The sequence below is a fragment of the Heteronotia binoei genome, chromosome 1 (genome assembly GCF_032191835.1).
Source record: "Heteronotia binoei isolate CCM8104 ecotype False Entrance Well chromosome 1, APGP_CSIRO_Hbin_v1, whole genome shotgun sequence".
NCBI lineage: Eukaryota > Metazoa > Chordata > Lepidosauria > Squamata > Gekkonidae > Heteronotia > Heteronotia binoei.
In genome coordinates, this window is record NC_083223.1 from 118,303,212 (window position 1) to 118,375,300 (window position 72,089).

At 43.0% G+C, this 72,089-nt stretch overlaps 2 protein-coding genes across 2 annotated transcripts; both read right to left on the bottom strand.

Moving 5' to 3' along the window:
• Window positions 1–7,092: 7,092 nt before the first annotated feature.
• Window positions 7,093–8,110, bottom strand: LOC132586711 (trace amine-associated receptor 2-like). Its single transcript, XM_060258780.1, has one exon. The coding sequence runs from the start codon at window positions 8,047–8,049 to the stop codon at window positions 7,093–7,095; it is 957 nt and encodes a 318-aa protein (XP_060114763.1). The 5' UTR covers window positions 8,050–8,110.
• A 19,623-nt stretch (window positions 8,111–27,733) lies between these two features.
• On the bottom strand, window positions 27,734–46,054 carry LOC132586718 (trace amine-associated receptor 1-like). Its single transcript, XM_060258793.1, has 2 exons — window positions 45,754–46,054; window positions 27,734–28,894 (listed from the first exon to the last, which is right to left on the bottom strand). The coding sequence occupies exon 2, from the start codon at window positions 28,799–28,801 to the stop codon at window positions 27,761–27,763; it is 1,041 nt and encodes a 346-aa protein (XP_060114776.1). The 5' UTR covers window positions 28,802–28,894; window positions 45,754–46,054; the 3' UTR covers window positions 27,734–27,760.
• Between the last annotated feature and the right edge of the window lie 26,035 nt (window positions 46,055–72,089).

Here is a 72,089-nt window from a genome sequence, read left to right on the forward strand (position 1 = left end):
CTTGGTGTCAGGGTGTGTGGCCAAATATGCAAATGAGATCCTGCTGAGCTTTTTCTACAAAAAGCCCTATGTGAAACAATGGTGATGTCAGAGGGTGTGGCCTAATATGCAAATGAGTTCCTGCTGGGCTTTTTTTTTTACAAAGAAAGCCCTGCTAAAGAGGGTTTAAAAGATGAGAAGGGTAGCAAGGGTGATGGCCTTACCTACTTGTAACCTGGAACCTGAGAGAGGCTACTGAGGGTGGTAGGCACTCTGTGTGAATGGAAAGGTGCATCACATAGAGGAAATTTTAAAAAAATCTCCCCTCACTGGCAGAAGACAGTAACAGAAGGGAGCAGACAACTGTCCCTGGGGAGATATACATATTGTGCATCATGTGCTGATATGCTAATATTTTATGTATAGTGACTCAGGTTAAATGAGAAGTTTAGTTAATGCAAACTCATATGAGTAAATTCTTCTGTTTGATCAGCATTGTATTGAAATCAGGCTTTACTACCCTTCAAGAGGAAACTGAATCCCTGAAGAGGAAGCCCTCAGAGTATAGCAAAAGATTCTCTCCCACATCCAATCAAAGAATCTGAACTTAACACTTTTAATGGCTCTGCCTTTGCAAAAAAGGTTTAGCAACAGAGTTCCCCTAGATTTATCTTATTAAGGAGTGATTTACAACCTTTAATTCTGGTAATACAAAAGAATAAGGGTGTGAGTGCAGTTCTTTGAGTGTGCCCAGCAAACCAGACAGAACACCTACAGACACCTTAAATTTTTATCGGGGTAAGAAGTTATTTTTTTTAATGAGTTAGAACAAGGGTGCCAAATTCATTTGTTATGAGGGCCAGATTTGACATAAATGAGACTGTGTTGGGCTGGGCCATGTCAGGTTGAGCTGGGCCATGTCAGCCCAGGCCATGTGTATACCTATTTAAGATTAGGTAGCAGAGAAATAAACTTTATAAAGGACACAGGCAAACACAATTAAATATTTTTTTAAAAAAGACTTAAAACATGCTTAAAACATTAGCAATTGTTGGTCTTAAAGGTGCTTTCTTTGTATTTCTCCCATGGGATCCTAGGAATGGGGCAATGGAAGCTGTGGCTCTTTCCTTTCTTCCCAGGCAACGGGGGTGGGGGTGGGGGTGGGAGAGAAGCCTCAGCTGATAGAAGGAAGAGAGACTTGGCTCTGCTGTGCAATTGAGAGACCCTGGAAAAACAAGCTCTGTCTTTTCCCCTTCCTCTCCAAGAGAGGACCCTCAGCCAATTGAGAAAATAGAGAAAATAGAGCTCCTGTGTGATTGAGCAAGCCTTATAAAGCAAGCTGTTATGCAGAAGGAAGCAAGAGATAGAGAGAAGGAAGCAGACAACAGCCAGTTGTTCAGGGGCCTGATAGGAGCCTTCCAGGGGTCTGATTTGGCTGCCAGGCCTCATGTTTGACACCCCTGAGTTAGAAGGAACAAAATACAAGAATAAATTAATCCTACAATTACTCTGAAATTAAGTGCTAAAATTATCAAAGCATCTAGCATTGCTATTAACAAGTAATATTTTAAAAGCAAATTGGCTACGTAGAAAGATAAAGTGTTCCACCTACTTATTGCAGAAGATACAACATTTTGTTTTCTTTGAGCTAATGACCTGTTAACGAACCTCCAACAGGATCTCATGTTCTTACTGATGGATGCCTCAATTCATATTAGCCCAGAATTGTTGGATACCATGATACTTCTTGTGCCTAAGAAGAATCCTATGTCTGTACTTTGAATTAAGGTATATTGTTCACGTAGCAACATTATTGCATTTCTTAAACTGATAGTAGTCCTTGAATTGCTTCCTGCTATTTTTGCACTATACATCAAACCAGATCTTTTTGTTTTTTCATTTGGTTTTATTACTAGCAATGTTCCTTCTAAGTCTTGTGGAGTCTTGTGAGCAAAAATTGTACTTCATGAGCTATGGCCATTCAGGTTGGGAGTTACTGCATAAATTAGTTTTCTTTGGGACCATTTTTTTCTGAGCTAAGACAAAATGTGTGAGCCAGAGTCTAAAAACTCAGTTTAGAGGGAACACTGATTGCCACCCCAGTGTGCCCTTTAAGCTGAGTTAGTGTGAGCTAGCTCATCATTTTTTAGCCTCAGCTCACACGTTTTTGTCTTACCTCAGGAAAAATGACCCCAGAGCAAACTAATTTATGCAGTAGCTCACAACTTTAATGCCAATAGCCCTCTCTCTCGGCTTGGCTTCGCGAACGAAGATTTAAGAAGGGTGCAATAGTCCACGTTTGCTGCAGGCTCGCTGGTGGCTGACAAGACCAATGTGGGACAGGCAGGTCCGGCCACAGCGGCTGCAGGGAAAAGTCTGATTTGGGGTTGGTGCTGTAGCAGTGCGATTCTTCCTCAATCTCCTTTTGTCCTCAAGACCAGCTATGCGTGTGTTCTCAAAGGAAGAGACAGCCTGGTGGATGGTGTGCCTCCATGCTTTGCGATCTGAGGCTAGGTCAGACCACTGGTGATGGTTGATGTGACAGGTGCTAAGGGATTTCTTCAAGGAGTCCTTGTACCTCTTCTTTGGTGCCCCTCTATTTCGATGGCCGGTGGAGAGTTCGCCATACAGGGCAATCTTGGGAAGGCGGTGGTTTTCCATCCTAGAAATATGCCCTGCCCAGCGCAGCTGCGTCTTCAACAGCAGTGCCTCGATGCTGGTAACCTCTGCCCGCTTGAGGACTTCAGTGTTGGTCACAAAGTCACTCCAGTGGATGTTGAGGATGGTGCGAAGGCAGCGCTGATGAAAGCGCTCAAGGAGTCGCAGGTGATGACGGTATAAAACCCACGATTCGGAGCCATAGATGAGGGTTGTCATCACAACCGCTTTGTAAACATTGATCTTTGTGCCTTTTTTCAGATGCTTGTTGCTCCACACTCTTTTGTGCAGTCGGCCAAATGCACGGTTTGCCTTTGCCAGCCTGTTGTCAATCTCCTTGTCGATCTTGGCATCTGAGGAGATGATGCACCCTAGGTAGCTGAACTGCTGGACTGTCTTCAGAACTGATTCACCCACAGTGATGCAGGGAGGGTGATAAACTTCCTGGGGTGCAGGCTGGTGGAGAACTTCTGTCTTCTTCAGACTAACTTCTAGGCCGAATAGCTTGGCAGCCTCTGCAAAGCAGGACGTCATATGCTGCAGAGCTGATACCGAGTGGGAGACGAGTGCAGCATCATCAGCAAACAGTAGCTCAGAGTGCCAATAGCCCACAAAGTTGAATTTTTGCTCACAAGACTCCACAGCTTAGAGGGAATATTGATTACCACCCTTCTTCATCAATAAAGGTTTTATTTGGTCTAGCATCTCCTGGAATTTTCTTAAAATGTCTTGAATGGAGGGAGAAGAACCCACCAACTTGTTCTTATTTATGAGCATTTCTTCAGAATACAGTAACTGAGCCACTTTCTCCCTGAGTTGACAAACTTTATTCATCTTTTGACAAACTTTATTCAAGTCATTTACTTACTAAGCTGAAAACTTGGATGGACTCAGAACATCTGTTGGGAATAGAACAACCTGGATTCCAAAGGGAAGAAGAAGAAGATATTGGATTTATATCCCGCCCTCCACTCCAAAGAGTCTCAGAGCGGCTCACAATCTCCTTTACCTTCCTCCCCCACAACAGACACCCTGTGAGGTGGGTGGGGCTGGAGAGGTCTCTCACAGCAGCTGCCCTTTCAAGGACAACCTCTGCCAGAGCTATGGCTGACCCAAGGCCATGCTAGCAGGTGCAAGTGGAGGAGTGGGGAATCAAACCCGGTTCTCCCAGATAAGAGTCCGCACACTTAACCACTACACCAAACCGGATCAAAAACTAATCATTGTGTGGCCCTCGCACATATGGTTGAGAAAGCATACTAGAACCAAACAGGGTAGGTTATGTGTTGCTTTCTTTGATCTAAAATCTGCATTCAATATGTTCCTTTGGGATATTCTCTAGGACAAGCCATGCAGGAGAAATATATCAGTGGGGTTACTTTTTTTTATTAGTTATCTTTACTTGAATACTCAGATTAGAGCCCTTTATGATATAAATGACTGTTTATCTGCTTCCATAGAGGTCAGGAGGGGTGTAAGACAAAGTTGTATCTTTGCTCCTATCTTGTTTAATCTTTACATTAATGATTTAGCCCCTAGACTGAATATGCTGTCTTTGCACTCCACGTGGCTAGAGACTCATTTGATTCCAGTCATGCTATGTGCGGACAACAAAGCTCTAGTATCTGTAACTAGAGTAGGGCTTTGTCAATCAACTGTGATTTTCATTTAATATTGTGCTGATGAACATCTGGTAATGAATTCCAAAAAATTCCAAGGTTTTCATTTTTGCTAGATCTTATAGGCTGAAATTATTACACTAGAACATCTCAGGTTACATTACGGAAGAAGTCCAATTTTATAAATATCTGGGAGTTACATTCCAGCATTCACTCTCTTGGGCTTTGGATGCTAAAGAGATATCTTTGAAAGCCAAGAGTACAGCAGCAATTTTGAGGCTCCCCCCCCCCAAAGGTGTTTAATTTGTTCCTGCAGCTTTGAATCCTCACTGTTTTTGTATGCTGTTCCAGCATGAATTGGTAGCCTGGGTAGATGCCTAGATATAATCCAGATGAATTTTCTTAGACTGATTTTAGCAGGTGGAGTTCCTCATCCCCCTTCCCCTGCCTCTCATGCAGCAGATGGGCAGACTTGATTCTGCACAAGAATTGGGTGGCCAGGGGCTGACAGATCTTGAGCAAGAATCACATCTTGTGGGGAGCAGCATCCATGGTGGCCTTGACAGTGCTCCCCAGCCCCAGAGCATCTTTCACCAGCAGCTGAAGTGTGTTCACCAGGAAGATGGTGCCCTTGAGGTGAACATGCTTCACCTCTGCTAGTGTTTTGGTATCACCCTATTTGACCATGTAGCCACGGAAGATGTTGTTGCCACCCATCCACACCCTCAGGTTACTCTGTATCATGCTACTTAAAGAGTACCACAGTGGTGATGTTTTCTGCTATGTGGTTTGCATCCATCCCCTTCATATGAATGCAAACCACTTTGTAACCTAATGGCAGGACCATCCCCTCCTGGGGCCTGGGTCTTGCCCCAGCCATTGTGCTGGTTGCTCCAGAGGTCTGCTGTGAAGTGCATGATTCTGTCTTCCACTCTGGAGAGTTGAGCCTTGATCATCACCATTGCTGCCAGTGAAGGGCTACATCCTCCCCAAGGGGTTGGCCATCCACAGCACACATCTCACTGATGAGGTGGGTGACTGCTTCTTGGTCCTGGGCCCTCCATGTAGTCCCACCTATGGCAGCCTGAGTGCAGAGAGCCTTTCTTAGTGGGGTCTCCTACGGTCCCCTGCTGAGAGGAAGTGGGCCTCTTCTTCCTGGCTGCCATTCTTTCCTTTGATAGTACAAACCAACGAAAGGTGAGATTAAGATATGGTTAAGAACGTGAAGCCTAGAGATACTGGTGAAGCTAGCATATGCTATTTGTGATTACTGGAGGCTAAGACATTCCATTTGAAGTTTCATATTTCTGAGACACTAAGAAAAGAAGGCTAGAGCTCTTGAAGATGACACAAAACCACAAATATTTCAATAGCAAGTCAGGCTCAGGGATCCTTTTCTCCACAGTGAGAGGCTCATCTCTTGTTCAAAAGAAGTCCCCTTGGTACCTGTGGAAGAACAGCTAAAGAAATTATACAGGAACTTTGACCTCATATCAACAGGTTTTGGGGAATGTGTCTATAGAACATTACATTGGACTGAAGTTGTTTTTCACCATTTGTGGACTGTGTTAATATTGTGACATTTCTGTGTAGATTATATTATTATATTATATCTTATTCTCTGTTGTATTTTCACACTCTATTTAGTTGGTCTGTACTGCCTAGAGACCATGGTGCCTAGTATTTTCTTGCCTTACTCTTTCCTTTGATGGCAACACAGTTGGGTCACAGTGCATCCTTTGCATGTGCCTGCAGAAGATGGAAAGACAAATGTGGAGGGGTTGCATACCTGGTACTCTGTGGCATACCTGGGTGTGGCACACCTGGCATTCTGCCACACAGGGGTCACTGGGGAGAGTGTGGAAATCTTTCAGTCAACACAGTAGAAGAACCTCCTCTCAACTTTTAGGTAATCCAAAAAAAAACCCTAGATTTGCCTAGTGATCAGGTTGCTGCTGGCAGAGAGATTAATATCTACATAAGTCCTTCCAGCTGTTTAGGGCTCTCCTTATCTTCTCCAAGGCCTCTGCTGTGCAAAACAACCCCCCCCCCACACACACACCTCCAGTATGTATTTCAAAATCTATTCTTGATGTTCCTCTCAGTTCTGGAATTTGGGAATCGGTGCCAAAAACTTTTGAAATAGAATCCCAATAGCTGCATTTCACTAGAGCCTGAGTTCTCCAAGAAAGTTTAGGTCTGATCTGAGAAATAAAGACTTTTACCTGTTAGCCATATAGTGACACCTGCTATCTGCTTATGTGCAATGAAGGGCTGTCTGATAAGTTTATATCAGTAGAAGAACAATACCATAACTGTCCAATGATTTTGAACATTTTCTTATAATTCCTTATTATCCAGAAAAGAGTACTGATTCTATAATAAGAGACAATGGAAGGGAAGTAGAGTTGCCAATCCCCAGTTTGGTATATATAGAAAACAACCAAAGACTCTGCAGATGAAAGCCCCTTGCTGGGTTCGCCATAAGTCAGTGGTGACTTGACAGCACTTCACACACACATATGGTTGTGAGCTAATGATTAGCACCATCTATGCATGAACCTGGTCTTCTGACCCCTTGAACAGTTCAGTAATTTTAACTTGTGACACCTATCAGCTTATAACTCCTTGGTCACCTACCTGATAGGTAGTTCCATCTTTTGTTCAAGGCTGATAATACCATGCCTCCATCTGCCAGAACTAGCCTAGTAATCATTTCCTGACCTTCAGTCATAGGGAAACAGATTTCAATTTATATTAGTAAATCCACACCTAACAAAAATACCATTTATGCTAGAGAAACCACTAAATGCTTTGGTTTGATAAATGAGTTTATTTATTGATTTTCAGAAAACAGATTAGCAGTACAGAAATGTTGACTGAATATTTTTCCTAAGAGGATATACCTGAGTGCTTTTTGAAACCATGGGTAGAAAAAGCCATATATTAATGGGTTACAGGTAGAGTTAAAGTAGCCAAACCATGTTAAAACATCAAATAATACTGCAGGTGTTGAAAAACCTATAAAAGGATCAATTAAAATTACAAAGAAACATGGAAACCAGCATAAAATGAAAAAACCCATCACTATACTCAAGGTTTTGGCAGCTTTCCTATCTTTACTTGTGGAGAACTGGTTTTGTTTACCATCCTGGGATCTTTTGGGTTTGTTTTTCACGGCTTTCAAATGCTTTTTGGACACCTCAAAAATTTTTGCATAAATCCCAATCATTGCACAGCCAGGAATAAAGAAGCCAAATGAGAACAGAACTGTTCCCCACAGTTTATTAAACATAACTGGACAGGAACTAGAACATGCAACTAAAGTTGCATAACCTTCTATGCCAGAAGCATAGATTTCTGAGAAAACAACTCCAAAAGCAAAAATGGCTGGTGCCAGCCAGCAAAAGACTATCAGTTGCCTAATCACAGGGATAGTGATTTTGCATGAGTAATGCAAAGGATAACAGATGGCGTAGAAACGATCAACAGCAATGGAGCATAAGTGGTAGATAGAAACCAAACATAGCATCAGATCAAAGCTGTAGTGGACTTTGCAGAAGGTGATCCCAAAGTACCAGCAGTTTTCCACAGATCGGATCATGCTGTAGGGCATTATAAAGAAACCCAGGAGGAAATCAGTGACTGCCATGGAGAGGATGAGGAAGTTAGTTGGAGAATGCAGCTGTTTGAAATAGGAAATGGAAATTACGATAGCTAAATTCCCAAAGACTGTAATGACAATGACTCCACTTATGGATATGTACATGACTCTTCGAACACCAACTGGCATGAGGCTTTCAGGACATGATCCATTTCCAAATGGAGAGCAATCAATTACATCCTCAGAGGAGTTAAGAAAAGCCATCATCCTGAATCTGAGAAAAATAATCATTAGATGCAGCTTGTTTGTATGTATGTGTGTTTGTGTGTGTACTTTTAACATATCTCCATCAACTGTAAGTCTGGAATTCTAATAAAGTACATTTTATGTTGAGTCTGAAAACTTTTCTCTGAAGAATGCTACATGCCTACAGAAAAAAAAATTCTTGTTTATTGATCATAAATATATACATGGGGACAATTACATACATGCAGCATTATTTTAAAAAAAGTCCCTAGTTCACAATTACACAGCTGTATGGAAAGAAAAGTGAAGGTTAATTTTGGATCAATGCGAGACAAACTAAGATGAAAACAAAGACGTAAAGGAATGCTGATGCAGGAATAACCATGGAAGCCTGATCCTATGTTTATGTATTCAGAAGCTTGAAAAGGGGGGAAACTGTGAAATAAACCAAGATGTATACGAACAAAAGAAACAAGAAGGTGGAGTACAGAGCATGAACTGAATGTTAAAGAAAAGTGCAGTGTAATTTGTTAGAAGATACAACCATATTATTGACCACTGAGTCACTGCAGCTAACTCTGTGCTGTCTAATGTGCCTTTAGAATAAGAGCAAGCCACCCCCATCCTTCTCCATTTTTTTACTTCTCAATAAGCTAGTGTGTTGTAGTCATCAGAATGTCGGGCTTTGACCAAGGAAACATAAGTCTAGAGATCCCTACTTGCCATGGAGTTCTGTGGGTGACCTGGGACCAGGCACTCCCTTCTCAGGCTAAGCTAACTCACAGACTGAGTTTGAGGATGTGGTGAGAACCATCCCAAACTCCTTGGAAGAGCTAATAAATAAAATCTATTAAATAAACTTGCAAACTACATCCTTCCTGTTTGCAATATTGATCCAACTCCAAAGGTCATAATGGGGCATGTCTGTCATTGCCCCTTATCTGGACTTCTCCTTTACTAGTTTGGCAACTGATGGAACTGGTTCTAAAACCCTTTGGGAAGTAACTGATTTAATCCTCCTGATTAAGCCATTTTAAAATCAAGCTAGAGAGCTACTCCTGCAATTCATTTTGTTCATCTGACAAATACGTTTTGAGGATCAGTCTATTAGGGCTTCAATACAATGTACACTTGCCTCAAAGGAGGCAGTGAGCAGAGGCTGGTCCATTGAAAAATAATTTTTAAAAGAGTTGTGTTCTACCATTAGGCAAAAGCTCTAATCACTTTAATCACATATGATAGCTTTTCAATGATACTGCATAAATAGAATCTACTCACAACTCAGTGTAGCTGCTCAGGAATCAAGTTCTGTTCTTTAGATTCTTCTCTTTTTTAATGTCACCTATATCAAAAGAAACTCCAATTATGACATTACTTTAGTCTTGCTTTTCTAAATTTGAGATTTTAGAAAGAAAGAAATTCTCAAGCAAATGAATGTTTGGAAGTGTGTATAATCAGCATAGCTCCCCAACAGTCCAGCACATATTTATAGATCTACAGATAATGTGTTGTCTGAGTAAAAGCTTCTCAGGGTTGTCAACCTCTAAGTGATCCCTGGAGATCCCATGGAATTACAACTGCTCTTCAGATGATAGAAATTAGTTCCCCTGGAGAAAATGACTGCTTTGGAGCATAAACTGTATGGCATTATAGCCCACTGAAGTCCCACTACTCCCCAACCCCAACCCTCTCAGAATTTCCCAACCTAGAGCTGGAACCCAATTGCTCTCACCATTTCCAGATAATATTCAGTCTCCAACATTTTTGTTTCAGTGGAAGCTGGATTTAGCACCCAAGTCATTTGCAATAAGCAAGGCTCACAGATTTCTCCCCCCACCCCCAGCCCCAGCTTCAGCCATAATGAGCATCATTTCATGTGACCACGTAAATCTGTGGCAGCCCCTTTTATCCTCATGTTGACTTCAAGTTTCCTCAATCTTATTTTATGAATGTACTCTTATGAACACATCAAGGAGTCTTCTCTCGAGATGTCATCACCTATGGGCATTTGAAAAGCCAGGTCTGAGATGAATTTAGAGTTCTGATATATGTACTTGACTGGCTCAGCACAGCCTCAGTTGAATGGCTGGATACCCACATAGGCTAGGCTTTTCCCAGGCTACCATTGGCTGAGATGGTTGTGTGAGAGACATCATTCTGTTTCTATATAATTCAGTATATCAAGAAAAAAAATCAAGTACAATCCATTTTCTGAGCTAGACTTACTGAAATAGATGGGGACATGAATAAAGAAGTAATATGAACAGAGACGCAAAATGGCTCTCTAGACTGTATCTTTCAAAAAAATTGCAGCAAAATATTGTTAATTAGGATCCACTGAAATCTATCCCAAGAATTTTGCCAAGAAAGCAAAACCACATTTTCTATTTTCCTCCCTCCCCCCTCCCCCACAAGCAGCCTCTTCTACCTGCTGTTGCTGTTATATTAGGTGTTACTTTAGGTGATAAACAGAGGAAGGACCTGTCTTCTTGTACATTGTAAAGCATCATGACCTTTGATGGTGAAAATAATAATAAAAAAGTCATTTAAACTGTCATGTTGAATTAGATGCCAGATCCAATCATTCTTCCTGATGTCTTTTTCTAAAATAGGATATAAGAATGCTGTATTTTTATGACGATGCAGTCAGGTCTCAAGAGAATTTCAAGCACAAGAAAAGGTTCAGATTATATTTTGTTTGTTTTGTTTTTGCAATTACAATCAAAGAAAGGCTGAAAGAATTTTGCTCTTAGTCCTTTTCACTGATTACAGCTTTGGTACTCCAGCTGTGCTTAAGGGGAGAATATGTTACTTGTCATCCTCCTGATAAGTACAGTCATCATGTTGTGTGTATACAGTCATATGCATAATTATTAGCTTCAGTATACATGATTGGCTTCCCAGTTTTTGTTTATGGTACATGTTCACAAACCGTAACTATGAAAATATATGCATTGAACTATTCGCACAAAATGGTGACTCTGGGTATTAGGAGAATTGTGGGTAGTGCAGTTTCCCCTTAGGCACAGTTTGAGCTCCAGCATTGTAACTGAAAAGGTCTTCTTTCTATTTCATATTTCCTTGACCTGGATAATCCAAGCTAGCCTGATCTCATTGATTCTCAGAAGTGAACCAATGACAGGCAATGCCAAACCATCTCTGTTCATCTCATGCCCTGAAAACTCTCCAAGGTCAGCATAAGTCAGCTGTGACATGACAGCACACACATACATACTTCATATCAGATCCCTACCCGAGACTCCTCCAGCTGTACAACTCTCCACCACTGGACACTTTGCTCCCTCACTCTCCCAAACTCTTTTGCTGCTCCTTATGCTGGAAGGAAGGAAAGGTCCCCTGTGCAAGCACGGCAGACTTTTTACAGGGTGGTTTGACATTGCCTTCCCCAGTCATCTACACTTTCCCCCCAGCAAGCTGGGTACTCATTTCACAGACCTCGGAAGGATGGAAGTCTGAGTCAACCTCAAGCCAGCTACCTGAACCCAGCTTCCACCAGGTTTGAACTTGGATCGTGAGCAGAGCCTAGGACTGCAGTACTGCAGCTTTACCACTCTGTGCCATGGGGAACTGCCTCTCAAAACCCATTTTTTCCCCACATGACACCTTAGTTCCTAATAATGTGTGCTTTGAATGAGCAAACAAATTTTCCACATTTGCAAAACTCTACTCCTACCTCTTTATTGTCCTCCCATTATTTTAAACTTTAGGTGATAAACAGAGCAAGGACCTGTCTTCTTGTACATTGTAATGCATCATGGCCTTTGATGGTGAAAATAATAATAAAAAAATAATTTCTGCTAAATATCCTGATCTATTCAACTTATTGAAATAGAGCTGCCACCCCTATCACTATGAAGGGAGAACTGCTGGCAACCCTAGCTGCCTGCTGCTGCTTCAAGTGATGATGATATTGGATTTATATTCCACCCTTCACTCTAACAGAGTCTTAAAGAGACTCACAATCCCCTTTACCTCCCTCCCCTACAACAGACACCCTGTGAGGTGGGTGGGGCTGAGAGGGCTCTCACAGCAGCTTCCCTTTCAAGGACAACTCCTGCAATAGCTATGGCTGACCCAAGGCCATTCCAGCAGGTGCAAATGGAGGAGTGGGGAATCAAATCCGGTTCTCCCAGATAAGAGTCCACGCACTTAACCACTACACCAAACTGGCTGGTGGTGGGAGAAAAATAAACAAAAACTAGAAACAATAGCTGTATTGTTGCATCACTTCTGGGGAAAATTTAGAGATAACACAAGGTAGAACTCTGTGGTTTTCCCTGGAAGTGATGGAGCAACACAGCTGATATCACCTCTCCTCTTGTCCCCATTCCCAAACTCTCTGCCAGTTGCCAGGCTCAACCTGGTAACTCTGTCCTGAAATGCCCTTTATTAGGAAGGAAGCAATCGGATTACAGATTATGGCACCACATTTTAGATCAGGGGAAATTAAATCTTTTGAAAATTTAGAAATACAGTTTTCACAATAACTTACATTTTGCAAATTATCCTTTTTCATTAACATAGCACCATCATAAGAATATAAGAACATAAGAAGAACTCTGTGGATCAAATCAGTGGTCCATCTAGTCCAGCATCCTGACTTACACAGTGGCCAACCAGTTCCTTTGGAGGTCCAACAACAGGGCTTAGGGTCTGACACCATCCTCTGACATTTTTTTCCTGGCACTGGTATCCAGAGGTTTACTGCCTCTGAATACAAGGTTTCCTTTCATCACCATAGCTAGTAGCCGCTGGCAGATCTATCCTCCATGAATCTGTTTAACCACCATTTAAAACCATCAGGGATAGATTAACAATTAGGCCAAGTAGACACTGGCCTATGGGCCCCCACGCCTTCAGGGGCCCCAGTTCGGCTCCCCGCCCCAGTTTCCCCCCTCTTTGCAGCCCTCCCAGCCTGCACGCACAACCAGCAACTGAGCTGCTCTTTGCCCTATATGCCTGGTGCAGCTGCTGCTGGCATTGCCACCAAATTTGCTTCTTTCTGTCTTTCTCCTGCAGTTTACTAAAAGGGACTTTTAAGAAGGTGCCTGCAGGCTGCAGTGGGGGCCATGGGTGGTGGGGTGGGCACTCAGGCTCTGAGATAATTTGCAAGCCCCCCCCCCCAAGATTTCAACTGTCTAGGGGCCTCCACAGGGTTTAATCCAGCATTGAAAACCATCTATGCCCATGGCCATCACTCCATATTCTAGGAGATAATTCTGCATTCTAATCTAGAATAATACTAGCATTAAAAAAAAATAAAACAAAAAGACTATTTTTGGTATATTTGTTCAATTAATACTTACTTCAGAGTATATGGTAGATATACAGTGAAAACAGTATTGGCATTGGCAGCTAAGTGGATTTGTTTGGCAGCTGACATCTCCATTGACCTGCCTGTACAGAACAACAGGAAATTCATGTATGGATCACTTAACACATTGAGTTTTCATGGCCACTGAGAGTCCCAGTTTGGATCATGGAATTAAGGAGAAAGATAATAGAAATCAAAAGTGGAAAGGAGAACTGACCTCTATTGAATAATACCGCTTTGCACCTTATAAACTGATTATATACCTTGGAAGCTTTGTATTATGAATTGTGATGTTTACAACTTAACTTGGAATAAATATTGTATGAATTATTAAAACTGTTGATGTTTGTTAATTATTTCTTCTTGGCTATTTTCTTGCTTTGTACCTTCTTCCATGATTCTCTTGTTGTCCCACCTGGAGGCTGGCATCCCTAATCCCCAGTAGGAAAAATAAAACAGACTGTTCATTTTAGGATTCAACTTTAGTGTGGTGTATCTGAACTCCCCCTAACCTGACTTTGACTCAGACAATCAGCTGCAAGGGAACTTGTTGCCAAAGCACACAGAGCTCTGATTAACTCAGGACCATAGTGCTGGGGGAGAAGGGAATTCAGTTTCCCCATTGAATTTTCCCAACCCAATCTGCCCTTGAGGGAGTGCTGGTTGTGCTGTTGTGAGGGCTGCATTTTTAGCTCATCTATATAGGTATAGTAACCCAAAAGGGTAAGCAGTACCCATACAGAAAAATCTAAGCCAGGAAAATGGCATGGGGAGGAAGGTTGGAGCCCCTTCTCCCTTCTGACACTACAATCCCAACTCAAACTGGGGCTCCATAGTTGTAGAAGTACCCTCACAGTTGATATGTGTGACTGAGTCAGCCTGATTAGGTCAGGGGAACTCAGGCACAACATGTTAAACATTATAATGTGCAGTTTGGCAGTTAGTGCCATGGTACTGTTACAAATCCTCTCCCTCCCCATCCAGATTTCAGGACATAGACTGTATTCTTGCACCCAGCTAAGGCCTATGCAGTTCTAACAGAGATTTTGCCTGAGATTCTGGAGAGCCACGGCCAGTCTGAGTAGACAGTACTGACCTTGATAGACCAATAGTCTAATTCAATATAAGGCAGCTTCATGAGTTCATTTGTTCTCTGGATTTGGGAATCTGAATAACGTTCAAGAAATTCATAAAGGTGTTCTAAAATATGAGCAAGTAGTGCTAACTGTGGATTAATAAATGGTAAGTGTGGATGAATAAAGATAAATAAAACAAAACTATGGGTAAATATAATAAACAGGTGTGGATGAATAAAGATAAATAAGCTGCAGCCCTTTCTGGGCAGAAAAAATCTTGCCAGTGTGGTGCATGCCCTGGAAACATATAGATTATATCACTGCAATGAACTCTACATAGGGCTGCCTTTAAAGACTGTCCAGAAGCTACAGGTGGTACAGAAGGCTGCAGTCAGAGTACTGACTGGAGTGGGTTGTAGGCCTGGGACCAACATACCTTAAGGACACCTCCTCCCAAATAAACCTACCTGTACACTCCAGTCATCTTTGGAGGCCCTGTTTTGGTTGTCCCTACCATTTGAGGCTAGATGGTTGGCAATCCAAGAGAAGGTCTTTGCAGTCATGGCACCAAAACTTTGGAATTTCCTCCCTAGAGATATTAGTGTGTCTCCCTCTATTGGTGTCTTCAACCAGCAGGTGAAGACTTTTTGTTTTTTTTATTTGGCAAACCCTAAGTAAAAGCTACTGGCTGTCCTAGTATTTTTTGTTTACGCGTTTTAATTGAATTATTTTATCATTTCAACTAAATTTTAATTGTCCCTGGGGTGACCGTTAAGCTATACGGCCCAAGGTTGGCTCCAGGGAGCCTTGGGATCCCGTCACTTGGAATTGTCCACATCCATGGCTGCACGGCTTGGGGGATGGTGGAGCACAGGTGAATGGATCTTCCGCGTGGCCGGCCGGGTCCGAGCCGTTGGGTTGGCTCCCACCCGGGGCCTGGGGCTCGCCCAGTTCCAGGTTAAGGAGGTGGTCTGTTTGACCCCTGGCTTAACCTGTCCCCACTGTTTCCCTTGCCATTTTAAGGTAATAAAGTTGCTCTTTAATCCATATTTTGTTGTCTGTCTCATTATTCCGACTGGGGTGGCAATAGTGTGTCTCCCTCTATTGGTGTCTTCAACCAGCAGGTGAAGACTTTTTGTTTTTTTCATTTGGCAAACCCTAAGTAAAAGCTACTGGCTGTCCTTCTAGTATTTTTTGTTTACGTGTTTTAATTGAATTATTTTATCATTTCAACTAAATTTTAATTGTTTAATTTTTTGGTGTTCACTGCCTTATAGAACCTGACTGGGTGGAAAGGCAACATTAAAATGTTATAAATAAAGTAATTAAACATTTTAATCTAACAGCAAAGATTTCTAGTAAGACAATATAATGCAGTTGAGATGAGAACATAGGAAAACAAGGAGGGGGATGGAACACATGCTAAGATGTACACAAAGTCTCATTTTATTCCACAGTAGGGATGGCATTTATATTATCAATAAATAATTGTAAACTTCTCTGTGTGTGATACCAAGGAATTACTTGACTGATTAAAATAAAGTCTCATAGTTAATGCAAAAAACAATTTGTGCTAGTGATAGTGAAGACACCAGCAGAGTGAATTGTTCTGATAAAAGGGAGCAGAAAATAAAGTGACCTGCAGGAATGAGAAGAAGACTACAAAAGACAGAACACAACTGTGATCACCACAACTACAACCTGAGATTTTTAGTTCATTAGAAACCCATTAAGCAAATGGTTCCATACTGTCATTTTGTTTAAGTTTTCAAGAAAGTTAAACTTATGAGATCATCACTGAAGATCAGTTACAAAACAAAGGAGAATGCAGCTTCCACCTGGGAACTATTTAATGAGACTGGCAATTAGATGTGTTAATAACAAATTTATGGCAAACAACGCTTTGAGACATACTTGTCTGCATTCTCCTAGGTTAGCTTTAATGCATAATATGATCAGGCAAAAAGCACAAAGCATTTATCTTATTCTTCTCTCATTTGCTATATTGCTGACTTTAAACAGAACCAAGAGATCTCATTAACACTCCTCTGTTGTATTTCTCAGTCTTAATGAACAAGAGCAGCACAACAGAGCTAATTAGGAACTAATGAAGCCAAACACTACTGGACTTTTGCAAAAGTCTCCCTTGTGAGGTTATATGTTTTGAAAACAGAAGGCATGGATGTTCTTTGGGAAATTCAAACTTTAATCAGGCACTAGAGGAAGAACTATTTCTGAGTTAGCTGGGCTGCATGAGTGTGTGTTAGCATCACACAATAGCACTAAGGGACACCACATCTCATTGTGAGTTATCAGGGAGAAATCTAAAAAAACTACACTCTAATAGATGGTTACAGAATAAAGAAGAATGAGCAGGAAAACATACAATAGAAGAAACGATGACAGAAAAGAGGGTGATTTATCAAAACTAGTCAGGGAAAAGAAAATTTAGGTAATTATAAACTTAGAACGTGCTGTCAAGTCACAACTGACCCCAACTATGGGATGTTCAAGGCAAGAGATGAGCAAAGATGGTTTTCTGTTGCCTTTCTCCTCGTAGCAATCCCAGTCTTCCATGCTGGCCTTCCAACCAAGTACTTTGCATTGCAAATCATGCTTAGTTTCCAAACCCTGATGAGCTCAGGCCAAATTGTGTTATTTGGGATGCTGTAGGCAATTCTACATTTATATTAATATACATATGTGATGGACTGTCAAGGCTTAATGCCTCACAGGGCGTTTTCGCACTGACCTAAATCAGCAGCGACCCCCTCTTCACCGCGCAGGATCGGCACGGATTTCGCACTAATTGCCGCGGAGCACCCGGAAGAGCCGGAAAGTCCCGCGGCTTTTGCGGCGCAAATGGAAACTGGTTTTTGGCGGTTTCCGTTTGCGCCGCAAAAGCCACGGGACTTTCCGGCTCTTCCGGGTGCTCTGCGGCAATTAGTGCGAAATCCGCGCCGATCCTGCGCGGTGAAGAGGGGCGTCGCTGCTGATTAAGGTCAGTGCGAAAACGCCCACAAAGTCCAAGAACCTTTGAGTGACAGGCTATTCAAACAGAATTCCATGGAGAGCATCAGTTAAGAAATGATAATAACTGACAGCTGAAGAAGAGAGAGCTGAGCACTGACTGCGGATTGGAAAAGAGGCTGAAGGACTGAATGGATCATAGTGGATCTCCATTCAAGATAAAAAGAAACAGAGCTTCTAATCAAGAGAAGTAATCCTTATTCAGTGGAAAGGGAAATAGCTCTAAAACAATGAGTGATCCCTGGTCTTTATATAGAGAACTCGGTTTTATGTAGGGGTGCACGTTCAGTTCACCTGAACTGAATACAACCCTGCAAAACAGCTGATTCAGCTGTATTTGGTGCTGTATACAGCTTAATCAGATCAGAGAATCTGATTCAACTGTATACAGCATCAAATTTATCAGTCCTGAATAGCCACTGAAATCTGGTGGCTATTCAGCTCCATTAAACCCTATGGGCCGTTGAAGTCAATAGCAAAATAGGGTATAATGAATGGTGGCTGGGGGAGTCAGGGAGAGGCACCAGATTTGCAGGGCAGCTGTGGGAGTCTCTCTCCCACAGAACCCCCAAGTTTTAAAAAGATTTGATCAGAGGTTCCCATTCTATGGGACCCCAAAGTGGTTGCCCCATTCCTCATTGTTTCCTAAGATGGGAAAAACTTGCAAACACATGCAGCAGTCAGATTCTTCTAGAGAATCTCGACAGTGAATAGCCAACTGTGAGGAGGATACTTGTTTGTAAGGAGCATAACAGTGCTATGTGCCCAAGCAAAACATGTGCCACTGTGGCATTGCCAGTACCACACACACACACACAGAGGACCTTAGCTTCACATGTATGGGTACCAAGATGGCGGCAGTCGAGGGAGCTTGGAGCTAATTCTCCTCGAATAACAGCTTTCTGCCACCTTTATTATCTACTAAAACTTCCTGCTGTTGCCTATACGGTGTATATGCTGTTGGGGAAGGCGAGTATTTGGTCGACAACTTGCTACCTTGCCCTCTCCCCGAGAAAACAAGCGGTTACCTGCGGAACCGGCCAGAGCGGAGTAGAAGCGGCGTGGTCGGCTTGGGCGTGGTCTGCCTGGGTGACGCTGCGGGCCGATTTGTTCTGGGGTGTGGACCAGCCGTGGAGGAGCGTTGAGCACTGGGACGACCGTGGTTGCTTGTTGGGAGGTGGCGGAGCTGAGTAAAGCTGAGAGCTGAGAGCAGAGAGCGGATCAGGGCTGAAAGCGGAATCGGGCAGTGTGAGGTGGAAGCGCCGGAGCCGGGTAGCCGGAGGCGACGACGGTGGTGCCGGCTGAGCCACTGGGAGCGGCGGCGGCTGGGCTGTGAGAGGAGACGACGGAGCAAGGCACTAAGGCGGCCGAGGCTGCCAGTGAGACGACTGCACCTCTCTCCCCCTCCCCCCCACCCTGTGTTGTTGAGACTGGGGAGTTGGGGGGGGTGACCGGCGACCGTGGACAAAGACCGGCCAGAAGATCGGCGGGGCTGAGGCATTGCCAGGCGGTGAACGCCTGGGACTCTCTAGTGTGCCTGAGGGCACTGGCCGTGCGGCTGGGGGTACACAGGGAGGTTGGCACCCCCCTGGGTCCCTTAGGCTGTGCGGCGGGCTGCTCCAGGTTGCCAGATAGCAAGGCAATATACTATGCCTCTGGATATGATCATGCCCCTGGTACAAATACACCTGCACTTTATGGCTAATGCCCTTTACGAACTGCTCTCTATGAACATCCCAAAAATAGGAATAAGAACATCCGCACCTTATAGGCACTGACACTTTAAAATAGCAGCACTTTCTACTTGGTTGTTTACATCCCCCCCTTTTTAATTCCCCAATTCTAGTCTATTTTAGCTGCCACTATTATTAGATTGGATTGTATAATTAGTAAATTGTTGGTTATTTAATAAGATTTTGATTTATTTATTAATTAGCTAAATGGAAGAACGATAATTATGGCAAATTAATTAGGGCAGATAAATTGAGTTGGGAGGGTTTTATAATTAAAGAGCTGTACGGATTTAATTAATTAAATTATATTTTAGCTAATGAATAATAGGTAGAGTGGGGTAGGGTCCTAAATTAAATAACTATTGGTCATTATTGGCAGGCTAGTTTAATCGATAAATCGGCTAGAGAAGGGAGGGCGGAGGAGGGAAATCAATAGACTCAGCTGTGCACCGGGTTGAATTTCTGCTAACACTGGCAGGAGATGACTGGTCTGGGGATTCCAGTACTCCTGGGGAGGGGAAGGTATGATGGTGGGAGCAGGCAGAATTATAAAGGAAGGAGGCCGAGACATGACAAGTCTCGGCCCCCTTCCAGCCTGTGTCCCATCCCGATGGTGACAGGTTGTGGAGCCAGGTTAAAATACTCACCTCCATCACTGGTGTTATGCAATGCCAGGTCCATAAACAATAAAATCTCTACCCTTCGGGACTTCCTGTCCGAACAGGATGTGGACCTGGCATGCGTGACCGAGACCTGGGTGCGTGACGGGGAGACTGTAGCTATCTCCCAGATGGCGCCCCCAGGATACTCGGTCTTTCACCAGTCATGGATTAGCGGGTGGGGGGGAGGGGTGGCTCTATCCATACGAGAGGCTTACTCCTTCCGGGCTCTCCCAGCCCCGGAGATTGAGGGCATTGAATGTGCCGGTCTGGCATGGGACGTTGGGGAGGGGTTGGCGATCTGGCTGGTGTACCGACCGCCTAACGCACCGGCTAGCGCCTTACTGTCCCTACTGGAGGCCGCAGCAGGCTGGGCATTGGAGCACCCAAGGCTCTTGATCCTCAGTGACTTCAATGTCCATGCCGATAACGCGACCTCCAGTCAGGCGACGGACCTGGTGTCATCTATGGCGACACTAGGACTCTCCCAAATTGTTACAACGCCCACTCACCAGGCGGGGCACATGTTAGACTTGATCTTCACGGCGGGAGTTTTAGTGGATGATGTTACTGCTGAAGCAGTGCCATGGTCAGACCACTATGCCCTCAAGGCTCGTGTGGATGTCCCACCCCAAGCCTGTTTAGGCGGCGAGTGTATTTTAGCTCTCCTGCAGAGCCAGATGGATCCGGAACAGTTCCTGACGGCTCTATGGGATCCCTGGCGGTTTCTTGGATGACTTGGTAGAGTCTTGGAACGATGGGCTCTCCCAGGCCATCGACGAGATCGCACCTAGGCGCCCTCTGCGCCCCCGCCAAAAGTCGGCACCCTGGTATAACCAGGAGTTGCGGCAATTAAAGCGTGGACTCAGATGGCTAGAGAGGCAATGGTGGCATACTCAAGACGAAGCGATTAGAACATCTTATAGAGAAGTAATGAAGTCCTATGAGATGGCAGTCAAGGCCACAAAGAAAACATACTTTGCGGCTAAGATTGCATCTGCAACTTCGCGCCCGGCACAACTGTTTAATACAATTCGGACCCTTATAGCTCTGCCATAAGGCAGACCAAATTCTAAAGAATTGGAGATTGGCTGTGAGGCTTTTGCGAACTTTTTTGCAGATAAGGTCGCATTGCTCCGCCACGACTTTCCCGCCATATTGGAGACAGTATGTGAACCTGAGGCTCCGTGCCTGTCTTCAGAGTGTGTCCTGGATGGTTTCAGTGCTCTCAGCCTGGAGGAAGTTGACAGGATCCTTGCATCTGCTCGCCCTACAACTTGTAATCTGGACCCCTGCCCCTCCTGGCTTATTAAAGCTTGCCAGAGGGAGCTTAGATATCCTGTACGGGATATCATAAACAGATCCCTGATGGAAGGGCATTTTCCAGCACCTCTGAAAGAGGCTGTGGTCCGCCCTCTACTGAAGAAACAAACGTTAGATCCTGCCGAATTGACACACTATCGGCTGGTTTCGAATTTACCCTTTTTGGGTAAACTCATTGAGAGGGCAGTGGCGTTGCAGTTGCAAAGCTTTCTGGAGGATGCTTCCGTTCTTGACCCCCATCAGTCCGGTTTCCTTCCGGGTCATGGGACGGAGACTGTCCTGGTCGCTCTGATGGATGACCTCCAGCGGCATCTGGATCGAGGCGGCTCGGCAGTGCTGGTGTTGTTGGACCTATCGGCAGCGTTCGATACGGTTGACCACCGGCTGCTGACCCATTGTCTCGCCGACATGCGGATTCAGGGGTTGGCCTTACAATGGCTCTCCTCGTTCCTTGATGGTCGGGGACAAAGGGTGGCAATTGGGGGTGAGCTGTCCCAGAGGCACGCACTGGATTGTGGGGTGCCTCAGGGGGCAGTTCTTTCCCCAATGTTGTTTAATATTTACATGCGCCCCCTTGCCCAGATTGCCCAGAGGCATGGGCTGGGTTGTCACCAGTATGCTGATGACACCCAGCTCTATCTACTCATGGACGGCCGGCCCGACTGTGTCCCAGAAAACCTGGACCGGGCATTACAAGCCATGGATAGATGGCTCAGGCTGAGTAGGCTGAAACTAAATCCAGCGAAGACAGAGGTCTTTTGCTTGGGTCGCCATGGTCTGGGGGGGGGGGGAATTCCCCTTCCAGCCCTTGACAGTGTGCCTCTGACAATGGCGCACAGGGTCAAGAGCTTGGGGGTACTACTTGAGCCTGCTTTAACTATGGAGGCCCAGGTAACAGCCACTGCTAAGTCCGCATTTTTTCACCTTAGGCGGGCGAGGCAGTTGGCTCCCTTCCTAGAGCAGGACGATCTAGCAACAGTGATCCATGCAACGGTCACCTTAAGGTTGGATTATTGTAATGCCCTCTACATGGGGCTGCCTCTGTGCCGAACCCAGAAGTTGCAGCTAGTGCAGAACGCCGCTGCCTGGCTGCTATTAGGGCTCCCTAGACGGGAGCACATTCAGCCGGGCCTCCGAAGACTGCACTGGCTGCCAATAATATACCGAGTCCGGTACAAGGTGCTGGTTATTACCTTTAAAGCCCTATATGGTCTAGGACCTGCCTACCTTAGGGACCGTCTCTTCCTATATGTCCCCCAGAGAGTACTGCGATCAGGCTCCCAAAATTTGCTTGTAATCCCCGGACCAAAGGAGGCCCGGCTGAAGTCAACTAGGGATAGGGCCTTCTCCATAACAGCCCCTTGCTGGTGGAACCAGTTACCGGAAGAGGTCAGGGCCCTGCGGAATATTGGACAATTCCGCAGGGCCTGTAAGACAGTCCTCTTCCGGTTGGCCTATAACTGACCGGCACTAAAACTATCAAAACATCAATAGGAAGTCATAGTATATTGTTGGACTGAAGTACTGATTTTAATGTTTTTTAATGTTTTTTAATGTTTTAATGATGTAAACTGTTATTGTATTTAAAATTAGAATTTTATTGTTAGAACCCTCTGTGTTGTGAGCCGCCCTGAGCCCGCTTCGGTGGGGTAGGGCGGGATATAAATCGAATAAAATGAAAATGCAATGAAATGAAATGAAATCTGAGAATCTCTCTGAATTACAAACCTGGAGGGTGCTTTCTGCAAGGACCACAGCATAGAAAAAGTGTAATGAATGCACTGGTGCTAAGCAGCTGAGCCCTGTGCTAACCTAATAGTGACCAGTCCAGTGACACAACCCTAACAACTACTGCCCAGCTGTTGAACCCAGTGCCTTTGTAGCCTGGGTATACAAAAAAGGAATGGACACATCTGAAATCAAGATTCACCAAGCCGAGCAACCTGTTTTACTGCAACATCATTTCAGAAAACATACTGGAACAAGAGATTGCTGAATTATAATCTTTACACTCATTACAAAACTCAAGACAATGGAACCCCTGCATTCTGATATTCAGGGATGTTAGGGCCCCCAAATATTTTGCCCCAAATAACCCTAAATCTGAATTTTACTGGAGTGTTTTTGCACACTCCTAGTTGTATGCCCCTGCCTTCTAAAACTTAAGAGTCAAATAAAACTCAGGAACCTATGACTGAGTGTTTAAACAGATACTGAAAAGAAAGCTTCGTCTTCAAAGTTGAAAATATCTTTTTGAAAAGTAAAAACACTTACTTGTTGGCAGCAAATTTGCTGAAACTCTTCTCATTTTAATTTCAACCCACTGGTTCTGTTTTTATTATTGGTTCACCTCATACATCTCACCCTGACCTTTCCCTCTCAAAGTTAAATAAAATATTTTGTTCATGTGTCATTACAGGAGTAGAATATTAGTAGGTGATTTTGTCTCTTCCCTCAAGTCCCTAGGCTGGGCCAGCATTAAAATCTATAATAACATGACAGGGGGGGACAGCCTTAGTCCAACAAATAATAAGAAAATAGATGTATGAGCTGTTCTGCAAGAAAGAAAGAAGAAACAAGGGGAAAGTCCTGTACAAGAGGGAGGGGAGAGGGCAAGATCACTATATGTTCCTTATTTTTAATATAATTGGTCTTTGTTGGGCCTGAACTTTTATTTCTCACCCTTGCATAGATATAAAGCCTTCATGCCCTGTGGTCTGCTTTGTTCCTGGTTTCCAAAGTTTCCAAAGAAGTTGTCTGATCCAAAGAAGTTGTCTGTTTCCAAAGAAGTTGTCTGATCCAACAGTTTGTCTTTTGGGAGTGACTTTGGCCAGCTGCCAGGTGGCTTCCTTTGACTATTCTGTCACTTCAAAGGGTGCAAAGATTAAGAGAAGCATGGCATGTCCAGATTTGATCATCTTTATAATTAGAAGCATAGAATTGGAAAGGACCCCCCCAGGTCATCTAGTCCAACTCCCTGCACAATGCAGGAGATTCACAAGTACCTTCCCCTAAATTTACAGGATCAGCACTTCTGTCAGATGGCCATCTAGCCTCTGTTTAAAAACTTCCAAGGAAGGAGAGCCTACCACCTCCCAAGGAAGCCTGTTCCACTGAGGAACCGCTGTAATTGTCAGGAAGTTCTTCCTAATGTTGAACTGGAAACTCTTCTCATTTTAATTTCAACCCACTGGTTCTGGTTTACCTTCTGGGGCCACAGAAAACAATTCCACACCATCCTCAATATGACTACCCTTCAAGTACTTGAAAATGGTGATCATATCACCTCTCAGCCACCTCCTCTCCAGGTTAAACATACTCAGCTCCTTCACCCTTTCTTCATAAGACTCGGTCTGCAGAACCCTCACCACCTTTGTTGTCCTCCTCTGGACCCTTTCCAGCTTGTCTATATCCTTCTTAAAATGTGGTGACCAAAACTGAACACAACACTCCAAGTGAGGTCTTACCAGAGCAGAGTAAAATGATACCATCACTTCATGAGATCTGGACATTACTTCTGAATGGTCTTCAAAAAATCTCAGTACATACTTTCTATAATGCCTGCCTTACAGAAAAAGAAAGATTGTGATACCCTAACAAGTTTGCTGGAAATATCATTATTGTTTTTCCTCATGGTGATCCTTTTATGTATTGCACATGCATGTATAATATGCTTATAACATTAAAGGCAGGCAACATAATAATGGTGGGAAAGATATGATCCAAGTTACAGAGCACCCTGTTGTACAGAGTCTTTATTTGCTGTTGGGGTCAAGCTGCAATAAATCCAAAGCCTACCCAAATCCCTGACAACCAAATCTATGATTCTCATGTACATCCATAGAAGACATCATTGGGTTACAGCTCCATGGATATTTGTCTCCTGCTTATTGTTTTTATACTCTTGGTTATTAGATATCCTTATCCTATTATTATTTGTACATTTGAAATATATGGTCTATTATATGAAGCCTTCTAGGCTTAAGCTGACCTAACCATTGACAATGGACATGCCAATAGGCAGTTGCTGGACCAAGAACATGAAATATAGGTAAGTCATACCTATGTACCAGGATAGGAGGCCCAAATCAGTTTTGTCTTTGAAAGTGTCAGTTTGGAAAATATGGGCTGTCACCAAAATGGCATGGTCATGGTGATGAGTTTTTTCCTTTCATTAATAACTTGTGGCTCTTTAACACATATTGTGTGGCTCTCAAAGTCCCCTCTGCTCCACTGGTCAGAGTTTGAGAAGACATTTAAAGTCTCTTTAAATCAGTTCTCCAAGCCAAGCCAGCTGGTGGCTTAGAGAATGCATTTAAAGTTGCTTTCTTTCCACGTCTCCCTCCCCAACTATTTGCTTTCTTTCCACCTTCCATCCTGCCTGCCTTGGGGCTCTCAAACATCTGTTGTTTATTCTATGTGGGTCTTACGTTAAACAAGTTTGGCCACCCCTGGAGTAGAAGATTAAGACCTTGGAGAGCCACTTCCAGTCTGAGTAGACAATACTGACTTTGATGGACCAAGGGTCTGATTCAGTATAAGGCAGCTTCATATGTCCATATGTCCAAGAGCCACCAGTTTAGAGACAAGCCTCTTGCTTTTTTTTTTTTTGCATATCATTAGCTACTATGGGGCCCCTGAGGGAAAATCCCCAGAATATAAGTATGCTAAATAATAATAAAAATAACACTATCTTATGTGTAGCTTTATTTACAAGTTACACTTCAGTTTGTGGTTGCCACATTAGGTGATATCCCTTTGTTTTCCATAATGAGCAATTCTACTGTGCCAATAAAGCAGCAGCAGCAAAGCTGCTGGGGGATTCCAAAACATTGATTTTTCTTTGGGGATATTGTTTCTATGTCTCTCTAATCAGCCCATGTACCTCTGTAAATAAACAAATCATTAAGAATACACTACTCATCTTTGTTTTTCCAAGGGAAACTGATCCTATGAAGAGGAGATCCCCTAGACTTTCAGCAGCTCAGTAAACTCAAGAATTCTGATATCACATTTTCATTTCATCATAGTCTTGTGAAGCGGACACATTGCTTTTCTCAACTTTTTATTTGTTGATTTGTTGGAGGTGATCTGCCATTGCCTGCCTGTCTATAGTGACCCTGGTCTTCTTCCTTGGTGGTCTTCCATTCAAATACTGATAAGGGCCAAACCTGCTTCTCTTCAGAGATCTGATGATATGGAGCTAGTCTGGGCTATCACCTCTGAATGTCTCTTCCCTTGAAAACCCCACAGAGTTGCCATAAGTCAGCTGCAACTTGATGGCAAAAAGAGGCCATTATTAAAGGCAAAAAAACATTAAAAACTTCCTTCAGACATGGTCATCTGTTTCATTCAGCAGATGAAAACTATTTTGCTCAAATGCAATCTTTAAAGTAACTTTGGAGTCACGAAAACTGACTAATATGTGCACTAGCCAATTGCAATAAAACTATTTGTTGAGTATTTGTTGTCAGGACAATATGACTTACCTTTGCACATCTTCAGGACTACATGATGTAAATCTGAGATTTTAGGATATGTGTGTTATAAATGTAATGCATTTTAACTGGGATTCACAAAGATATACACACAGAACCTTCAGTTTGAGATTTTACTAAGAATATCCAGAACCTTCATATTACTTTCCATGTTTAATGGAGGAAGCTATTATAACAATCTGTGCTGCAGCTTTACAATCAAAGCTAGGTTAAATTACACAAAGCTAGCAACACATCCAGCTTCTCAGAAATACTACACTGTTGAAATGATATCAACTTATTCAGCATGATAACAAAGTTTAAACACATTTCAGATAAATGAACATAATCTAATAGGTGTACTCCAGCATCCCTGTGCACTTCTTAGATTGTATAAGGCAGACAGAGTAGGACACAGTGTACTTTCTTTGAGGAATATTTCAAAATTCTTCATCCAACCCCATGGAATCCTAAAGCATACATCTTGGATTACATGCTGCAGCTGCTTGTAGATTCAAATTTCTTGAGTCAGTTTGTACCCATTTGCCCTTTTCAGCATTCCAGGGCCACTGGGAAAATGTTGGATTTGGGGTGATGGCTTCACTAAACTCAAGCCTCAAAAAGTATTTGCTGACAGTGGAATTAATGCAGCATCACCTGAGAAATATGGAATGTGAAAGCACACTCAAAGATGCATCCTTTCCCCTTCAAGAATTTCTGCAATATTTAGGACCATTTTGTCACTGCCTTTTTCCACTATAAAGAGGGTCACTAGGCTACTGCCAATAAAAGAGATATTATATATGCCTATTAAACAGCTCTTTCCATTTGCTTTTATGTAAAACATTTGTAGTACTCTGCCTTTCCATAGGCTTATAGATATATAACAAGCTCCAGTTTTGTAAGAAAACCCAAGTCGTAACAGTACTGCATCTTTAAAGTGATATCACAACAGCTGTAATTTCACTTTCAGCTTCCAGAGTGGTCTCTGACAAAATACTGAGAAAGGAAAGGTCAATTTTTACTCCATGTACAGCTGTGTTCTTGATGAATCCTGCTGAAAAACTTTCCCAAATAAAATCATCCTCAGAGCCCTTCGGAACCACAGATAAAAATATGCATAAACAATTGGGTTAAATGTTGAATTCAAGTAGCCAAACCAAACCATTGCATCAATGAGAACAGGGGGTGTTGTATAATTCATAAAGGGATCAGTGGCTGTGCAGAAAAAGAATGGGAACCAGCAGATGAGGAAAACACCCATCACTGTACCTAAAGTCTTTGCTGCTTTTCTTTCTCCACTGGGCGAAATATGATGCCTCATTTCAAATCTTATTTGCATCTGGCTCACAGCATCCCTAATGGATCTTGCCTGTCTTTGGGCTATAACATATATCTTCCCATAGACACATAACATGACAAAACCAGGGATGTAAAAAGAAACCATGGAGGCTACTATCCCTGAAGTTTCATTGAAGAATACAAAGCAGCCCCCCACACAATAGATGAGTTTGTAGAATTTCTCTTCTGCTCCTATCATGTTTAATTCCAGAAAGATCATCCCAAAGCCAAACATTGCAGGGAATGCCCAACTTATGGAGATCATGATTATTATAACACAAGTATTTATTTTTGATTTGTATTTCAGTGGATCACAGACAGCATAGTAGCGGTCAATAGAGATAAATGATAGATGGAAGATGGAAGCTGTACTCAGCATGATGTCCATGCTGGTGTGGAGTTTGCAGAAGAAATCTCCAAAATACCAACAGTTCTCAACTGATCTCACCATACTGTAAGGCATGACAAAACATCCCAGGAGAAAGTCCACAGTGGCCATGGAGAGGATGAGGAAATTAGTAGGGGTGTGAAGCTGCTTGAAGTGAGATATTGAGATGATAACAGTTAGATTGCCAGCTATGGTAGCAAGGATCACACACACCATGAAGATATACATGGAGATCCGAACATGAATTGACCAGCTGCTCTTTATGCAGGAACCATTTATGGATTCGCAGCAAAACTGCATACTTCCAAAAGACTCGGATTCATGCAAGCACATTAGCCTCAGTGATGGCTAATGCTTGCGCAATTCTTCTTCTACAGTCAAAACAGAAATTACTTGGTCTGTTGCCATCCAGTGAAGGCAAAGTATCTGCCAAGAGAGAAGTAAAACATTAATTTTATTTATTTATTTTAAATGTTTAGCCTGCATCATAATCAGCATGCAAATAACACAAAACCAATACTACAGTATAAAAAGAGATTTTTTAAACTGGTAGCATAAAATTGTAAGGAATATGGTTCTCTCCAGAGCTTTGTTTGTGTAAAAATCTGTGGTTCAGGCTTCAAGCCTAGACATTCTTTCTCAGAAAGGTGAAAAAGCAGTTTCAAGCTAATTTGTTTGCATCTGTAGGGCTGCCAGTCCCCAGGTGGGGGCAGGGGATCCCCCGGTTTGGAGACCCTCCTCCCACTTCAGGGTCATCAGAAAGCAATCGGGATGGGGGATGTCTGCTGGGCACTCCATTATTCCCTATGGCGTCTGATTCCCATAGGGTATAATGGAGAAGTGATCTGCAGGTATCTGAAACTCTAGGGGGGCTGTTTTTTTGAGATAGAGGCACCAAATTTTCAGCATAGCATCCGGTGCTGCTCTTCAAAACACCCTCCAAGTTTAAAAAGGGTAGGACCAAAGGGTCCAATTCTATGAGCCCCAAAAGAAGGTGCCCCTATCCATTATTCCCAATGGAGGGAAGGCGTTTAAAAGGTGTGCAGTTCCTTTAAATGTGATCGCCAGAACTCCCTTTGGAGTTCAATTATGCTTTTCACAACCTGGCTCCACCCCCAAAGTCTCCAGATATTTATTGAATTGGACTTGGTAACTCTATGCATCTGGCCGAAGGAGGTATACTGGTCTTGCCTAGGTCTCTTCATTGGCAAATACCATACATCTGAGAGATGGCCTTGCATCTGGGAATGGACTAAATGACCTGTAGTAAGTTTTGTTTCTTCCCCTCCCTTGAAAGTCATATGTCTCAGTAACAAGAAAAAGAGAGTTACAGCACCTCTCAGGTTCTGATAGGCTACTTCAGGCATGGAGTCCATCAGAATCCTTTCTATCACTTTGCCTTTTGCATTGTTCTAACTTGGTAGCCATTTGGCAGGAACTATGTCTAGGGCTGCCAATTTCGTGGGCAGGGTGGGGGTTCTCCCACTTCAGAGGTCTCCAACCTGCCGGCCCACATTGGGTCGGTGGGGGGATCCCTTCCAATGTTGCTGGTGTGATGACATCACTTGCAAGTGATGTCATCATGCCAGCAATATCGCACACTGCCCGCTCTAGGAGCTTCTGGGAAAACTCTATGGTTTTCCCGGCTGCTCTAGCAATTTGGGAGGAAAACTCTATGGTACCTAGAGCGGCCGGCGCGTGATGTTGCAGGCATGATGATGTCACTTGTGAGTGACGTCATTGCACTGCATGTGCTATGCACATAAAAAAAGTCCCCTGCCAGCGGCCGTGGGGAACTTGGCAACCCTAACTATGTCAATGGTTGCCTAGCTCAGATTTGCTTGGTATCAGTCTTGAAGTTGCTGTTCCTGTATGGGCTGTTCTTTTGTCTCTGAGAACCAGAGCTTTGATGCTGAACCTGACAACCTTTTGGATTACAGTTGGTAACTACTGAACTGTACTAGCTAAACTGGAAGAGCATAGATTTTGTTTGTTTTGTCTCCTTCACAGTCTTCATCTATTTTTAATATTTTTGTACTGTAATGCATCAATCTTTTCAAATTTATGTGGATTCTTGTTTCCTGTTACCTCAAAAGCCTAAATTCAGGTCTTGGACTCTTGATCACCTACCATGTAACATCTTTGTTTGGAAACTCAGAGTGCAATCCAACCTTGCAGGGCTGACTTTCTTGTTAGTTACCTGAGAGGCCAAGAGGTTTGTCTTTTCACTCTTGTGTTGTTGGGAAATAATCAGAAAAGACTGGTGGCAGATACCTTTCAGGCTGGAGTGAGAGTTAATCTGTCTCTAATATTTTGTAATTTGTTTGGTTTTGCCTTCCTAATCAGGGTCTTATCATCCCAGGCTCAGGGTAAGCAAAACCTTGACAAGAACAAACAGCAAAATATTAGTTAAAAGAACGATATAACTATTTGAAGGGGAAGACAGGCTTTTCGATCCAGGGCTGAATTCAGAAAGCCAATTTGTGCCAGCACAGGCACCCCTCACAACTGGATTAAAATGGCCACCAAATTTCAAGCACCTTGACCCAGAAGTGTGTTCAGGAGTAGAGAACTTCATGTTTAAAGAGGTGCTATAGCAGCTGATTGGCTGCACCTCTGGATGCCTCAGCAGGGGGCAGAGGTGGGATCAGGGATTGTTTTGTAGAAAAAAATATGGTGGAGCTCATCCAGGGATTGTTATGCAGCTGCACCTACTGTTCAATGGACAAGGTGGAAAGTTGGAGGTGGAACTGTCAGAAAGGTTCAGGAGCTGCACTCCTTTGAGCTCCCACTGAATCTGAGGTTGGAAAGGCCTCTGGGTTCTTGTGAGATGATCTTGGGAGGTGGTGGGCTCTCTTTCCTTGGAGGTTTTTAAACAGAGGCTAGATGACCATCTGACAGCGATGAAGATCCTGTGAATTTGGGGTAGGTATTTGTGGTTTTCCTGGAGGTCCCTTCCAATCTATGATTCTATGATGCAGTCTTGAAAGAGACTAGGGGCATCAAGATGGCATGCACAGTATGCCATGCCTTCTTCAAAAATTCCAGGGCAAGGGTTAGAACATAAGAGAAGCCATGTTGGATCAGGCTTCAAGGGTTGAAGAAAAGGCTGCATGATTCATTTTTCGGCATACCTGGTGGGGGGAGCAAAAGGCATGGGAACAATGTATCCACTAAACCCTCCATAACTGAAACCATTAGGATGTTGAGCCTGGCCCAAGAGGATCAAGTATGGTGGAATGGGTGAGATAGGTATTGCCAATGATGACTTCATGATGAGATTTACAACTGCTTCCTTCAAGGCAGCTGAAACTATCCTTCTTTTAAAGGAATCATCAAGAAGTAGAGAATCAAAATGGTTGGGGCTTAAACACAGAGGTGGAGGCAGTATTTACAAGCTCAGTGCTTGTAAAAGAGGCAGGCAAACAAATAACTGGAGTGTTGCCCACTGCCCACTTCTAGCGAAGAAATTCCTGCCAACAATCTCCACCCCACCCCACCTGATGTCAGGGACTCTCAACCCCCAGGGACCCCCATTTTTGTCACAGCTTGTTACTCTTTTTTGTACATATCTACCCCTCAGTGTGGGCCTAGAATTGATAGAAGGAACCTGAATTAAAGTGATATCAAAACATTATGCAAAAGGAGGAATGAAATGCAGTGCAGCTCCTCTATCAATTATACAAACACCCAATCTGAGAGATTCAGTTGAGGGCCATTTTCCCCGAAGACCTCAGAGCCTCCTCCCAGATAATTTGGTCTTAACCGGGACTTTTATTTTTAGCAGGAACACACAGGAAAGCAGTTCTGGCTGGCTAGGCATCAGGGGGTGTGGCCTAATATGCAAATGAATTCCTACCAGGCTTTTTCAACAAAAAAGCCCTATGTGGAACAGTGACATCACAGGGTGTGGCCTAAGATGCAAATGAGTCTTAACTAATGACCCAGATATCCAAAACAATAAGCCAATTCCAGCAATACTCAGTATCTAAACAACTAAACAGGAAGGTTCCAGCCCTTCCTCAATCACAAAAAGTACCCAGCCTAGGTCTAATTTCCCAGTCTTTCCAAGAGAACATTTTTATACTTCACTCGCACAAAGGAAAACTCTCTACCATGTAGACAAAGGATTTATTTTCAGGATGGCTCATCCTCAAAAGAGTGGATTGTTATGTTCCAATGCCGAAACCCTTTCCCCCTCCCAGACAAAAAGGTATAAAAAGTTCTCTCCTCAGCCCTAATTTTGTTTTGGACTTATCCTGTTACCCCCAACATAACAGTTGGCTCCTCATTTCTCCAATCCGAACTCTTTACTCAGGTGGACCTTGTGCTGTGCTTCCCTCCTCCACCTGGCCAGCTGAAGCCTCCAGAGCAGCTTCACTGTTGAGAACATCCTCCTTCCTTTTCTCCAGCTTTTCTTCAGGAACAGGCTCATATGTTTCTTTTTTATATAGGTTTAGTCCCCCTTTTAGGTTGGCAAGTTCTCTAGAGAAAGATTTTTTGTTCTTTATTAGCACTTTGGAGCTTTTCTACCTTGTAACTTTTATTTTTTCAACTTTTTGCATGAATTTATTTGGTTTCTTCTCCCTTTAATAAAATAAAAATCCACTTTTTTCTGAGTGTTGATCTGAATGTGGACCTTGGTATACCCAAGTATTGAAGTACCCCAAACACACGTTTTGTTCCATGCTAGCAAGGGGATACTATTGTTTTTTAAGGCTTATATACCAAATAGAGTAACAGACCCCACCCGTGCTTAATGAGACAGTAGAAGTGAAATGGTCAACTTGAAATCAAGCAATGCCTGTGCCTGCTATTTGGATAAGGTGAAAAGGTAATGGCACTGCAGAAAGGTTAGAAACAACTACATGACCTAATAAATAAACTGTTTTTTCCTGAGAACCAAACACTCTTCATATTGTCATCATAAACTGTATCTTTAGCAAGATGTGGAAACTAAAATGCAACACTTGTTTTACTTCTTTACAGAGAGTAATTAAAATATGCCCATGAAAACAGTGACAGTCACAGGAATAAACACCTTTAAAGGGGGATTAGTAGATTCATGGAGGATAGGTTTATTAGTGCCTACTGACCATGGTTACTGAGGGATAAGGGAGGTGCTGCAAAACACTGTATAAGTTATTTGCCAAACTGTCCAAGTGTGAGTTCCACAAGATAGAGCTCGACTTTTTGGGATACTGCATTTCCAAGGGGGGCCTGGGAATGGAACCTACCAAAGTACAAGCCGTGGTGGAGTGGGAGCCCCCTCGAACCTGTAAACAACTCCAGAGTTTCCTAGGGTTTGCAAATTTTTATAGGGGATTTATCAATAACTTTGCTGAGATCACCCTACCCCTCACAGAACTGTTGAAAACCAAGGGGAAGGGGCTACAAGCCACTAAGGGTAGCTCTAGCTTCCTGTGGACGGGGGAGTGCCAAAAGGCATTTGATGAACTTAAGGCCCGGTTCACCTCCGAGCCCTGCCTAATACACCCTGATGAAAATAAAAGGCTTGTGGTCCAATGCGATGTGAGCAACGTCACCCACGCAGCTGTGTTACTCCAGGAGGGGCCAGATGGCCAGTTGCACCCCTGCGCATATTTGTCTCAAAAGTTCAGCCCGGATGAATGTAACTGGTCAGTGTGGGACAAGGAAGCCTCCACCATCAAACTGGCCCTAGAGAAGTGGAAACACTACCTAGAAGGGGCGCAGGAACCATTTGAACTCTGGACAGATAGTAAAAACTTGGCCGCTCTTATTGCCACCCGCAACCTCAACAGTAAGCAAGTAAGGTGGGCACGGCTATTTCGGTGGTTCAATTTCAAGCTTGGGCACATCCCCGAAAAACTGAACTTTTTGGCGGACACATTGTCCCGCCTCCCTCAACACGATAGCAAGAGGGAGGAAGTTATTGACTCATTGTTCACACCCTCCGTGTCATGTTCTCAGGGTGCAGGCAGGCAGAAGTCCAAAGCCAATCCAAGGTCAAAGTCCAGGAAGTCAAACAGGAGCCAAGTCACCAATGGAGAATCACAAACCGGAATCAGAAGTCAATGTCCAAAAGCCAAAAGGTCAGGGTGCCAAGGAAATCAAGCAGGTCAGGATCAGGAAGGAGTGTGGATGCAAGTCAGAGAATAGACTTGTTGCTTCCACAAGGTTACCAGGTTCTGGAAGTCTCAGCCTGCTCCCTGGGTGGCAGTGACTCTGCTAGAACTCAGGGCTGAGACATCTGAAGCATCGTCGTGCCTCATGTCTTTGCTCTGAAAGTTCTTTCCGGAGCCTGCTTCGAACTCTTGAGATGGGAGGAGGAGAGCTTGGAGGAGATTGATCATCAACAGCTGACACTGGTGCCTGGAGAGTGATTGATGGCCAGCTGCTGTTTGTGCAGCTGAGGAACTGGCTGGCAACTCTTTCAAGTCTGTTAACCATTCCAGCTCCTCCTCGTCAGGGCTCATGACACTCCCAACTATGCGCACTGGTAACCAAGCGTGCGCAGAGCCAGAAGGAAAGGGGGCCCTCTGACGGGTTCCTAACCAAACTGAAACAAGCTTTCCTCGACAGTCCCCTGGATGAGGATTTACAATTAACAAAAGCAGAGGATGGGTTTTGGCACAGAGGGGAGAAACTCTACGTGCCCCCTTCTTTATGTAAGCGAGTGATCCAGAGGGCGCACGACTCCAAACTGGGGGGGCATTTTGGGTTTGTAAAGACAGCAACAATTCTGGTGGCCAGGTTTACACAAGGATGTGCGAGAATATACAACAGGGTGCCCCACCTATATCATGGCGAAAAAGAGGGGGGGGGTTGCCGCCGAGGCACTTGCAACCTCTTCCCCCCACCTCACGCCCCTGGGAATGCATATCCATGGACTTCATAACTGACTTACCTCCCTTGATGGGGAAGACACTTTTTCTAAGCAGGCTCACTTTGTGCCATGAAAGCAACTCCCCATGGCCAAGCAGCTAGCTCAATTGTTTATCCAGCACATCTTTTAGCTACACGCCTTCCCACTAAGGTGGTCTCCGACCGCGGCCCACAATTCGTTGCCAAATTTTGGTCACACCTCTGTGAATTAGTGGGAATGGAGCAAGGGCTCAGCTCCGCCTACCACCCACAGACGGACGGACAGACAGAATGCACCAATGTGGTGCTTGAACAATTCTTACACCGCTATACGTCCTTCCAACAGGACAATTGGGTGACTCTGCTACCCTTTGCAGAGTATGCTTACAACAACAGCGTGCATAATGCCACTAAAGTGAGCCCCTTCCAAGCGGTGTATGGATATGAAAGCAAACCGTTCTGTGAACTTGCCCCCCCCCCCCTGCAGACTATACCGAATGGTGGCAAGGGATAGCTAGAGGTTGGGAGATTATTAGTAAGCAACTACAGAGGGTGCAAGAATCCTACAAAACCCAATATGATAAAAAACACTCTGAACTTTGGGACTTAGCAGTGGGAGACAAGGTGTACATCTCGACCAAACACTTGCCTAATGCACAAAACTGTAAAAAATTGGGGATGAAATATTTGGGACCTTTCCCAATCAAAAGGATTATAAATAAGGTAACTGTGGAACTGGCAAAAAACTTTAAACATGTCCACCCTTGTTTCCATGCCAACTCCTTGAAGAAGGACCCTAGACCCTCGCTTTGGCACCCCCAGACGAAACCACCACCCTCGACTCTGGTTCATGGTTAGATTCATCATGAAGCGCAGGAAATCCTTGATGCTAGGATCAAACGTGGTGAACTGTTTTATCTCATCAAATGGACTCACTTTCCATTAAGCCAGGCCGAATGGGTCAGTTCCAAAAATATCAACTGTAAAGCTCTAATTAAAGACTTTTACAACAAACATCCTAATAAGCCCAGGGAAAGGGGTCTTAGGGGAGGCAGAATGTCAAGAGTCACTCTATCTTGTTCCTCTTGTCATGTGTATTCAATTGTACAATGTTATGCTGTGCTTCAATGCTATGCTGCGCTTGCTATGCCTTGGATATAACTGTAACTTGTTGCTTATCTGGAGGGGGGATGGAATGTCTGGGAATTGGCTAGTTGCTAGGTAACCAAGGTCAAAGAGCTGGAGGAGATAGGAACCATGAACTGATAGTGGGCATCTGAGGTGATGAAAGCTTAGCAAAAACCTCGCGCAAAACCTCCGCTTTTGCTTGGCGCACTTTGGCTTGAATTATAACGGTCAGGGCAAAAGTTTATAAGTTGGGGGAACTGACAGAGAGGTCAGTTCTGATAACACGTGTGTATGCCCATGAAGCTGGAATAAAGATCTTGAACTTCAACTGTCTTTTCCTTGACTCTGTGTCTGACACCAAAGAGCAGGTTCTTTAGAGCCTCCTCACTTTCTGCCATTAGAGTGGTGTCATCTGCATATCTGAGGTTGTTGATGTTTTCCCCAGCAATCTTAATACCAGCTTGTGCTTCATCCAGGCCAGCATTCCGCATGATGTACTCTGAATATAAATTAAATAAGCAGGGTGACAATATACATCCTTGTCAAAGTCCTTTTGCTATTCTCTAGTTCCTCTACCTCTCCAAAACCCAGCTTGAACTTCTGGTAGTTCCCGATCTACATACTGCTGAGGCCTAGCTTGTAGGATCTTTAACATGAGCTTGCTAGCATGTGAAATGAGTGCAATGGTGTGATAGTTTGAACATTCCTTGGCATTACCCTTCTTTGGAATTGGAATATAAACTGATCTTTTCCAATCCTGTAGTCACTGTTGCATTTTCCAGATTTGTTGACATAATGTGTGCATCACTTTAACAGCATAATCTTTTATGACTTTGAATAGCTCAATTGGGATACCATCATCTCTGCTCGCTTTGTTGTTAGTAATGCTTTCTAAGGCCCATTTGACTTCACACTCCAGAATGTCTGGCTCCAGGTCAGCGATTTCATTGTCATGGTTGTCAAGGACATTGAGATCCTTTTTGTATAATTCTTCTGTGAATTCTTGTCACCTCTTCTTGACCTCTTCTGCTGCTGTTAGGTCCCTACCGTTTTTGTCCTTTATCATGGCCATCTTTGCACGAAACATTCCCTTGATTTCTCCAATTTTTTAAAAGAGATCTCTTGTCCTTTCCATTCTGTTATTTTCCTCTATTGCTTTGCATTGTCCCTTCAGAAAGGCCTCCATATCTCTCCTTGCTTTTCTCTGGAAATCTGCATTCATTTGGATGAATCTTTCCTTTTCACCTTTGCCTTTCGCTTTCCTTCTTTCCTCAGCTATTTGTAAAGCCTCATCAGACAGCCACTTTGCTTTCTTGCATTTCTTTTTCTTTGGGATGGTGCTGATTGCTGCCTTCTGTACAATGTCACCAACCTCTGTCCATAGTTCTTCAGACACTCTGTCTATCAACTCTAGTTCCTTAAACCTATTCTTCACCTCCACTGTATATTCATAAGGGATGTGATCAAGGTCAAACCTGAATGGCCTAATGGCTTCTTGAGTTTTGTTCAGTTTAAGCCTAAATTTTGCAATGCGTAGCTCATGATCTGAGCTGCAGTCAGCTCCAGGTCTTGTTTTTGCTGACTGTAAGGAGTTTCTCTGTCTTTGACTGCAGAGTATATAGTCAATCTGATTTCTGTGTTGCCCATCAGGTGATGTCCATGTGTAGAGTCGTCTTTTAGGTTGTTGGAAGAGGGTGTTCGCTATGACCAGCTTGTTCTCTTGACAAAACTCTATTAGCCTTTGTCCGGCTTCATTTTGTTCTCCAAGGCCAAACTTGTCAGTTGTTTCAATTTCCTTTTGACTTTCCACTTTGGCATTCCAATCCCCTATGATGAGGAGGACATCAGTTTTTTGTGTTAATTCTAGAAGGTGTTGTAGATCTTCATAGAACTGGTCCACTTCAGCCTCTTCTGCATCAGTGGTTGGGGCATAGACTTGGATTACTATTGAATGGTTTGCCTTGGATACGCTAGAGTATCCAAGAGTAGAGTAGGAGCCACTCTAGGAAGCATAAATTACAGTGTAACTCAAGTTGACCCCAAAACCCTTCTTCTGGTCTAAAGCTTAACTACCCATCCCATACTGTTAGAACAATTAGGTACATTGGCAGCCTAGTAATGATTCTGCCATGCCACTCTTAAGCTTTTTACTACACCAGAATTGGCAATCTTAACACCAGCTCACCGCTTCTCTCTTAGAAGAATTCTTCTAGCAAGATGTTTCTTATACTTTAAAAGTTCCCAGCTAAAAAAAATATCACTGGAGAATTGGCATGAAGATCCAGTGCTACTTGAAGTTGATGGCATGGATCTGTGCATGAAAAATGCACAGTTTTCTCACATTCCTCTCCATTCCTGCAGCTCCTTCTAAGCCCCAGAAAGGTAATGCCTGGGCTTGTGGGATCTATGCATTGGAACAGCTGTGTGGGTCAGTGTGCTAAAGTGAATAGTGAGTAGTGTATGAAACTGACTCCGTTCCTCAATGAAGCTATTTGCAGAACAAAAAAGAGGATCAGTTTTACCCTCTTGTCAACTCACAATTTCCAAAACCCTGGGAATTTTCCTTCCAGGAGTCAGCAGGAGTTTCAACAACACACAGGAACAAGAAGACTCCATGGAACATGGAGAGGAAGTTTGTCAGCCTCAAAGTGCGATCTGAAATTTCCCCAAAATTACAACTCCAGAGTCCAGACTTCTTTCCCAGAATTACATCTGCCAACTTCAGAAGAAAATGACAGCTTGGGAGGGTGAACTCTATGGCATCATATCCCTTCTGTGCTCACTTCCTTCCCCAAACACCACCCCTTCCAGGCTCTGTTCCCAAATCTCCAGGAATTTTCCAACCCAGAATTGGCAATCTTAACACACACTGACAATCCTGGATATGTCATGGTTGACATATACTATAACAGAAATATGCAATAACTAATATTTTCACAATAATATAATGAATAAACACTTACGTTTACATGAGCAATGAAGTCTCTTGTCTATCCCAACTCGCTGAAGGACCTCACTGATAAAATATTCTAGCCCTAATGTCTTAAGCAATAGACATTTAGCTGCATACCCCTTTCCAGCACTGTCCCTTTTTCATATTTAGTATTCTCTTCATTTTAATTCTCCTGATAGTTTCCTGAATAATCTGTACCTTTTTTTTGTCCAATGAGGGTAGATGAGGATCTGCTTCAATTAGCGAATCAAATTTCATATATAATCAACAATTATTTATGTTCTTCAGTAACAGAAATATAGTAATTGCATTAAACAAATAATAAGTTCCCTCAATTTCCTTTATTGTAGTTGAATGAGAAAAGGAGAGGAATAACAAAATAAAATAAATAATTAACTAGATAAATTGTTTAGCTAAGAAATATATTTCCAATTATTTTTTACTGTTAGTAAATTATAACTGACTCATACTTTAGGACAAAAGAGAATGAGGTGGACTCAGAGACAGACACATCTCCAGTGCTTCTCTGTGTGCTGACCCATCAATGATCCACACAGACCTCCAAGCACATGCAGCCTCTGAAGGCCATCAAAATAGCCAGGGAGCAATCGCCACCACTGTAATGCGACTAGGCAGCAAGGACTGAACCTGCCATGAGTGCTTCCTCATAGGCCACGGCTGTCCCACCTTTTCTGTCTTTCTTGCCTATTTCCTGTCACTCCCTCATCTCTGATTGGCTAGCACCCACTGAGAGAAACTATATGATCAGCCAAATACTGAAGAGAGTTGAGTTCAATTCAGTTCATTCCATTCCAGAGGTTCTGTCAGTTGGAACCATTCTGAAGGGAGTCAGTTGGTTTCTGACAGAGGCTGCAGTCAGATGACAGGGTTAGCACATTTTAGGCATGCCTCTAGTTTGATCTTATTTTTTGTGTGTGTGCTGGAGAATTTTGTCTAAATACTACCTTAACCTGCTGCTCCGTATGCTCATCCATGTTTGACAGTTCAGGTTATTGCTGCGCAGTAACCACAAAGCAATCAGTTGGGTGGCATCCTTTTTTTGTTTGTCTTTCATGCATGTGCATAAGCACATATCTCTAGCACCAGCTCTGTTTTGACAGCTCCACAATCCCTCTGCCAAGCACTGTGATCATTGGTTCCGATACAACTGAATTTCTCCTCCAGAAATAACTCCCTTTCCTGCCTGCTCTTATTCACTTTCCCACTCATTTCATAGGTCTTTATATATTTCTGTGACACTGCTTGACAGCACCTTTTTTTTCTCCCCATAGAGCTTTCTCACCAGAACAATATTATGAAGTGGCTTAGAGTAAAGTTCTGGGAAGGGAATCCTGGCCACCAATATGGAAGCCTAAATAGGGACTATTTCCAGTGCTGTCACACCTCAAGAAACAGCAGAAAGTGTCATTTTTCTTGAATTTGTCTCTCTAAAACACACACACACCCCATGAGCTCCTGTTCACAACAAAATATTGCAGTGAAGAAGTGGACAAGTAGTGATTCAAAACTCTTGCACAAAGATTCAGTGATGTGCAAATCACTAACTGCTTTTTTAAAAGGTGAAAAGGGAGGAGGAGATTGTATTTGTACCCTACCCTTCATTCAGAGTTTTAGAGCAGCTTACAATCTCCTTCCCTTCCTCTCTCCACAACAGATGCCCTATGAGGTAGGTGGAGCTGAGAGGGGTCAGAGAACTCCTGTTGAGAGAACAGCTCTGAGAGAACTGTGACTGACCGAAGGTCACCCAGCAGCTGCATGTGGAGGAGTTGGAACCAAACCTGGTTTTCCAGTTTAGAATCTGCCACTCTTAACCACTACACCAAACTGGCTCTCACGCTTCCCAAATGACTTGACTTTGCAACAGGGGAGTTCAGACATCTGGAAGTGTAGGGTGAAACCACTTATATCCATGAACCTCAGGCTTTCTCCAGTGTTGGAAAACTTGCAATTAAGAAGGGGTGAGACTGGGGGTGGGGGGTGATGACAGTTTTATTGGGGGGTTGGCTCTGAGAAGGACTCCAGATCTGATGTAAAGGGAAAATAGTTTTAGACAACACAGGAGAAAGAAACAAGCTGTATTTTCAGGAAAGGCGCAAGTTAGGTGCTCAAAGAAAGAGATCCACTCCAGGAAAACTGTACTGTCATAGGAAATTCTCTACATCGTTGCTGTAACTAAAATATTAAGTAAAACATTTCTCACTGTTAGGAGCCTAGAATATATGCAAACAAGCTTCAAGATCACTATTTTGTCTGTTAAAAAGAAGTGTACTTTGAAATACTAACAAGTTTTACCTTAGCTTTTCCATCCTCTGCCTATACCTATTCATCCCCTGCCTGTTAAATAAACTTAACATTTCTGTTTGAAAGTTACTGTCTCAAGCAGGGCTTGATCTATGGGGGGGGGGGGGCAGAGGGGGATGCTTACCCCAGGCAGTGCCTGGGAGGAGGGAGCCATATTTGGCATTCCTTGGGGGGTGGATGGGAGGAGCAAGCCAGCAGCTCCGCAGATCGGCTACCTTTGCCATGGCAGCAAAGCTGCCCCACATCCCCCTGCTCCCTCACCCTTTAAAGACCCTGCAGTGAGAGATGGGGAGAGGGAGCCGGCGCTTCCTTCAAGTCTCTCTGTTCTTGCCATGCTCTCCCAAGTCTTCCTTCTGACCTCCCCGCCCCCCTCCACCCAGTGCTCCAACTTCCCTGCTCCTGCTGACGCTACTCAGGGAAAAGTCTGCAAGATCTCCTCCTTCCCTGCCATCACCCACCAGCCCCCTTGGCAGCTGCTGTGCCTTCTTCCCTGGACTTGGCTGCTCAGCACCATGACCACCTGCCCCTCTCTCCCCTCCCTTCTTTTTTCTCTCTTGCAAAATAGTTTTCCCACCTCGCCCCTTTCACCTCCTACTGTCTCTTCTCCTCCAGAGCTGCGTCAACCCCCTTCCTTCTCTACCCCCCATCACTCTTTAGAACTGTCCTGTTTGGTTCTGGTTTCCACTCCTGGGTAGACTCCTTTATTTTCTCTGGGGCTTTTCCTTTCCTCTCCGCTGTGCAGGACTTGTGCCTTGCAAAGGCTTGCCAGTAGCTATTCCTTTCGCCTTCTCCACTTCCTCCTCCTTCCTCCTGACACCGCGACCGGTAAGGACAGCCCACCCTCTCCCCTGCCTTCTCTTTCTGTTTGTCTGTTTCCTTTCCTTTGTTTCTCTCCTTTCCTTCCTTTCACCTTAGAGAAAACTACTTCACATTGGTTTGAGATGACGCTTGGAGTGGCTAGTGGGTCTATATCTCCCAGGATCCCTTCTGTCCCTCTGACTGAGTGGACTACAGTTTTGGAGGGAAAACTTGCCCAGTGAAGAACAGAGGGGTGGGGCCTGGGAGGAAAGACTAAAAAGGATAGCTAGAGAGGGAGGGGTGCTCTCTCTAGAAAGGCTGAGCTGGAGAGAGGATGCAGCAAGAGAGTTCCTCATCCAAACAGGGGTGAGTGAGTTGAAATCAGAAGGAGGGAACGTATAGTTACTTGCATTGGGGCTTTTATTATCTTTACTGTTTTTCCTTGTTCAATATTGTACTAATAATTTTACAAAACACTTGTTTGTTCTTGAGCACATACAATAAAAATATTGTTGCTATGCTGCCTGGGTCCTCACATCTCTTCAGTCTTGGATAGAGGTACTTGCCGAGAAGGAAGATAGAGGGGCCAGGGGATCTGGACCCTTCCAGACAGAACCATACCAGAATGGTGGCAGCCTGTAGAGCCCCTCCCTGATCACCTGTCTGTGACAGCCTGCTAGAAGTATATTCTGTTTGCTGCACACAAATATTTTCTATGATGCAAGTGGAACAATTTGGTAGAAATCAACTGACTACTTAACTCTAATTACCTCCATAGAACTGTAAAGAGGAAAGAACATAGCATCCACTTCCAAAGTCCCTCCTCTTAAAAGAAACACTTCACTGAGTAAAATGGAAATACCTTCTGTATTATTTATGAGAATACTATACATGCCAAATAGCAGCCCTCCTTGTCAAATTGTATGAAGATAAATTCACATTCTATAAAAAGAAGTTAAATAAGCACAATGAAAACTCAGCCTGAATTTGAATATGGTAAAGCTCATAATATTTTACTAGTCCCTGGATTAAACTCATATACAAACTCATTCTGATGTACTTCAGAAAACAAGTTAATACACTTAAATAGAAATTGTGACTCATCACCATAAACCTCATTTTCTGTTTTGAATGGATTCAACATATTGGTATCAACACTCAGGAATGAAGGAGACAGCAGTTAATTAATCCACTAATTTAGCAGAGCCAAAGCAAGTCATTTAAACATAGAATTGAAGCTTATCTGCAAATCAATGACATTGTATATTAAGGTACAGAAATGACTAGGCAGGGGAAATGTAATAAACTTAATTTGACTTTATGCCTAATATTACTGACATGTGATCACTATAATTTCAGTTGGTTCATTAACTGTACCCAAATTAGATTCAAGTACTGTAGAGGAGAAGAGAGCTGGGCTGCCAACCTAATAGGGAAAGTATAGTTTATTAACCATTTGCTTTAAACTGATTAACCAGCTGTGTCTTCTATAGTTCTGTTTCATACCTGTGATGAGAAACTATCAGTCAGTTTACTTATTCTCTGATGCATGTGGGGGAAGAACCAAGTGAAAACTAAAGGGAGTTATGCTTGGCAGACCGTGCTAGCAGACCACTGCACATAGTGAAAGCTGGTTGATGTCCCCCCCCGACCACCCCAGTAGAACTGTCTGTTGACTGCTAGCCATTACTCAGCTGAATGATAAGAGGAAATTCCCTGGGAAAATGGGGGGAATGGAAGTGATTAGTGTCCCTGACGTGATAGCGCATCCTGAAAGTGATGACATCACATCAAGTGATGCTCTAACATTCACCCCAAACTTTGTGGTTAGCATTTGCTAGAACTTCATCCCCAGGGTAATGCCATCACTTAAGGAGCATATGGGAGAGAGAAAGTTATGCTGGAAACTCTGATTGCCCCCTTCCCAAATGTCCATAACACCTCCATCTCCTACCCATAAAATCTAACTCACTTCTCAGATAATGAACTTTAAGGGAAACCAATCCTGAGCAAGGCTGTAATAAGGCTTAGCATATGTATAACACAGTCAGTTTTAAAAGCACTTCGCATACACTATCACAGTAATCTGTACAGTTCTGAAAAACAGGTCATTATTATTTATCTCCATCTAATGAGTTTTTAGGGCTCTGAAATGAGACTTGAACCTCCAGGATTATAGCCCATTCTCTTATAGTAGAATCATAATCTTTTCCTGGGAGTAAACCCCATAGAATAGCCCTGGGTAGGATTCTGTTTGTGACTGTGCTGCCAGTCCACTGTAACTCTTGCGGTCTCTGCATCACTCCCCATACTCATGAGTGAAGAAAAAGAAGCATAAGTATTTATGAAACTTTAGGAAATTCCATTTGTACCTATCACTAACAGTTTCTTTTTTGTAAAGCAAACTTACAGACTTTTCCTTTTTTTTGACACATTTTGACAAAGTTGTAGCTGAAGCTTTGTTATCACAGTGTGGAAAGTTCACATGCTTAGCTGATCCACAACTACATTCCTACTAACATTAGAAAAGTTCAGTCCCAGAACATCCTATTCTATGTTTATCTAAGCAATGACCTTTCCATTGTACATCTGACAGTGCATCATGTGGTCATGTTTAATTTCAGATATTTTAAACTCTTCTCAAGGTTTGACAAATTATGGTTGAAAGAAAAAAGGAAATTGTTAATCATATTACTGTTTTAATCTACCAAAAGTTCTAAACTTTTATTTTCCAGTTGATGGACTCAGAAACTTTAACAGAAATGGCGATATGTTCTACTGCTTTGTAAGTGGCCTCAGAAAAAAACTAAAGGAGATTCATGCCAGATTTTATGTTCTCAAGAGTTTTTCTGCTTGTGAAGAATGCAATGTGTTATAAACCAGAAGGTGGGAAGGAGACAGAATTAAGTTCCAAAGAGCATAGAATTTTAATAGTAAGCACCACAAGACACTCAACAAACTATTTTTCCCAGCATAATTCAAGATGCTGGGTTTAACCAATGAAACCCAAATTGCTGGTACTTTACATTGTATTCCCAGGTGTCTTGAATGTACCCAAGAAAAAGATCCATGGAGATAGTATATTCTCTTGCTGGAAACTTTTGCCTTACTCCCCGCTCCCACTCTGCTGAAATCTGAAATGCTGCCGTATTTTGGTCCCTTCATTTACTTTATAAAAAGAAGATACCAATGACTACTAAATGGAACTCTATAGCATTTCCAAGTCTCATGTTCCTACCTTCTGTCTGTGTTTTGTAGGAAGAAATTCAGCTGTATCCTCAGTCTGTGAGTCTTTTGATCTGAAAATGCCTTACTTTTCAGGTCTTCAAATAAGAAGCCAAATAGTTTCCAAGCTGCTGCTGTATGACAACAGAAAGAAAGCTGAAATATGCCAGTTCCACGTAAGAACCACATCACCAACAGGAAGATGTTACAAACCACAATATCTGGGAAACAATTGCTAGAGTGAATAGAGAACCAGTCAGGCTGTTTATTTCATGCCTTCTCACCACGCCAATTAAAGTACAATGCTGCAATCAGTTGGAACAGTTAGGTAAATCTTAACTGCTACTATTTATCTAAACACTAAAATCACACTACCAACCCTTGGAGTCATATATCATACAGTATGTCATCTGCTTTGCGCAAGCTTCTAAAACGGTAATAAAATACATAAAGGCAGCTCCCTCACAATAGCATTTTTTGTGTTGCCTTTCAATGGACTTGCTGTGTACTGAGAACAACACTCAATAGCCAAGCTTTGCTTACTCTGTTGAGCAAACAGGCCTAATCCAATAGACTAATCAGTTACTATTTGCCTGCAAAACAGAACTACTAGATGTGTTGAATATACACAGTGATTGCCAATTACCATAAGTGTTAAGAGGTACTGATGAACAATATTAATTGCTTGTACAACTGGAATTGAAAAGAAGTTTTTTTTTAAAAAAAAGTTTACATGTTCACAGTCATGAGAGAGAGAGAGAACTAGGGTGTGCCATTACAATACTTCAGATATAATAAGTTTCTTTTAAAAAATAAGCAAACAATTGCCTTGGTTGGCATGTAATGAATTAATGTTTTAATGCAGGGGTGTCAAACGTATGGCCCAAGGGCCAGATCAGGCCCCCAGAGAGTTCCTATCAGGCATGCAAGCAACCCACTGTCACCTGCTTCCTTCTCTCTCTCTTGCTTCCTTCTGCATTACAGTTCGCTTTGCCAGGCTTGCTCAATTGCACAGGAACTACTATAGAGCAAAGCTTCTATTTTCTCCATTGGCTGACCAGCACATGAAGCAACTTACGTACAAAAACTCACAATGCCCAGCCATTTCAAGTTTTCCCCTGGGTCTTAGGCTCAAAGCATCAACCATGAGATTTCAGTAATGAATGTCAATAAATCAAAAGTAGGTTTACAACTTACAGACACACATCTGAACAACACTTGAACAGCTTACTCAAGATTGCTACTGCACAGACATTGTCTCCAAATTTTGATGCAATAATTCAGAGCAATAAGTGTCAGTTATCAGAAACTGTTAAATAAACAAAATATTGAATCTTTAAAGCATATTTTAAGTTTTTTTAATCTTTATTTGTGTTTGTCTGTGTCCTTTACAAAGTTTATCTTTTCTACCTAGCATTATATTTTATGACACACATGGCCCGACCCAACAAGTGCTCATTTATGTCAGATCCGGCCCTTATAACAGATGAATTTGACACCCCTGTTTTAATGTTTTCTTCTTATATTGTGGTCTGTTTGATAGTTGATTTCCTTTAGTTCTGATTTGTTGCTGAGAATGTGATAGCCTTTGGCTATTGTTTGTACTGAAATTACTGTTCTCATGTACTGCCTACTTTAAAACATCTGAATACATTCAGATCATTAGCTGGGTTTTTTTCTGGGTCAAGTTAAGTCATTCTAATTATTTACTAGTTATTTCACTCTCAAACACATGGAAACAGAGTGTATACTATTCAATTCATAATATGAATACAAACAAGTTTAGCATACAATATTTTGTCAGCAGATTGAGCACTAAAATCATTTAAGTGGAACTATGCTTTGACTGATATAAATACATTGATGATTGTACAGATCTTTCTGCAAATCTTGCTAAGCTACCTTAAACATATGAAAGGCAATACAATGTTTTAAATAAATTAACAGCACTTAAGAAGAAATAGCATAATAATGGAATACTGGATTGAAGTACTCTGGCAACATTTGGATATCATGAAAAACCGCAGTTCGTTCACTTTGTGACCAAGCCTCAAGTCCTTGAGCTGATATGCTTACTCCTTCTTTCCTAATTCCGATGTGCATGGAGATGTAATAGGAGACTCCTTTGCTAACTACAGTATTCTGCAATGTCCAAATGTGGGCAACTTGACAAATGGGGGATTGTTTCTTTCCCAATAACCACCAGATCTGATAAAAATTGCCAAAGAAATAATATCAGCTGTAGGTCTCAGTTAATTCAGCTTGGAGACACCCAATAGAATTGATAAAGAATAGATTAAGGACAGGGAAAAAAAGGAAGTACCTCTTTACCTGATGAGTAATTAAATTGTGGAATTCACTGCCAGTAGGCATAGCTGGTCACAAGCATCACCATCTGACTTTAAAAGGGAATTAGACACATTCATAAAAGTTAGGTCTGCCAATAAACCAAAGGCAGCATCAGGAGGTTTTGGCTTTTATGTCCTGTTGGCTCTGCAAGCTACTAAATGAAAAGGGATGCTGGACCACTGGGCTGACCCAGCATGACTCTTCTTATAGTGTTCTTGAGTGCCAAACTTGAAGGCTTTTTTTAAGCTGAAATATTTGACTATCCCCTGATGTCCCCTGATGTCTGTTACCTCTGGATATTGGAAGTGAAGAAAAATGCCCAGTACAAACTCGTATTCTTACAGTTTAGCAATGGGTAGTTGCACAGTTAGAGGAGAAACAGCACCCTGATAAGACGTCACCACATCCCAGAATCTTTCAGTTCTTCATGGTACTGTTTAATAAAAGGTAAAAGTAGTCCCCTGTACAAGCACCAAGTTGTTACCAACCCATGGGGGTGATGTCACGTGATGTTTTGTTGATAGACTTTTTATGGGGTGGTTTGCCATTGCTTTCCCCAACTGTTTAATATAAAAATAGGAAAACAACACATTGTGACAGAAATTGCACTAAGCATTAGAAGCACCACCATGATGATAAGTACCCCTACCCAGTACTAACCACTTGTGTTGTTGCTTCAAGAGTACTATGAATTGATAAGCAGAATATTATTACTTGAAATAATAATGATAAATTGGTGTGTCTCCCTTCTCTGAGGTCTACTGCAAACTTATTCCATAACCTAGGAACTGATCCAAAGAATGCATTCTCCCAGTTATTTTTCTAATGCATTAAACAAAGTTCCTTCTTAGATTTCAGCCAAATGTTTCAAAATACACTTTTGCTTTACTTATCGCTGAGATTTGTGTTTTATGATAGTTCAGAAATGTAAACAGTGTTGCTTAGGGAAGTAGCTGCATTTTCCATTTTAAAAAGGGAGAGAAGGGTTTTTCCCCACTTGCTGATTTGTTTTGTTCTCTTGGCTCCCAGCTCTTCAAAGAATTAAAAGAAATTGTAGTGTCAGAAGTACAGAATAAGATACAAATTGCATGCTACCTTTTCTATATGTTTTCATGTGCTTTATGTGTTCCCCACAGCCACACACCAGCTGCAGGGGACTGTTTCAAAGAAAGAGAGAGACCAAACAAACTTGGAACAGCATTTGGGGGGGTGGGGAGGGTTCACGCTTCCCTCTTCAAGAAGAAGAAGATGAAGACATTGGATTTATATCCCGACCTCCACTCCGAAGAGTCTCAGAGCGGCTCACAATCTCCTTTACCTTCCTCCCCCACAACAGACACCCTGTGAGGTGGGTGGGGCTGGAGAGGGCTCTCACAGCAGCTGCCCTTTCAAGGACAACCTCTGCCAGAGCTATGGCTGACCCAAGGCCATGCTAGCAGGTGCAAGTGGAGGAGTGGGGAATCAAACCCGGTTCTCCCAGATAAGAGTCCGCACACTTAACCACTACACCAAACTGGCTCTCCAAGCAGTTCTCTGCATGAAAACCATGCGGGGGGAGGAGCTATCTTACTGATTTTTCTATTCCTATAGAGCAGCAAAACTGGCAAAATAGCTACTACCACCAGCACAGCTTTTGCTCAAGAAAACTGCTTGGGGGTGGGGGGGAGGCAGAAGCCCTTCCTCCCTTGAGCTGCTGTTCGCAGACAATTTTTAGAAGCAATTCCCTGCAGCTGATGTGTGGCTGTGGGGAATACATGAAGACATGTGAAACCATGTGGAACAAAGGTAATGTGTAGTTTGACTCTGAGATAACAGGGTAGATCCAACCAGGGCTTTTTTTGTAGAAAAAGCCCAGCAGGAACTCATTTGCATATTAGGCCACATCCTTGACATCACCATTGTTTCTCACAGGGGTTTTTCTCTGAAAACTCATTTACATAGTAGGCCACGCCCGCTGACACCAAGCCAGTTGGAACTGCATTCTTGTGCGTTCCTGCTCAAAAAAAGCCCTAGATCTAACCATCCTCCAAGTAGCCTTCTTCCAGCCTAAGGAACTTTCCTGTAACTTATGTGGCTTAATGGAAGAGCCACTTAGGAGGAAGGCTTCTTAGATAGATGGAAGGCTTCAAACTTGAGCCAAAGAGATAGGCAGGGCATAAATATTGTAATAAATAAATATAAATATATCAATAAACTTTGCTTAGTGGAGTGGTAGGAGAGCAGTAGATCCATCCCACTGTGTGAATAAAAAGAAATAAAGAGAAAATGGGTGGATTCATTTAACTAATTAAGGCATTTTACACTGACAAAAGGGGCCTTCTGTTGATGCAAGATGCTCATAACAGCAATAATTATAAGCAAAGTTTTTTAAAAATTCTAACTAAATCTAAGATAAAAAATCAGATGCTGACTAAAAACCAGCTAAAATTTAATAGCAATTGTTTATCAGGCACCAAATTGATTAGGATAGCACCAGTTAAACCTCCAGGCCAATTACGTTAGATCCATTCCTATCCTGGATGAATAGTGTTGCCAAGACACCTGAAGAAAAAAGTCCTGTCCTCTTAATAGAGATTTAATTTCTGGAAATGTGCAGTTGATGCTGAGGATTCAGCTAGCAATTGAAGCTGAAAATTAAGAGATCCCTTTACACATATTGTTATAATGGGTTTTTAAATTATTTGAATAAAACTTTAATATGATGACTGTATAATTTATACTATCAGAATAATAATAATAATAAACATTACATTTAATTTAGCATATGAAGAACACATTTAGCTTATGAAGAACACAAATCAGAAGCATCATCCTCAAATCTTTTTGTTTTCTTTTTGTTTTCTTCTTGCACATTACTCTATAACCACACTCTCTATATCAGATGGTCTCTTTTGCATTTATTCTATTTTCTCTCTGATATTATCCACAGGTGTATATCATGGGCTGCTGCTTAGGAGGTGGCGCATCTTTCTGGGTGTCCATATTACAACAGAACACAGCAATGCCTTCTTAACAGAAACAGTTCCATGACAACAGATTAATTAACCAGAACCAGCAAAACCCCATTACCAGATCTGTTATAATGTTATAACAATATCCAATGCTGGTTTTAGAAAGGTTCCCCAGTGGCAGGGGAAGGAAATGGCTGTGCGGAGGAAAGTGGCTGCAATGTGGATGGGATCTAATATCTTAACTTTCCTGCTCACTAGGCTTTGCCAAGCTGTTGCTGGTTGTGGTGAAATCCCACCACAGCATGGCTGGTCAGTTCCAGTAATTAAAGGACTTCCTCCCAAATAGCAGTGCCATTCTAAGAAGAGTTACCTCCTTCTAAGCCCATTTCAATGAATTTAGAAGGGTGTAGTGCTGTCTACAATAGTACTGTAAGTTTGCATGGATTGCAAACAGTGCTATGGGAATTGTGTAGTAATGCAAAAGCCACCAAGAATAAGTAGAACTTGTCCTGGATGTCTAGCCATGGTATTTAGTAGGTACAGGTACCTAAGAGCCTAATGTTCTAAGTATGAACATTTCTATTTTTTGCATATTAGCTACATTTCCAACTAAATACATAACAAGGTACTTGGTTAATAGTGGTGAGACTGGCCTCTGGTGGCCCCAGAGTGGACCAGTTTGTGCAGTGGCTGACAACTTTGGTGTTGGTGGCTCGCAGGGTGGAGTTTTTGCTCATGGGACTCCACAGCTTAGAGGGAGTATTGGTTGTGTGATGTACAGCACCAGTGGTTATTCCTAAAGTTAATTCTCTTTTCACAGATCAGAACACATAATTCTGCCTTCATTCTGTTCTAACCCATTACTTGACAGAAAAAAAGAGTGGCACTGTTTGAATGTTCATAGTGTCCTATGTCCTGCCCAGACAGGATTAACCCTCTCAGATCCATTGAGGCCTTGCTCCTCTCTTTTAGGAGAGCATCTTTAAGGAAGCAGGTCATGACTTCAACCTTACATTGGTGGTTGAGGGGCTGTATCAGGGAGGCCTACACAGTTGACGATTTAGATCCTCCCCAAAGTTTTACAGCTCACCCTTTGAAGGAAGTGGCCACCTTGGCAGCCTATAGCTCCTTTCCTTCTCTGGAAGTTATTGTAAGGCAACCACATGGAAGTCATTTCATTCCTTTACCAGGCACTACAGGATAGATAAGCTGGCCTCTGCAGAGGATGCTTTCAGTAGAAGGGTTCTAAAGCGTGCTGTCTGCCTGGGGAAGCTGCTAAACCCGCCCTGGGATGCACCGCTTTGTTATGTCCCAGAAGTAAGGACTGACCCACTACCATGACCACTGGAGAATGGAAGCTTTGTTTCTCTTACTGTGAAGCTTCTTTCTTGGTGGTCCTGGAGTGGGTCAGTCCTACCCACCCTTTGACATGGGGCAGCTTCCAAGTATGGACGATTTGCTCAAGATCTATTCAGGTTCAGACAGATCATTATACTGTATTTTCCTCCCTGCAAGTTTATTCTTCCTGAGAGCAGGGTTCCCTGTTTTTCTGGGTTCTTTTTAGAGCTCCCCTAATGTTGGCCTTTAACTACAGAGGGATAGTCTGATGTTGGAAAGCATTTAGAGGGGAGGAGTATGTTTTTTCCTTCCCTATTTTTAATAAAATGGGAGGCAAGGCTTGGATATGACTGGGAAACCAGGGGATAAGCCCCTCTCCTCCAGGATCAAGTTTGAGCCAGCCCTATCCTGGAAGAGGAGGAGCTACATTTTTGCCTGTCTGTCTTATAATGACTTTATTTCAACCAGAATAAATATTAGCTTTATGTTTAAATTATGGCTGAAATATTATCTGGAATTCTAAAATACAGATATCAGAGCATCTGAAGTAAAGGTAGTGCTTTGAAATTATTGTTTAATTTTTGGAAAAACACGTTTCTTCACTGGAATCAAGTCAGAGAAAATTGTTTATGCCTTCAGACTGAATGTCTTTTCACAGGGGCTAGCTCTAATAAAAACCAATAAATTGATTATCTCTTATTTGCAGCTAATTAGTTTCCAGTTATGCAGTAGCCCAAGTCCAGTGGCTCATGTTTGTTGAAGCTGTGAAGAGGCCAAATTCCCTTGTATGCCAGGACTTCCCATTCACTTCAATGGCAGAGCAGCTTCAGGGGGCATCCCACTGTATGGCGACACTGAAAGGAATGGCCAAGCCCATGAAGAAGAAGAAGAAGAAGAAGATATTGGATTTATATCCCGCCCTCCACTCCGAAGAGTCTCAGAGCGGCTCACAATCTCCTTTACCTTCCTCCCCCACAACAGACACCCTGTGAGGTGGGTGGGGCTAAGAGAGCTCTTACAGCAGCTGCCCTTTCAAGGACAACCTCTGCCAGGGCTATGGCTAACCCAAGGCCATTCCAGCAGGTGCAAGTGGAGGAGTGGGGAATCAAACCCGGTGCTCCCAGATAAGAGTCCACACACTTAACCACTACACCAAACTGAACAAGGAGATATGTGTTTGTTCACACAAGAGGACTAGGGCAAAACTGCTAGTGATTTGCATGTTGTATGTCCATTGGATAATTAACTCCTGTTTATTAAAAAGCATAGAAATAAATGTTCTAACAGGTCACTAGCTGTGATAGATGGTTTAGACATATAGGTGTGAGTTTACAAAATGAAGTGCAAAATCAACAGCTAGCTATTTCAGTTTCTAAATAAAAGTCACTAGAAATGTTATGCCTAATCCTGCATCCTTTTATCCTGTCCAGGCACTGGGAAAACTTAAAAAAAGGATAGTGAATTTAAGATAATTTTCAGAAATCCTGGAAAAGAAATTTTGCCATTAGCAAAATATCCCACTGTGAGTGTTTATAATCCCTTTAAATAGCAGCTACTAAAGAGGTGATATTTCTACCGCTGTGTGGATGTGAAATATCTGAATGAAAATCATTAGTATATGGTTCCCAACTCCTTTATAAATTTCCCATCACAAATCTTACCTTGAGTTGACAGCAGCCCTCTGTAGTTTCAATCCATTAGAAATTCTGATTCATCACCAGATACAGACTTTGGTCACCACTTAGGAGTCCATACAAATCCAAATGGGTGAAACTGTGTCCATCCAAGTCTGGTTTTCATTCACAGCCTGTTGCAAAGTCTTAACCAGTATGATGACGTAAATATTAAATATTCAGACAAGATAAGCAGATGTTAAATCTTTCCAGCCACGGACTCATAGCACAGAGAAAGAAAGAGGGCTAACTGCCAGATCACAAGAGCATGGAAATATGAGCATGAATATAAATAAATGGTTATAAACTTTTGCTTTTATTTAAAGAGTTTACCATTTCACCATGCCCCCTGAGAACAAAATATTATTCTGTTAAAATTGTTGATAATAGGCAAATAAAAGTGTTGATATGATTTTGAATATAAATTCTTTAACCATATTTTTTATTCATTTAATGTACAAAAATCTTTTTAAAATCTATTTATTTAATCTAAGAATTTTGATACATTTCCAAAAAGGATCAGTTGTGTTCAGTTATTAACTGTAGAAAGGTCTTATAATTACAAATGTTTAATTCAAGCTATTGTGTTTAAACTTTCTATACAATAATTATTTGCTAAATTATCTATTATGTATGTAAACATTTTAGATCAGTGTAACTTGTCTTGTGATGGTATGCTTCTCAAACTTTATGCCAAGTTGTTTAAAATTATTGTTTATTTGTTAAAATATGTGTGCCTTGCCTTGTCTTTGTGATTGAGCAGCATAAACTAAGGATTCAGTTGCTGGGCTGCCATCTTGGGGGGTGGGGTAGGAGGAAGATATGGCTTAGCCCCTTTGAGCATTGTTTTACATGCAGGTGTTAATAAATGAAGCCAGTGGTTATGCTGGCCAAGTTGGGTGCCAGGTTGGATTTGCTCAGAACATAATAGCTGAGGAAATTTGCTTGTTAGAAGCACCTCACACTAATCAAGTGTATAGAGATCAGCCAGTAAGGAACCAGTTAATTAGCACTCTGGTGTCTCATGCTCTTATCTGGGGTACTGGTACAAATATACATGCTATATTTTAAAACATAAAATTGTGGAGCCCTTTTGAAGCATCAGAAGAAAAGAATGCCTCAGAATTGGAGCAGTATTTAGGATTGTCACGTTTGTGATGGACAATACTTTGGGGCTTGATCTGAGAGATGGTGGGGTTTGGGGAGGGGAGGGGCCTCAGCATGGTACAGTGCCATATAGTCCACCCTTCAAAACAGACATTTTTTCCAGGGGAGCCAATCTCTGCCAGTTGAAGATCAGTTGTAGAAGTGGGAGATCTCCAGGACCCATCTGGAGGCTGGCAACACTAACAGTATTTGATTCCCCACCCCCTTCAAGTCACAGCTGACATAACAACTTTGCCGGGGGGTGGGGGAGTCAAGACAAGAGACAATAAGAGATGGTTAGCCATTGCCTGTCCCCATATAGTATTTCTTGTTGGTCTCCCATCCAGATTCTGGCCAGAGCTGACCCTGCTTAGCTTCCAAAATCCAACGAGACTGGGCTAGCCTGGGCTATCCAGGTCAGGGGATATTTGAATTGCCCATAAATCTAGCGTTTTTATGGAGAAGGAAGAAAAGAAAGGTGTTTACTCTAGAAAAGGAGAAATTAAGGCAATTCTGATTGCTAAGGTCTGTCTGTACAGAGGCTGGCCTTAAGGGTAGGCAAGCTGGGTTGCCACCTGGGGGCATCACACTGCAGGGGGCACCAGACTGAGATTCAGTGAGCCAGCTCAGAGGGTAACTGTCAATTTACCATGTCTAAATGAAAAGTAACAATTAATTTACAATCTATGCAATTGATATTCTAAAATAAATACTATTTGCCAATAAAAAAGGAAACAAGAATTTTGAAATTAAAGTAATCTATTCCTATATTTTAAATCAGCTGTGAAACTTTCTGTTAGAAAGTGGCATCTAAATATAATAAACTGCGATAGTTCCATTGTCTAATCCACTGCCACTGCTCAGAATGAGGCTTTTCAAACTTAAAAAGGTAAAGGTAGTCCCCTGTGCAAGCACCAGTGGTTTCCAACTCTTGGGTGACATCACATCACGACGTTTTCATGGCATACTGTTTATGGGGTCGTTTGCCATTGCCTTCCCCCCATCATCTACATTTTACCTCCAGCAAGCTGGGTATTCATTTTAGTGACCTGAGAAGGATGGAATGCTGAGTCAACCTTGAACCGGCTACCTGAACCCAGCTTCCACCGGGATCAAACTCAGGTCGTGAGCAGAGCATGGACTGCAACACTGCAGTTTACCACTCTGCACCACAGGGCTCTTTTTCAAATTTAGGCTTGGGCAAACTCTTATACAGTGGCTGAGAAATGAAGGATGATTTATCAAGGCCATTCTGGATAGATAGCATACCAAGAGATGTGAGTCTCTCATCTCCCATGGTAGAAGTGTCAGAAGAATTTGTAGTGCTACCTAGACATTTGGCAAGACATCACTCATTTCAGTAACATTAATATGTTGCAGAGCATCTCTTGGTAAGAAAAACAATTGGTTTTTATAGATTACTTTTCTCTACCTTAAGGAGTCTCAAAGCCACTTACAATTACGCTCACCAGCCCCCCTCCCAATCCGGGCAGGGATTTCCCTGCTTTTGCGGGCTCCTCCCCGCCACTAGCCAGCTGGCCAGTGGGGAGAATGCAGCCCAAAATGCCCCAAATACAGCACAATGATGTCACCCAGAACTGATGCCATCATGCCACTGACATGGCATGGCAATACTCTAGTTTGGGGGCAAAACTCTATGGTAAATTTGGACTCAAATCAACGAGTTTTGCCCAAAAACTAGAGTGTTGCTGAGCAACACTAACAGCATAGTGACATCACTTCTGAGTGATGTCATTGTGCCATGCAAGAGAGAGCTCCCGGGAAGCCTTGAAGATCCCCCTGCCAGGAAGCAAGTAAGACCTGGTAATCCCATTTACAATCTTTTTCCCTTTCTCTCCTCACATGCACCTTGCAAGGTAGGTGGGGCTAAGAGAGTTCTGAGGCAACTGTGATTGGCCCAAGGCCTCCTAGCAGATTTTACATGGAGCAGTGGGGAATCAAACCCCATTCTCCAGGTTACAGTCCACCATTCTTAACCACTACACTTTTTCCAAGAGATAAAAGGTGCTAGAGATGGCCCAGCTTTAAACAAAGACCGTCACCATTGATGTCAGAGTTGTCACTGTCACTGAGGGCTTTGTGTAGGGTTGCCAGCCTCCAGGTGGTAACTGAAGATGGCATTATACCCCACTGAAATCCCTCTCTTCCCAAACCCCACCCTCCTCAGGCTCCACCTCCCAAATCTCCATGTATTTCCCTGCCCAGAGCTGGCAACCGTGGCTCAGTGTAGATCCACACAGTGGGTGCTGTCTCCTGTGCTAGCTTTTCAAGGCTGTACAAGAATTCCCATATTTTTCTGTGACACTCAAGCTTTTTAAATCATACTTCAATTGAAAAATGAACAGTGCCTACAAGAGTATAGAAGAGCTCCTATCTGAAGATTTATTCTGGAGTACTGCACTCTTCATAATGAGTCTCACTCTTACATTCACACTACCTCTTCTTACAATCAATGATCTCTCTAAACTGCAGTGTCTTGTGAGACAAAATTCTACTTTTTGAGCTACTGGCCTTAAAGTTGTGAGCTACTGCATAAATTATTGTGCTCTGGGGTCATCCTTCCTGAGCTAAGACAAAAATCTGTAGCTGGGGGCTAAATATCTGTGTGCTAGCTCAAGCTAACACAGTTTAGAGGGAACAATGCTTAAAATACTTATGTGGTGGCCCCTTAGTGACATCAGCATCAAAGACTTCTGCCAGCTTTTGCAGTGGTAACTGCTGCTGTACAACTGCTTTCCTCATACAATGTGAGGAAGTCTACACATTCATGAGGGAGGTAGCATTTGTAATATCTGTTGTAAGGCATTGTACAACCTTACTTGTTTTTATGCAAGTGTCCAGGAAGAAACTGATCACACACCTAAACAAGATGTGTTGATAATCTTAGGTGGCTGAAATGCCCCGGTAGAGACACACTGGATCTGGTCTGGTCTATTACACAGATGGGAAGGGTGATCTGAAGGTGATGGAGGTAAAGCTTATTCCCTTGTCATAAACAGATCATTACCTGGTAGAATTTAGACTTACTGCTTCCTCCTTCCTCTGCATAGATGATGGACTCATTAAGATGGTCCTCCTGAGGCCCATGATGGATCCTTATGATATGGGTGTGCGGCAATCCCCCCCCCCTTGACTGCTGATGATTCAGTCGAGGTCCTGACCACTCTCTGGAATAGGAAGAAGACCCAAGCTGGCGGCATAATTGCCTCAAGCTTCCTCTCCACCTTCACCCCCCCAGACAGAGCCAAACAGTCTCCCTGGTTTACTAGGGAACTGATGGCACTGAAAAGAAAGGGAAAATGGTTAGAGCACTGCTGGTGGAAAACTGAACAAACATGGCATAGAAGCCATATTAGAGCCTATTCTGTGGTGGTGATGGTAGCAAAAAGGCAATATTTCCCTGCAACTATTGCATCTGCTCATAATCATCCAGCTGAGCTGTTTCATGTGGTTCAAAAGCTTTATGTTATAACCAGGGCTTTTAAAAAAAACAATTTTATTATTCTGCAATATATTATATTAATACTTATCTATTATTAAAAATTCAGTACCAATACATTGCATTTTCCACCTCCCTCCCCCTCTTTTCGTGACCTCCACAGGTGCATTTTAATTAAAATACTAAAAAAAACAATAAAAGGTAATTTTGACATTTTAAGAATCTTCATAAAAAATCTTATAACTATAATAAAATAAAAATAAGGGAAAAACCATTTACTATGATTATCATCCATCTTCATTATAATCCTTTAGTCCTTAGTCCTTATCATAAAAATAAAATTGAAGAAATATATATTCCCATAGTCTCATTTTTATCTATAATCCTTATCAAAATAAGTTGGGGAAAAAAGAAAGGGTATGATCACATTTTTTCTTTAGCTGTAGTCCATTTACTATTCCCCTAGCGTTCAACTATTGTCAAAAATCACCAAATGTCCTTTGCTTTTTCATTGTTTTTCAACGTATTTCTGAAATTTTCTCCACACATTTTTAAACTTCTCTACATCATATTCTTTTAAGATTCTTGTAAACTTGTCCACTTCACTCCAATACATAACTTTCATAATCCAGTCCCACTTTTCTGGTATTTTGTCTTGCTTCCACATCTGTGTAACCACGGCTTTTTTTTTTTTTTTTTGAGCAGGAACGCACAGGAAAGCAGTTTTGGCTGGCTTAGTATCAGGGGGTGTGGCCTAATATGCAAATGAGTTCCTGCTGGGCTTTTTCTATGAAGAGTTGGAGTTCACTTGTGCTTGTCACACCCTTGGTTCTGGCTCCATCTCCAAAGTCTCCTGGCTCCATTCCCAAAGTCCCCAGATTTTTCTTGAGTCAGACCTGGCAACCCTAACTTTCAGTAGTCTTCTGGAGTTTCCAGGCCCATTCTAGAGGGCAGGTAACCCTAGGGTGAAGCTAGGTTTTTAAAGAAGAAGAAGAAGAAGAAGATGCAGGAGAAGACCTGGATAGAGGGAAGAAGACCGAAGAGTTTACAGCCTGGGAGGCTTCACTGGGATCTTCAGAACTGAAGAAGAATGAGAACACTGAAAGAAAAGCAGATAGCTTTGGCAGATAGCTTTTTCCACAGACATTGTTTGGAATGCCTGAGATCCTGTAGGCTCGACAGCCTCCAGGTAGAGCCTGGAGACTTCCTCTTTTACAACTTATCTCCAGCTGACAGCGATAAGCTCCCCTGGAGAAAATGGCTGCTTTGAAGGGTGGACTCTATGGCACTATACCATGCTGAGGTCCCTTGGCTCACCAAACCCTGACCTCTCCAGGATCCACCCCCAAAATATCCAGATGTTTTCTAACCCAGAACTGTCAACCCTACTGAGAGATGTTATAGGACCTTATATATTGCTGGGTTTTGCAGTCTTGAACAAGCCATACAACTTGGGAAAAACAGGTTGCTTACCTGTAACTGATGATCTTCGAGTGGTCATCTGTGCAGTCACACACATGGGTTTTCTGCCTGGAATGAACCCGACCTTGGAGAATTCAAAGTTAGCCTAGGCGTTTATTTTGGCACGCATTCCCTCTCGGTCTGGGGAGCAGGCATCCAGTGTGCATGCCTGGAACAAGGGGAAGGCGCTCCACCCACCCAGTTTCTTCTAGCCGCTGTATAGAGAAGAATATTAGTAGAGTAGAGTATAGACCAGCAGCAGGGAAGGCTGGGCGGGCGTGTGTGACTGCACAGATGACCACTCAAAGATCATCAGTTACAGGTAAGCAACCTGTTTATCTTCATTGTGGTCTCTGTGCCACACATGGGCGACTGGTAAACTGAAGTGCATGGAGATGGGTGCTGGTTCTGAAATAGAAGAACATGTGTTAAGCACGCATATAAGGACAAGAAATATAGTACTTACAGAGGAAGAGACTGGAGACTTCAGTCAAAAATGGAATGAAGTACAGCCTGCCCGAAGGATACGTCTCGCCGAACATGAATGTCTAAGGCGTAGTGCATGGCAAAAGTAGATGGAGAAGACCAGACCGCAGTGGCACAGATGTCCTCCATTGGTATGCCTTTACAGAAGGCTGATGATGTGGAGAGAGCTCGAGTGGAATGAGCTCGTAAATGTTCAGGTAAGGGCTGTTTAGCCAGTTGGCAGCATAAAGCGATGGTAGCCACAATCCACTTAGAAAATCTCTGGGTAGAGATTTTGTGCCCCTGCTTAAGAGTTCCATAGGCTACAAAGAGTCTAGGGTCCTTGCGGAAGGGACGTGTCCTTTCAATATAGTAAGCAAGGGCCCGATGTACATCAAGATTGTGTAGGGTCCGTTGTTCCGCGCCAGCAGGTTTTTGAAAGAAGGAAGGTAAGGTGGTCGACTTTCCCAAGTGATACGGTGAGATGACTTTCGGTAAAAACGCAGAGTCAGGGCGTAGAATCACTCTGTCATGATGGAAGATAGTGTATGGAGGATCTGAATGAAAAGCACAAACGTCACTGACTCTCCTGCCAGACAAGAGTGCCACTAGTAATGCTGTCTTCCATGACAAGAGATGCAGTGGAATAGATGCCATTGGCTCAAAGGGGGGTTTCATTAGTTGGCTCAGAGCAAGGGATAAGCTCCATGTGGGTTGCAGTTGATGAATTGGAGGTTGAAGATGTAAAATGGCCTTTAGAAAAGCTTTTGTTGAGGAATGGGAAAAAACAGTGCGTCCTTCAATATGAGGATGAAAGGCTGAGATAGCGGCCAAGTGAACTTTTAGGGAGGAAAATTTTAGCTATGAAAGATGATTCAGGAAGAAAATCATGTAAAGCAGCGTAGATTGAGAAGCACTTCCACTTTTGCAAGTAGGACTTTCTAGTGGAAGGTTTTCTGGCATTAAGTAAAACATGTCTGACTTCTGAAGGAAAATTTAGAAACTGATTCTCCAGGCAGTCAGTTGCAGAAGTCCCGGATCGTGGTGCAGGACTTTGCCATCCTGTTGAGAGAGGAGATCTCGAACGTGGGGAAAGCAATGAAATACACTGTTTGAGAGAAGGAGGAGTGTAGTGAACCAAGGCTGGCGAGGCCACCAAGGTGTGATAAGGATACAGCTGGTCCGGTCCAGCCGCATTTTTTGCAGCGTTCTCATTATGAAGATGATGAAGAAGAAGATATTGGATTTATATCCCGCCCTCCATTCCAAAGAGTCTCAGAGCGGCTCACAATCTCCTTTACCTTCCTCCCCCACAACAGACACCCTGTGAGGTGGGTGGGGCTGGAGACGGCTCTCACAGCAGCTGCCCTTTCAAGGACAACTTCTGCCAGAGCTATGGCTGACCCAAGGCCATTCCAACAGGTGCAAGTGGAGGAGTGGGGAATCAAACCCGGTTCTCCCAGATAAGAGTCCGCACACTTAACCACTACACCAAACTGGCTCTCCACTACACCAAACTGGCTTATTAGAGGGATAGGAGGGAACAGGTAGTGTAGTGGTCCCGACCACGTTTGGAGGAAGGCATCTCCTGCGGATTGCATGGATGGAGAGCCTCGAGTATAGAAGTGTGGCCGGAACCCTGAACGTCTTGAAGACTGCCTGTAGATAATGATGGTTGAAGGTCCATTCGTGATCATTCACAAGGTGACGACTTAGTGTGTCTGCTTGCACATTCTGGATTCCTGGCAAATGTACAGCTGTTAGGAATATGTTGTGAGCAATGCTCCAATGCCAGAGGGATAAGGCCCATCTGCAGAGATGAATAGAATCAGTGCCTCCCTGATGGTTGATGTAAAATACAGTTGCCACATTGTCCGATGTGACCTGGATGTGCTGACCGTGGATGGATGGTAGGAATGACTTGAGCACTCTGGACCGCCAAGAGTTCCAGACAGTTAATATGCAGGAAATTATCGTAGGCAGTCCACTGTCCTTGTACCGTTAATGTCCTGAAGTGGGCTCCCCACCCCCACCCCGAGGCATCGGTCGTGACAATGGCTGGCGGGGGCGACTGTATGAATGGCATTCCAGTCAGGAGATAATGTGTCACAGTCCACTATTGCAAAGTTAGTAGAATGTGGTGTGGAACAGTGAGCAGAGTCATTCGGTGATGTCAATGCAGGTGGAATGTCCGGACGAACCACAGTTGTAGAGGACATATGCGGAGTCTTGCAAAGCACAAGACAGAGGTAGTGGCCGCCATAAGTCCCAGCATGCGTTGAAAGATGAAAGCTGTCTGGGTAGGGTGTCGCATGATGGTAGTAGCGAGAGATTGAATGTGATCAACCCTGTCTGCAGGGAGGTAGGCCCTGTGTGATACTGTTGATAGGTGTGCGCCTATGAATTGAATGTCTTGCGTAGGGGTCAGGTTGGACTTTTTCAGGTTGATCTGAAGACCTAACAAAGACAGAAGAGACAGAATGGTTGAAATGTCCTTTAGAAGTTGTTCCTTGGATTGAGACATGATGAGCAAGTTGTCTATGTAAGGGAATATGGAAATGTTTTGTTGCCAGAGCGTCGCCCCCACCACTGCCATGCACTTTGTGAAGACTCTTGGTGCAGTCGAAAGGCCGAAGGGTAGGGAACAGAATTGGTAGTGCTGATCCCCGATGGCGAACCGTAAGAATCTTCTGTGGTGATGGTTGATGGTGAGGTGGAAATAGGCGTCCTGAAGGTCTATTGACGCCATCCAAGCATCTTTTGGAATCAGTGATAAGATAGACTGCAGGGTTATCATGTGGAATTTTTTGTAAAGGATATTGCGATTGAGTTTTTGGAAGTCCAGAATTGGACGTTGTCCCCCATCTCTCTTTGGAACCAGGAAGTATTGAGAATAGAACCCTGTGCGATGGAACTGCAGTGGGACTGGTTCTATGGCTGCCTTGTCCAGCAAGGCAGAGATCTCTTCCTGAATAGGGAAGGATGGGGGAGTGCGTATATAAATCAATGGAACCTCGGGGGCGAATCGAACTCTATGGTGTAGCCCTTGTGGATGATCGCCAAGACCCAGGAATCCAATGTTATGGATTCCCACATGGGGTAGAATGTCAGTTAGGTGTTGTGGTTGGAAAGGAGAAGTTATTGCGAAGTCAAAGAGGTTGTTTTGAAGCCAGAGTCGCCTTCTTTGAAGTCTGTGCCCATGGTCTTTGATGGAAGGGTTGTTTGGCTGGTGGGGCTTTGCACTTCCAGAAATCAGCCTGCCTGGGTGAGCAAGGATGTTTATAATAGGATGGTTTCCAAACTCTCTGTCTATTAGGTTGAGATTGCTGTTGATTGACTCCTAACCTCCTAGCTTGTTTTCTACTGTCATCAACAGTGGTCAAGATGTCATCCGTAGTTGCATTAAAGAGGCCTTGGCCGTTGAAGGGTAAAGCTTCAATTTTAAACTTGATATCTGGCTGCAATGAAGAGGAACGGAGCCAGGCATGATGGCACAAGGCAATGGAAGAAGCCATGGTTCTGGATGAACAAGCAACAGCATGACGAACCGAATTGATTTGTTGTTTGTTGACTCTAGCAAGCTCTTGAAGGATTTGTGATGCTTGTTTCTGAGCGGAGCCAGGCAGAGATGGAACCATAGTGGTAAATTGGGATGTCAAATTGAAGGTATAAGCTGAAAAGTATACTAGGTATAGATCTTAGAAGTTGCAGTGGAGAGGGAACAAATTTTTCTCCCCAAGGTGTCTAATTTTTTCCCTTCTTTTTCAGGTGGGACTGGATGACGTGTTTGCTTGGATTTGGACGAGGAGTGCACGATCATGGAATTTGGTGCAGGATGGTTAAACAAAAATTTGGAATCTGGTGCATGAATTTTGTATAAAGATTCGATCCTCTTAGATGTAGGAGGAACTGATGCGGGCTTATCCCAAGCCTCCTTTAAGCCTTCTAGGTGAACAGGGAGAATAGGGAGGAAGGAGCATGCCGGCAGGTCCGCATGGATTAAATCATGTACTACATCTGATACTCTTGGCAAATCAGTGGTGAGCTTTACGTTAAGAGTGTTAGCCATGTTAGTAAGCAGGTCTAGGTAGGCCTTGGATCCTTCAGATGGTAAGAGATCGGCTGGTTTTGTAATGTCGGAGACTGGTGATGCTGGTGCGGACGCTGTGGATTGAGAAGAATCCAAGTGCTCAGCTTCGGAGTCCTCTGGAACATCAATGGGAGTCATAGGTTGGTCGCATGCAAGCTTGGTCGGTATCAAGATAGCCTTGCTCGAAGGCATAGGCTGGGAGGGTTGGATTATCTGCTGTTTATATGGAGCCAAGAAGGCCAATGTTGAAGGGGCTGGTGATAAAGGTTTTCACTCTTAACTGTAATGTCGAAGTCAACAAGGAGGTGGACTTTCATGATGTCGAGCGTAGGAAAGTTCCTCATAGTACTGGGGTTGATATGTTTCCTCATGGTACCGAGGCTCTCGGTATCTAGATAGGTAAGCTTCATCACGGTACCGAGGATGGTAAGACTCTGCACGGTACCTGGATTGGTGGGTCTTGCAAGATGGTGATGGATAGTATTGTCAGTGTCTATGCGGAGATGGTGACCTGGAGCTTGGTGGGCTGAGGTAATAATAACAATCCCTACATCGGCTTGGAGACTTTTCAGTATAAACCCGAGTGGCCAGTTCCCTGTGTGTAGATGGCTCTCAATGTAGAGGAGAGACAGCCGAATCCTTGAGGGTGCGAGGCATCGACACCTCCAGGAATGAGTGTGCCCCTAGGAGATTAGCTCGCTGACCTTGAAGTCGGAGGGACGGATCCAAGGATTCAGTGGCAAGGATGTCTTCAGGCAGGGATTCGTGAACTGACGGAGATCTGGATTGGATATGGACGACGTCGTCAGTTATGACTGATGGGAGTCGAGAGCTCTGCTAGGACAGTTGGTGCCGTAGGCATTGAAACCAAAGCAGATGTAACCAAGTGAGTCAAGGCCATGGTATGATCGGAGAGCCTCGAGTCCGAGGGCTGACGATCTCTCTTCGGAGTGCATTTTGGTGTCGAATCCGAGTGGTGTTTGGATTATTCTAGTCGTGCTTTTTCTTGGACTTGTCGGATTTTTTGGAGTGTTTCTGGACTTATGCTTACTGGGAGCCGATGCCACGGAAGCTGCTGGTCGAACAACGTCCCTTTGCAGAGTTAGGGAAGGTGGCGAAGTCTGAGACCCGGAAGCGTGGGACATTACAGGCTGCAACGAGGACTCCAGAAGGTGACTTTTAAGTCTGGCCGCACGATTTTTTCTGGCCTGTTTCCCGAACTGGCTGCAATGAACGCAGGTATCGGTTCTGTGGGTCTCCCCCAGCCAAAATAAGCAGAGAGAGTGTCCATCGGTCGAGGGAATTATGGTACCACACCGGGTACACTTCTTAAAAGTTGTTTTGGAGTCTTTCCCTTTCATACGCCCGGGGGAGGGGAAGGGGGGGGAGGAAAGGAAAATAGCAAAGAGGGGAAGTCCTTTTTTTTTTAATGATACCAGTCTGAAGAAGAAGAGAAGTCTTGAAGAAAAATGCGGTGAAGAGATGAAGGCTAGTTGAAGTTGTAGGAGATGCAGTGAGGTAGGTGTATCCCGAACGGCGGTTAGAAAGAAACTGGGTGGGTGGAGCGCCTTCCCCTCACTCCAGGCATGCGCAGTGGGTGCCTGCTCCCCAGACCGAGAGGGAATGTGCACCAAAATAAACGCTTAGGCTAGCTTTGAATTCTCCGAGGTCGGGTTCATTCCAGGCGGAAAACCCATGTGTGGGACTGCACAGAGACCACGATGAAGATCAATGCTCTTTCTACACTGTGGAGTTTTGTGAGCAAAAATTCTGCTTCGTGAGCTACTGGCATTAAAGTTGTGAGTGAGCAATTTGGCTGCTGCATAAATTAGTTTGTTCTGGGGCCCTCCTTCCTGAGCTAAGAAAGAAAAAGTGTAACTTGGAGGCTAAAAAACCATGAGCTAGCTTAGGAGGGAACACTGCTTTGCAATATTGCAAAGCTGACTGGTGGGGGCATCTAAGGTTGCCAGGTCCCCTTGGCCACTGGTGGGGGATGGAGAGCACCAAAGGCAATCTTTGCCCAGGGTGCTATTTCTCCTAGGGTGGATGTTGTCTGTGCACCACGCAAACTAACAAGACACATTTAGAGCCAGATTATCCAAATAGCATCTACTATACGAAAAAGTACCATTCAGGGGTTTCCCCACATGTGACAGTTATTGTTATGTAATATTTCCTCTCTGGTTACCATTTTCAATAACTACATTCAATCTAGCTCTTACTATCATTACACCTCTAACTTCTTATGGAACTGAGCTATTATTCATCATATACACCAACTAGTATATAACTGCAGTATAGTATAGCTTTAGTTCAACATGTTTTCAGTTTCTTTTATGACAGCAATGGAAGACTGCTTCAAAACTCCAAAAATAGAGGGAAAGTGGAATGCAGATAAAATGCTAACAGGTTAAGAGAAAATGAAGAAGGAAAAGGCGAGAGTGCTTTTTAGCAGCAGTTACTCTCTGATCGCCATCTGCAAGTTATTCATGTCAGTACAGTATGACCTTGGGTCAGTCACAATTCTCTCAGAGTTCTCTCAGCCCCACCTACCTGATAGGGTGTCTGTTGTGGGGAGAGGAAGGGAAGGAGATTTAAGTTGCTCCAAGACTCCTTTGGGTAGTGAAGAGAAGGGTATAAAACCAATTTTGCCCAGAAGCTTGCTGGGTGGCCATGGCTCAGGACTATCTCTTAGCCTAACCTACCATACAGGGTTGTTGTGAGGATGAAATAAAAAGGTAAAGGTAGTCCCCTGTGCAAGCACCAGTTGTTTCTGACTCTGGGGTGACGCCACATCATGACATTTTCACGGCAGACTTTTTAACGAGGTGGTTTGCCATTGCCTTCCCCAGTCATCTACACAAGCTGGGTACTCATTTAACCGACCTCAGAAGGATGGAAGGCTGAGTCAACCTCGAGCTGGCTACCTGAGCCCAGCTTCCGCTGAGATCGAACTCAGGTCGTGAGCAGAGAGTTTGACTGCAGTACTGCAGCTTTACCACTCAGCACCACAGGGCTCTCAAGGATGAAATTGAGGAGCTCAAAATATTGTACACCACCTTGAAAAGGAGGGGGAATGAATAAAAGGATTGATGTTATATGCACAGCATATCAAGTGCTGAGTTGATGAGTTCCCCCCTCCCCCATGCTAGGAAGCACCCATTCATGTTGTCGATGAACTGCCTTTTTCTGTTGCCCTGACATCCTGTTGTATGAAGTTACTGATCGTCTTCTGGCTTCCAGGGAAAGGATTACTTAGAGTGGATCAGTGGGAAGTAGAGTGGATTGCTTGAGGAAAGAGGAGGTGGGAAAGATCCATTTCCTGAATAAAGCCCTTTGGACCCAAATCATGTGCTGCAATTGAAACAAAGCCAACATAGTTGCATTTGCTTTTATTTTATCACTTTTGCATGGCTGAATGCTTCTCTATTTCTTACTTTCCCTTGTTTGCCTGTCAAACAAACTCCCTGAGGTAATGCCAGGATTTTTTTTAATTATGTCACTCTGCAAAGAACCATCTCAATTGAATAAGGGTAATACTACTGCTACTGCTACTAGTTACAATAATAATCCAGTGAATCCAAATAATAATCAATCTGCATTGGGTCCAAACTCTACTAGGATCACTGGCATCACTGAATTTTACAATTCTAAAAATGACCACAACCAAACTGTGAGGAAAGTGTAAAATATAACAGAATATAACTTAAGCCTTCCTGCTCATCAATACAATTTTAAAACAATCAGTTCCAAACAGTCTGCTGATATATAATTAACATAGCTTTATTACTCATTATAAATGCGTGAGTAAATCATGTCTTTTGGCACTGAAGGATGCCAAACAGATTTATTAAATGTTTTTTTAAAAAAAATGTTACAGGCTATTATGAGGATTTAGTAACTATGTTCATGATGTTACAGAATCAAGAGGTTTACATGCAACAACATGCAAGAGTTAAAAACATTAACTGTCATTATCGTTTACCCAGAAAGTAAAAATGCATTTAGTTTGAAGACATTTAACAGTGAACAAAGGTTGGCAAAGCTTTCTCCACCATTTTAACACCATTTGCATTATCAGTTAGCATCCAAAGGCTTTTTGGTGAAAGGCTGAAAAAATTATTTTTGAAAGCCCTAGCTTTGTAGAAGAACACAAGTATCATGGACAGATGTGCCTTGTTTGTCTTAGTAACATCCCAAGGTTGTTAAGGGAGGATATTGACAAGAGGAAAGCAGATTTATTCCAGCTAGAAAACAAGTATAGTAAATTATCCTCATATTCATGATTTATTATGATCTCATAAGGAGCTGAATGTACACACTGGACTTAACTGGATATACAGATCACATTAATTGTTGACATTCCTGTTTCACATACAATATTTCATGAAGCAACTTTTCTTTCCAGAAATTTGTTCTCCTCTCTCCTGCTCATGGATGGGTTCTTATGCATTCATTTCCTCAAAGAAAGAAGTACATTTATATTTCAAAACAAAATTATAAACGAACTCAGAAATTTCCATCCATTTTCATTTGTTTTAAAACAAATGGGAATCAAGTTTTCATTGGTTTTGGTGAGAAGAACTTTTTTTTTTACTGTCACTTTTTTGTTGTCCATCCAGTTTAGACAGATTTTACAGATAGTGACATTTTACCTCCAAAGTCATCAAGGTAAATTTTTTAAAATAGTACCAGTGATCAGAGAGGAAAAGGGAGAAACCATAAGGACAGACCAAAAAATAAGAAATTGTCACAGGAAGCATTCCAAACATAACTTTTAATTCTAGTGTATTTTGATTACACTGCCTATAAAACTAACACAAGAGCACTTCATGGGTTCTGTGCATGAAATCTTCACCTTCCCTTATAAACTGGAGCATGGATAAACATGCCTCAAGTCCCTGTATCTTCTCGTCCAGTAGGGCTATTAATTTAAACTTGCTGCAAGTATAATCTCTGTTACCCTCAGGTAAGAATACGAACATGCCATAGACTTTGCATGTTACTGCTTCTGCTTCTTTACCAGCCATGCTGCTGCAATCCATTTCAAATTTCCAATCCAATCCAAATTAGTATTATTCATCTTGTACCTCCCTAATAACTCCACTGCCAAACTGCCTCCCAAGACTACTTGTGAATAGCTACTCACCTTTCTACAAGGCCAGACCCCTAGGCTAAGAGCCACAGGGCAAGAGCCTCTGGCAAGGAGGAGTCTTGCAATTTAAAGGCTCACGGCCTCCATCTCTGACTCAACAGCCTGAGCAACAGTAGAGGGTGGGGTAGCAACCACCCCCAGGCAAATAGGCCTCCTCTCTCAGCAACAAAACAGACAAAAACATACAGAAGCAATCAGACACCCCTCTCCACCAGGCTCCAAACATTCGAACAGCTCTCTCACACAGCAACCTCAGTTAATGCTTCCCAGCAGTTTAGGGAAAGCAAAACTAACACTCACTTCACCAGCAGTTCTGTCCCAGTTCCTTTCCCCAGCACAGTTGAGTCACTTCATTTTGAAGGACTGATTAGACACAGTTATATACAGGAGTTCTTATCTACCCAGGTTGCTCTGCCCTCAAGACAGACTTTTTATCATTTTCCTATTTTCATCAAGAGTAAAACAAACAAGTCTGCTCACTTCCAGAGACAGACACCAATTTAACACATCTGTTCAGGAATCAGACTAGGGTTGCCAATCCCCAGGTGGGGACAGGGGATCTCCCGGTTTGGATACCCTCCCCCCGCTTCAGGGTCGTCAGAAAGCGGGGGAGGGGAGGGAAATGTCTGCTGGGAACTCTGCTATTCCCTATGGAGATTTATTCCCATAGAAAATCATGGAGAATTGATCTGCGGGTATCTGGGGCTCGGGGGGGGGCTGTTTGTTGGGGTAGAGGCACCAAATTTTCAGTATAGCATCTAGTGCCTCTCCCCAAAATACCCCCCAAGTTTAATAAAGATTGGACCAGGGGGTTCAATTCTATGAGCCCCAAAAGAAGGTGCCCCATCCTTCATTATTTCCTATGGAAGGAAGGCATTGAAAAGGTGTGCGGTCCCTTTAAATGTGATGGGCAGAACTCCCTTTGGAGTTCAATGATGCTTGTCACAGCCTTGATCTTGGCTCTGCCCCTAATGTCTCCTGGCTTCACCCCCAAAGTCTCCTGGCTCCACCCCCAAAGTCCCCAGATATTTCTTGAATTGGACTTGGCAACTCTAAATCAGACCTTGACTCAGCCTGTCAACTGCCTGCATGTTTCCTAACATTCCATCAGCTCTCTGAAAGCTGATTGCATATTTCTACAGCCTTCAAATCAGTTTCAGAATTCACATGGGATTGATTGTTTGACAGCTAGAGTCAACTATCTGTCACAGTAGACGTCAAACTTTGCTCAGTGGAATATTATGACAAGGAATCAAAACTGTTAGCAAGATCAACTAAGGGATGGCCTTTACTGTTACTTATATCTTATTGTGTGGGTTGCTATAATGTCCCACTCTCTAGGCTCTGGAGTGTTTAGAAAAGAGAGAGATGACACCCACACTGGGAAATTACAAAGTCCTTCAAGGCCTAGGACCCTCTTATTTGTGGGACTGTTTCTCTTCCTATAATCTGCCATAACAACTTCACTCAAGTTAACAAGGGTTTCTGTGAGTGCGAACCTGCAACTGAACTGCCTGCCCACATATGTGCTTTCTCTGTTGTGGCTCCCACCTTGTGGAATGGCCTGCCCAAGGAGGTCAGGAAAGCTCCTACTCTTCTGGCTTTCTGCAAACTATGCAAAAACTGAAGTATTCTAGAGGGCTTTTCTGCGCAGGTAGCAGGGTTGCACTGCACAAAATGGTTTTACAAACTTGCTTGAGTAAATGATTGGGGACTGTGGTCTATACTGTTGTGTTTAGCTTATTGTAAGTGGGATTCTATTTATGTAATTTCTGTACTGCTTAATGTGTCATGTGAATAACACTATGCTTTTTTTCTGACAATTCCAGACTTCTAAAATCTTAATGCACTGTTTATTAGACGTCTCATTTAGTGATTGCTTGTGATGCAAAATCCACCTTGGTTCCCTGAGAGAAAGGCAGACTATAAATAACATTTAGAGCTGAGCCTGATTGTCTGAAAAGAGATCCATATGCCTCAACCTGGTCAGCGATTCTTACATCCAAACTCAACTGGTTAGGGTTAGTAGTCAATTATTTTTTACATCTGATGAGTCACATATCTTCAGATCCATTAAACAAAGATTGCTAAACTTGGAGAAACTTAAATTATGTTCAATTATCCTTTACATTTCCTCCCAAGCCTCCTTAGGTCTTGATGTTTCTTATGGAAAGATGCCCCATTATTTATTGGCTTAATGATCCTGAGTCACTGTAGGATGTTTATGCTGGCCAGATTAAATGCATTCCCCTCTAAAGTTT

What these genes read in the sequence shown, in the direction of transcription:
- LOC132586711 (XM_060258780.1), bottom strand. Translation starts at nt 8,049, where the DNA reads ATGCCAGTTGGTGTTCGAAGAGTCATGTACATATCCATAAGTGGAGTC.
- LOC132586718 (XM_060258793.1), bottom strand. Translation starts at nt 28,801, where the DNA reads ATGTGCTTGCATGAATCCGAGTCTTTTGGAAGTATGCAGTTTTGCTGC.